General features: G+C 38.6%; 1 protein-coding gene across 1 annotated transcript; it reads left to right on the top strand.

The window, feature by feature from the left end:
* Positions 1-27,940: 27,940 nt before the first annotated feature.
* On the top strand, positions 27,941-55,947 carry DHRS7 (dehydrogenase/reductase 7). Its single transcript, XM_043980181.1, has 7 exons — positions 27,941-28,255; positions 37,596-37,748; positions 42,500-42,606; positions 43,741-43,980; positions 48,964-49,086; positions 50,479-50,694; positions 55,761-55,947. Exons 1-7 carry the CDS (start codon positions 28,123-28,125, stop codon positions 55,806-55,808), a joined length of 1,020 nt encoding a protein of 339 aa, XP_043836116.1. The 5' UTR covers positions 27,941-28,122; the 3' UTR covers positions 55,809-55,947.
* Positions 55,948-72,089: the final 16,142 nt, after the last annotated feature.

The following is a 72,089-nucleotide window of genomic DNA, read 5'->3' as shown; positions in this document are numbered from 1 at the left end:
ACAAAATGTAAAATAGATAATTTTGATTACATAAAATTTAAATGTTTTTTGCACAAACAAAACCAATGCAACTAAGATTATAAGGGAAGCAGGAAACTGGGAAAGAATTTTTGAAACAAGTATCTTTGATAAAGGCCTATTTCTCAAATATAAGGAGAACTGAATCAAGTTTATAAAAATGCAAGCCATTCCCCAATTGATAAATGGTAAGGGTCTGAATAGGCAGTTTTCAGACAAAGAAATCAAAATTATCTATAATCATATGAAAAAATGCTCCAAATTGATCAGAGAAATTCAAATCAAAACAACTGTGAGAAAGTAATTATTAATAATGAATTTCTAAGAGAAACCCAGATGTGTTAGTGTTAGCTACTCTCTCCCTCTCACCAGAATCCAGCCTGGAATGACTTCATCTTAACAAAAGGAATGCAGATTGATCCTTCTGATTAGCTAGGGGAAGAAGCACACCTAGATGGTTGGAATTTGATCTTTAGATTACCCCCCAAGTCATGTCAATCAGTGGAGCTGAATGATGCTAATCAAGTAGCTTAGATCAATGTGTGGTAACCTGCCTCTACCACAATAGTATCTCTCTCTTGTTTTTTGGCCCTTCTTCCTGGGACTCTTTTATTCTCCATGCTGGGTATGTTTAGGCCTGTAAGTCTGTGACTAATGGGGAAGTCAGGGAGACATGTGGTCAATACTTTATTAATATGTGATATTAATTAATAATAATGCTTACTGCCAAACTGGTGCAGTAGCCATTGATTTATAAGTAGCAATATTATAGAAACCCCAGCCTAGACCCCAATATTTTAAATAACACACAACTTTGAGGTATTACCTCATACCTATCAGAGTGGAAAATATGACAAAAAAGGAAGATATTGGATGTTGGAGGGCATGTGGGAAAACTGAGACACTAATCCACTATTGGTAGAGTTGTGAAAAGATCCAACAATTCTGGAGAGCAATTTGGAACTATGCCCAAAGGGTTATAGAATCGTGCATATCCTTTGATCTAGTAATACCACTGTTAGGTTTACATCCCAAAGACATCCCCAAAAAGAGAAAAAGACCTATTTGTACAAAAATGTTTAATACAGCTCTTTTTGTGGTGGCTGAGAATTGGAAATCAAAGGAATGCCCATCAATTGGGGAATGGCTAAACAAACTGTGGTATATGATGGTGATAAAATATTATTGTGCTATAAGAAATGACAAGCAGGATGATTTCAGAAAGGCCTCGAAAGACTTGTATGAACTGATGTATTGTGAAGTGAGCAGAACCAAGAGAACATTGTACACAGAGACAGCCATATTGTTTGATGAAGAACTGTGGATGACTTGACTATTCTCAAAAATACAATGATCCACACTATTCACCTCCAAAGAAAGAACTGCTATTGGCTGAACACAGACTGAAGCATGCTATTTTTCACTTTCTTTCATTTTTTCTTTTATTCAAGTTTCCTTATACAAAATAACTAATATGGTAATGTTTTACATAATTGCATATGTATAGCCTATATCTGATTGTTTACCACCTCAGGGAGAGAAAAGGGGAAGGAAGAAAGGAGGGATAAAATTTGAAACTCAAAACTTTAAATAAAAATGTTTATTACACCTCTATTACCAACTGTTCAGGTTGCCTTAGGCTGGAAAAATGTCTCACCTTGACATTTTATTGGCTCTGCTGCTCCAAAATTTGATTTGAGGTATTATTTCAAAGCTGTTTGGAGGGGAATGTTGAGGGAGTTCATTTGGGTTGCTGCCTCTTCTCTGCCATCTTGGCTCTACCTCATGACTACAATATTGTAAAGCAAAACAACTATGAAAGACATAAGAATCATAATGCAATCTTACCTCCTAAAACTTGGCAAAGAGATGATGGACTAGAGGTTCATACATTTTTGGACAGGGTCAGGTTTCATTGATTTGCTTGACTATACTTATTTGTTGCAAGGGAAAGCTTTTTTTAATTATTATTAATTTGCCAGGGTTGAGGGGAGAGGAATTAAAGGCAGTGATAATAATATCTTTCCCCCCAAAATAAGAAGAAAAAAGAGTTAATGAAATACTTTAAAAATACATAAAAGAAAGCAGAAATAATTTCAGGAGGTTACGCAGACAAGCAGGGTTGTGTTGAAATAACAATGTTATTATAAACTTAAAAAAAAACCAAGCTGCATGTAATAGTGATTTATGTCATCATATACAATTATCTTTTTCCATTCTTTGTACAAGAAATCTTCATGTTTGCTGATATTTATCAAATTCTAAATAGTAATAAAATTAAATAATTAATATTTTAAAAGAAAGAAATAAGGGCAGAGAGCTGATTGCCTAAAGGTGCTCTCTTTCCCCCAGTACCCTGAAATTACCTTATCAGCAATCAAATTTTTTTTTGCCTTGAAGGTTTGTCTTTAAGAGTTTCTCAATACAACACAAAATTTCTCAATACAATACTTCCCAAATTGTGATATATAAAATACTTTTGTCATGTTCACAGGTAGACACCCCATTTTTATGTTTATAAAATATAGTTACCAAATTATGTGTTTTAAAAAGGCTCAAGTTTTAGTTTTGCTATCTTTACTATCAGAACACTTCAATGGCTCCCTATTTTTATTGAGCCTAGCATTCAGTCTTTCACAATCTGGCACCATACCATCTTTTCAGGTTATTTCATATATTTTCATGTAGTCTATGCTCCAGCCAACTTGGCTATACACTATTTCTTGTACTGTACATGCCTCACTCATTCCTTCCTCTCTACCTCTGCTCATGTTGTTCCCTATGCCTAGAATGGCTGTCTCACCTCCCATTTTCACTGTTAAATTTCCCTTTCCCCCTCTTCATTCACATTGGCAATTTATCTGCAATTTATAGTTCTAGAGAGTTTCTTGAGGTCATAGAGAGATTAGTAAACTATAAGAAGGCACAGAAAATTGCTGGTGGGCAGATCTGAGAAGTGTTTGAGTCCTGATGCTACCCTTTCTTATTTAGGTACATGAGTGATGGGGGGCATATTTGTATATATTTGCTTATATGTTTTCTCCTCCATTACACCATGACCTCCTAGAGGGCAGAGACCATCTTTTGCCTTTCTTTATATCCTTATTACTTAGCACATTGCTTGGCACAAAATAGGTACTTAATAAACATTTATTGCATGGATGACATGTATGAAATATAATAATATACTTTTTGATTCACTAATTTATGTGTGCTGACATAGTGCTAAAGAATTTGGTCAAATTAAGGTAATAGGTTGAAGTTAATATTAACAAAAGACAGGAATTTAGTTAGCCAAAAGCTTCAGGAAAAAATGCCCTGAACCCTAAATAATAAAAATTAATGAAAGAAAATCAAAGATAAAAAATTATCATAAGATCTTGAGGAAATTGTTCAGACAGTGCAGAAGTAAAGGTGAAATGTTTATTCAAAAGCCCCACTAAGGCCTGTAGGTTTTAATATTTTAAGCATCAGCCTTCTGGGAGAGTGGAGGAATTATGGGGTTATTTCATATTTTAAGTCTTTTTCAATGCATGTTTATGAATCTTTTGTGTTTTAAAATTTTCATTTGAGTGGAGGAAATAGGTAGCTATCCTATACCTGATCTACAATGAATACCTTTCTATTCCCTTTTGAGGAGATACTAGACACGAATCATAATTAAGCTTTAAGTGGTTTTCACTGGGGCTCTAGGAGGGGACGCATAAAGAGCCAGAAACAATAAGAGCCTTACCCCATTTTTTAGAATCTAGGCTCTCTCAGTACTGAACTTGGCACCCACCAGAACAGAGAACTCAGATGTCCTCAGTAAAAGAGGGCACACCAGTCCCCTGGACCAGTAGCAATTTCACTGTTATGCAAAATTAAAAGAAATTTGGGGAAAAAGTTAGGAAAAGCTTCATGTACAAGTTGACACAAACTGAGTTTTGAAGGAAACCAAGAAATTCCAATAGGTGGAGGTGATGAAATAGTGCATCCAGTCAGGAGAGATAAACTATGTAAAGACATAAAGCCTGAGATGAAATATTGTTTATGAGGAACAGCTAGAAAGCCAGTTTTATTCTTCAGGTGAACAATTACTTTACCAACAGAGGAACATCTGAGCACAATTTTCTTTTGTCTATGAATAAATAAGCCATTTCCACTCAGTCACCCCACAAAGCAGCACACAGACAAGTTCCATCGTGTCTGAGAAGTCCAAGCCCAACAAGTAGAGTGGGCCTTAAGACCCACTTGAGTTTTGGGTCAATTCAGTTTTTGAAGAAATTAATTCAAGCTACTCAGTAAATGCTTCCTAATATCCCAGCCTATGACATTGTGTTTTCCTGACTTTTAAGCCATCTCCCTATCCACTATGCCAAGAACCTGTTTGGATAAATTTGCATGTAGAAGTACATAGCTTAGAAACAATTTTCTTATGTTTGCAGAGTCAACAGCTACTGCCCCTGCTAAGGAAGCTACATCTACCTACTTTCTGCAACTCAGATCCTCCCTTAACTACTAACACTTGAGCAAGAGTCCTTAACCTTTCTGTGTCTCATGCACTTCTGGGGTCATCTCATGAACCTTGCTCAGAATAATGTTTTTGTTTATAAAATAAAATACATAGATTATAAAGGAAACCAATTATGATGAAATATAGTCATGTATGTTTTGTTTTAAATTCATGGACTCCAGATTAAGAATCCTCGTGCTAGGGTCTTAACTTACATTTCAACGTTTGCTTTTCCTATGTACTTTCCCCAAAATTATCTTGTGAGCTACTCAGCTACTGTAGTCTCAACCAACTTCCCCCTCTCCCATGACTAGTCTTAAGGGCTCATAGAGGATCAGGAGCTCCTAGATTGAGGCTATTGTTAGTTCAGGAACAAGAAATGAGGATTGGTGGGCTAGCCTGGAAACTATGATTTATAACATTGTTTCAATGGGAAGATGTATTTTAAGTTCCAGACAACAAACTTATTCAAGATACCAATGGATCTACCAAATTACTAGGTGCATGAACATGTGTGAGTTTATTGTGCCTTAGTTTCTCATCTGGGTTGGGAGAAGGAAGAAGGAAATAAATATTTATATAGTCCCAACTGTGTGCCAGACACTGTGTAAATGCTTTTACAGATACCATCTTATTTCTCACAACAACCCCTGTGAGGTAGGTGCTATTATTACCCCCATTTTACAATTGAAGGTTCCTTGTCTGGAGTCACACAGCTAATAAGTATCTGAGGCCAGATTTGAACTCAGGTCTTCCTAATTCTTGACCCAGCACACTATCCACTGTGCCATCACTTGCCTGAGCAGAGTGCTTTGTAACCTGTCAAGCACTCTATAAACACTATTTTTATTATAACATAGCTCATTGATAAATTGAGGACTACCTACTTCTTGTTTACTACTATAAACAATTGGGTCATTGGTTTAATTAGGTTTATATTACTATAAACATTATAGGTTTGTCTTTTTTAGCCCAGGCACATACCCTTCAGACCCTGGGAATCCCAAGGAGTTCAATGTTATTTTAGCATAAAGCATCTTTGGAAGCCCATAGTATGCTTTAAGATTCTTATTTTGAGTCTGACTTAAGTTAAATCGGTTCCCATGGGTTTCCTGATATAATTCATGTCTGGCATGTAGTTTGACTCAGCTTCTACTTATATTGGTGTTTCTATTTTTACTAGTTAGGAGGTATTCCTAAAATATAACTTTATTATGAGTCTTTCAATGCCAGATTATGCTTTCTTATACTTATGAGTCAATAATTGAGGCATACGTCAGCCCATTCTGATCTTGTAATCATTTTGCATAAACTACTATGCAGAATGACTCCCAACAAAACAGAAACCTTTCTGCTTGGACAGAAACATAGGATTAAAAGAGGAGACTGATTCCGAATAACTAAATCCACAGATTAATTAAACTCATGTTTTATAGGAAGCCTTCCCCAACCCCTCTTTATTCTAATGCCTTCCTCCTGTTATTTCCTATTTATCCTGTGTATAATGTTTGCATGCTGTCTCCCCCATTAGATTGTGAGCTCCTTGTGGACAGGGGCTGTCTTTTAACTCTTTTTATATCCCCGGTGCTTAGCATAGTATCTGACACATAGTAGGCACTTTAAAATGTTTATTGGATTGGTTAAGTATTGTCCCAAGAAGATATAAAGTTCATTCAGTGTGTTGGGAGTAGCATAATTTTTTATAAAACCCATGGCTGATGATGTTATTAATAAAGCATTAACTTTATATTTTTAGGAGAATCCCAAAGTTGAGGTGGAGAGAATATAATTGCTTATTCTGATGAGAAGTTTCTCTGGGGAATTAATTCTTTTGACAAAAACAATTTTTTTAAAAAGACTGAAAACAGTAACTCAACCATATCTCACTAGAAATGTACCCCTAATTCTGGCTTCTAATCACCTTCTTAATGAAAATAGCTAAAATTCAATTTAATTTTTCATTTAATTAGTTATAAGGCAGAGAAGCCATCCAGTAGAGGGCAGTGTAGACTCATTTGTGGGCACCTTACCACCTACAAAGGTAATTTTAAAAGGATTCTCTTGAACAAGAATTGTCATACTTAAAACACACAGTAGGCATAATGCAATAAGAATAATTTATCATCATTTAAAAAAAGATTTTCTATTAATTTGAATGGAGATTGGTTCTTTTGCTTTTAAGGAAAGGATTTGCTAAACAAATTATCCACAAGATTACAAGGAGGATGTTAGTTATAATCTTTCAATCCACAAACATTTATTCAGAACTTACTATGTGCCTTGCCTTAACCATACAGATACAAAAGTGGAATAGCCTCTGCCCTCAAGGAGATTACATTATAAGAGGTTGACCAAAAAGTAAATCAAGGAAATGATGGAAAGTCGGGTGGACTTTGAAGAAGATGGCACTTGATATGAGTTTGGAATAACAACAACAACTATTATTATTATTATTAGCATTAACATTTTTCTATATAGCATTTACATACATTATCTCATTTGATCCTCAAAACAATCCTGTGATGTAGATGCTATTAAGTCCCATAACTCTTCACTCTTTCACCCACATAATCTGTGACCAAGCCCTGTTGATACTACCTTCAAAATGCAACATCTCTCTTATAATGCTTACCCCCTTTTCTCTTGTGATATTGCCACCATGCTGGTGTAGTTTGTCTTCCTAAAGTATAGGTTTGATTATATCACACACACACCCCTACTCTTCCCCACCCCCTTTCAGTAAACTTCAGTGGATTCCAGGATCATATATAATATACTCTGCCTTTGCCACCTCCTACCTTTCTCATCTTCTTAACATTTTATACCCTGCCACATGCTCTGTGATCCAATGACACTGGTCTACTTGCTGCTCCTTTCACAAGACAGTCTCCCAACTCAGCGCATTTTCAATGCGGGACCTCTATGCCTGGAATTTTCTTCCTTCTCATCCTTACCTCCCTACTTTCCTGGCTTCCTTCAGATTTCAGCTAAAATCCTACCTTCTGCAAAAAGCCTTTCCCAGTCTTACTTAATAGAAATGCCTTGCTTCTGAGACCTTGTCCATCTACATATACATCTGTTTATATCTTGTTTGTTGCTAGTTGTTTACATTTTATCTCCTCCATTAGATTGTAAACTTCAGCTCTTTGAGAAAAGGAACTGGGATTTAGGGTGAGTTTTTTGGGGGATAGGGGGAGGTACCTTTCTTTGTATTTCCAGCACTTAGCACAGTGCCTGGCATGTAGTAAGCACATAATAAATACATGCTACTTGATGACAAGTTTGTAGATGAAGAAACTGAGGCTAGGGGAGGTTAAGTGAATTGCCCAGGGCCATATAATTATCTGAGGCAGGATTTGATCTCAGGTCTTCCCGAGTTCAAGTACAGTGCTTGAAGGGAATTAAGGTCTCCAAGAGACATAAGTGAAGATGGAAAGTGTTCCAAGCATGAGTGACATCCTGTGAAAAGACACAAACTCAAAAAATAATTTTTTAAGAATGTTAAAAATAATTAAGTTTTTTTTTTAAAGAATACACCTCCTTCCAGGTCACATGAGCAACAAAATGGAAGGCTAGACATTTTCTCTGATCCTCATGACCTTTTAGACCTCTCCAAGATAAAAATGATGAACCAAAGATAAAAGCAACTTCAGCTGTCTCTGTGGTCCAGGACAATCAAAATCATGAGATGAAAAAAAAAAAAAACCCATGAATTAATACTCACTGACCCAGAGCTCACTCAATACTACTCCCCAACACACACACACATGCACACACACACACTGCTTCCGTAGTAGGGGCAGACCACAAGGACCCATTTCTATTTAATACCACTGGTATGAGGTATTAGTGTAAGGTTAATTTATGCCAGACTGCTTTCCAGTTTTCCCAGCAGTTTTTGTTAAATAAAGATTTTTTTCCTAGGTATTTTTTTTTTACTTTGTCAAACACTGGGCTTGGGTTCTATTGGTTTTTTCCCCCCTTATCTAGTCTATTCCATTGATCTATATTTTTTAATCAATATCAGACTGTTTTGATGACTGCTACTTTGTAATATAGTTTGAGATCTAGAAGTGCTATTTCCCCCTTTATCCCTACTTTATTTCACTATTTTTCTTCATATTCTAGATTTTTTGGTTTTCCAAATGAATTTTATTATTTTATGAAATTCTGTAAAGTATTCTCTTGGCAATTTGATTAGCATAGCATTAAAAGTATAACTTTGAAAGCATTGTCATTTTATTATATTAGAATGGACTAGCCATGAACACTGAATATTCCTCCAGCTATTTAAGTTATTTTTTGATTCTTTAATGAGCACATTTTAACTGAATCCATATTTGTCTTCTGTATGCTTTGCTAGGTGAATCCTTAGATATTTTATGCATTTTGTAGTTATTTGGAATGGGATTTCCCTTTCTATTTTTGATTATTACATTTGGTTATTATTACCTAGAAATGCTGTTGATTTATGAGGGTTTATTTTGTAGCTTGGAACTTTGCTGAAGCTATTAATTGTTTCAATTATTATCTTGGCTGATTCCCTAGGATTTTCCAAGTATACCATCATTTAATCAACAAATAGGAATAGTTATATTTCTTCCTTACCAATCTTTATAGCTTTACTTAGTTTCTCTTATCTTTTAACTATTCCTGGCATTTCAGAAATTATATTAAATAATAGTGGAGTATGGGGCAGCTAGGTGGAGCAGTGGATAAAGCACCGGCCCTGGATTCAGAGGACCTGAGTTTAAATCTGACCTCAGACATTTGACACTTACTAGCTGTGTGTGACCCTGGGCAAGTCACTTAACCCTCATTACCCCGAAAAACAAAAAACAAAAACAAAACAAAACAAAAAACAAACAAAAAAAATGTAATTGAAGTATTACTACCCACTACCATTATGGCCTTTCCCAGAATATAGCCAAAGAACCAGGACTGCCTGCCCCATTTTGATGCTGAAGGATCTCCTTGTGGTCTCAGTCAATTAATTCAATTAATATTCAATTAATAGTGAGGGGCTGCCCATCAATTGGGGAATGGCTGAACAAGTTGTGGTATATGAATGTAATGGAATTCTATTGTGCTGTAAGAAATGATGAGCAGAAGGATTTCAGAGAAACCTGGAAGGACTTGCATGAACTGATGATGAGTGAGATGAACAGAACCAGAAAAAGATTGTATCATCAACACTATGTGTTGATCAACTGTGATAGACTTGATTCTTCTCAGCAATACAATGGTCCAAGATAGTTCCAAAGGACTCATCAGGGAAAATGTTTTCCAAATCAAGAAAAAAAAGAACTGTGGAATATGGATGCAGATTGAACCACACTATTTCTTTTGTTTTTGGTGCTGGTGTTTTTCTTTTCTGAGGTTTTTCCTTTTTGCTCTGATTCTTCTCTTATAACATGACTAATGAAGAAATATGTTTAATGTTATTGTACATATATAACCTATATCAGATTACTTGCTATCTTGGGGAGGGGCGGAGGGAGGGGAGGGAGAAAAATTTGAAACTAGAAATCTTTTAAAAACAAATGTTGAAAACTATCTCTAGATGTAACTGGAAAATAATTAAATACTTTTATCATTTAAAAAATATTCAATTAATAGTTCAATAAATTAATTAATAATTCACTTTTTCCCCAGTAAATACTCTTTTATTTAAAATTTTGAGTTTCAAATTTTATTCCTTCTTCCTTCACCTCCCTGAGGTGGTAAGCAACCATATATGGGTTATACATGTGCAATTATATAAAACACTGACATATTAGTAATTTTGTATAAGAAAATGAATAAAAGGAAAAAATGAAAGAAAATAAAAAATACCATGCTTCAGCCTGTGTTCAGTCAATATCAGGTCTTTCTTTGGAGGTAGATATTATGTTTCATCATTAGTCCTTTGGGATTATCTAGGATCATTGTATTGCTAAGAATAGTTAACTCATTCACAGTTCTTCGTCAAACAATATTTGCTGTCACTATGCAAAACATTATCTTGGTTCTGTTCACTTCACTATACATCAGTTCATATAAGTCTTTCCAGGCCTTTCTGAAATCATCTTGCTTGTCATTTCTTATAGCACAATAATATTCTACCACCAATTGATAGGCATTCCTTTGATTTCCAATTCTACAAAAAGAGCTGCTATAAATATTTTTGTACAATTAGGCCTTTTTGAGTGGGACAGCTAGGTGGCACAGTGGATAAAGCACCAGTCCTAGATTCAGTAGGACCTGAGTTCAAATCTGGCCTCAGATACTTGAGACGAACTAACTGTGTGACCCTGGGCAAGTCACTTAACCCTCATTGCCCTGCCCAAAAAGACAAAAACAAACCCCAAAAAAACTCCAAATAGGCCTTTTTCTCTTTTTGGGGATGTCTTTGGGATATAAACCTAACAGTGGTATTGCTGGATCAAAGGGTATGCACAGTTCTAAAACCCTTTAGGCATAGTTCCAAATTGCTCTCCGGAATGGTTGGATCTTTTCACAACTCCACCAACAGTGGATTAGCATCCCAGCTTTCCCACATCCCTTCAAACATCCAATATTTTCCGTTTTTGTTATATTTGCCACTCTGAGAGGTGTGAGGTGATACCTCAGAGTTGTTTTAATTTGCATTTTTCTGATCAATAATGATCTAGAGCATTTTTCATATGATTATAAATAGCTTTGATTTCTTTATCTGAAAATTGCCTGTTCATATCCTTTGACCATTTATCAATAGGGAATGATTTGTTTTTATAAATTTGACTCAGTTCTCTATATATTTGAGAAATGAGGTCTTTATCAGAAATATTTGTTTCAAAAAATCTTTACCAGTTTTCTACTTCGCTTGTAATTTTTGTTACATTAGTTTTATTTTGCAAAAGCATTTTAATTTTACATATTCAAAATAATCTATGATCTGTAATAAAATGACAATCATAATTATATATAATTATATATAATTATTAATTTATTTATAGTGCTATACCAATCAAACTATCAAAAATATTTTATATATCTAGAAAAAATAACAATGAAATTCATCTGGAAAAACAAAAGTTAAGGATATCATGGGAATTAAAGAAAAAAGTGTTTTTAATTGCGTTCATAGAGTTCCTGGGTTTGTCTTGGCAAGTAGACTTCCAAGTATTTTTATATTGTCTACTGTTACTTTAAATGGAATTTCTCTTTCTATCTCTTGCTGCTAGACTTTGTTGGTCATGTATAGAAATGTTGATGATTTATGTGGATTTATCTTATATCCTGCTACTTTGCTAAAGTTGTTAATTGTTTCAAGTAATTTTTTAGTTGATTCTCTAAGATTCTCTAAGTATACCAGCATATCATCTGCAAAGAGTGATAGTTTTGTTTCCTTCTTGCCTATTCTAATTCCATTAATTCCTTTTTCTTCTCTGATTGCGATTGCTAAAGCTAACATTTCTAGTACAATATTGAATAACAGAGGTGATAATTAACATCCCTGTTTCACCCCTGATGTTATTGGGAAGGCCTCTAACTTATCTCCATTACATATAATGCTTGCTGATGGTTTTAGATAAATAGTACTTATCATTTTAAGCTCCTTTTATTCCTATGCTCTCTAGTGGGTTTTTGGTTTTGTTTTTGTTTTTTGCAGGGCAATGGGGGTTAAGTGACTTGCCCAGGGTCACACAGCTAGTAAGTGTCAAGTGTCTGAGGCCGGATTTGAACTTAGGTACTCCTGAATCCAGGGCTGGTGCTTTATCCACTGCGCCATCTAGCCACCGCTCTAGTGTTTTTAATAGGAATGGATGCTGTATTTTGTCAACGACCTTTTCTGCATCTATTGAGATAATCGTGATTTCTGTTGCTTTTGCTATTGATATGGTCAATTATGATGATAGTTTTACTAATATTGAACCAGCCCTTCATTCCTGGTATAAATCCCACCTGATCATAGTATATAATCCTTGTGATATATTTCTGTAATCTTTTTGCTAGTATTTTATTTAAAAATTTTGCAACAATATTCATTAGTGAAATTGGTCTATAATTTTCTTTCTCTGTTTTGGCTCTTCCTGGTTTGGATATCAGCACAATATTTCTTTCAAAAGAGGAATTTGGTAGGACTCCTTCACTTATTTTTTCAAATAATTTATATAATATTGGGATTAATTGTTCTTTAAATGTTTGGTAGAATTCACTTGTGAATCCATTTGGTCCTGGAGATTTTTTCTTAGGAAGTTCATTGATGGATTGTTCAATTTCTTTTTCATTGTCTATGGTATTTTTCAGAAAGATACAATTTCCTTCTTTATCTTTTTTAACTAGGTCTATTTTTGCTTTTGCTTTATCTGAAATAATAATTGCTACCCCTGCTTTCTTTGCTTCAGCTGAAGCATAATAAATTCTGTTCCAGCCCTTTACATGTATCCTGTGTGTATCTCTCTGCTTTAAATAGGTTTCTTATAAACAACATATTGTAGGATTTGGGTTTTTAATCCATTCTGCTATCTGTTTCCATTGAATAGGTGAGTTCGTCCCATTCCCATTTATAATTATGATGACTGTTTATTTCTCTCCATGCTATTTTTCACCTGTTTATCCCCCCCACTCTGACCTCCCACCCTCTCCCTTCTCACAAGGGTTTTACTTCTGATTACCACCTTTGCCAATATCCCCTCCCTTTTATCAGTCTCCCCTGTATTATCACTTTCCTTTTTAATATTTTTTTTTGCAGGGCAATGAGAGTTAAGTGACTTACCCAGGGTCACACAGGTAGTAAGTGTCAAGTGTCTGAGGTGTGAGATTAAAAATTGGATATTAGATCATAAATGTCCCCTACTTAACCTTTCCCTTAATTTATCTCCCAGACTAGTAAATGGAAGAAGCTTTTGGTTTTCTAGATAGACCTTTTATTGTTAGGATAAGTGAAAGACGCCAGTTTTTCAAGGACCACCCTTTTGGGGAGGAGATGAACAGTCTGCCTGCTGCGCATGTCAGACTGCCTGCCGGGTACAGTCCGCCTGCTGCGCATGTCAGACTGCCTGCCAGGTACAGTGCGCCTGCTGCGCATGTCAGACTGCCTGCCGGGTTTTTTTTGACTTCCGGGGTGGAGAGAACGGGAGTAGCCTTTTTTGCCGGCTTGGCGGGACTCCGGGCGGCGCGGCACAGACGGTCTGACTCACTCCAAAGGTGGCCTAAATCGGTTTGGTGAGTTTTTATAAGGAATATAGACAGCCTAGATTTAAGACGATTTGTACTGTATTTCTGTTTTCCTATCCTTCTAATCAACAACACCTTATATACAATAAAGGCTCTATCTAGAAAAAAAAAAAAAAAAAAAAAAAAAAAAGCGAGACTGAGCGCCAGTCTCTTCCTTCCTCCTCCCACTAGCCCGCGTCACTTCCTGACTCCTGGTCTTGCCCTCAAAGACCTTCCCTTCATGGGCAGAACTCCTCTACAGTAAGTATCCAGCAGGTGGCGTTATTCCAATCGTTACAGTCCCCCCTGTTGTTCCTCAAGAAACAAAATGTTTCCTTGATGGAACAGTAAAAACAATATGATAACTATTGCTAACTAATAATATGTGAACAACAATATAGAAAAGGAAGAGAGGAAAGTTTTGTCCAGAGGGGCGATTTTTTTTTGTCCTCATGAACCGACGCTTTGACATTAGCCTTGCAAAGGGAGGGCCTCTGCAGAGAATACATGTTACAGATGGTGTATATTATAACAGAAAGAGAAAAAAACCAACAAAAAGAACAAATCAAAACTGTTCATTTAAAGTCTCTGAAAGTCTTTTCTCAGATGTCCTCTAGGTGTAGTCGTGGAATGGAAGTCTTTTCAGGGGTTGATGTGTGGATGCTGGTAATCAGCCAGGAAAATTTCCTACAAAATTGAGCTTAACACAACTTTAAAATAGCTTTGTCAATAACCAAATCAAACAATGAAAGTTCTCAAAAACATGTCTAAGGGAATTCAGAATCTTAGTTGTTACACATGAAACATATAATAAAACAAAAATTGAACCATTCTTTAAAATTATAATATTACTATAGTCCCCCCCTTATGGAGGGTAATTGAGAAGACAATTGCTGCGATATTAATTATTAAAAATAATTTTTTATCTTTGTTTCATCACTTTTTGCATCATCTGCCTAATTATCCTCATGCCATTATGAGAAATTAAAAAATCTAATATAATTGGTAACAGGTGTCAAGGCCAAATTCAACACTGTATTTATCATGACACCTGAGATAATTATGGGGGTTACCATAAAAGAACAGAGAAATGATGGGATATGAGCATTCCCACACTTGAGCAATATGTACTGCCCATACAGTATGCCAGGCTTAAAATAGGTAGATGGAATATATGTCCATGCCACCGAACATATTGGAAGAAACTGAGTCAGACTTAATCAGATGCATGGGATTGAGATGTCCATGGCATCAGGCATATAGGAGGGAGCATAGAAGCCAGGTGTAGAAGTGAGATGGGTGGGATGAATACTTCCAGCCATCTGTACAATATTGTGGGGAAAAAGAGAATAAAATATTAAACCAAGAGAATCCAACCTCAACATTTGTCAAAAGCCGTTCCCTCGGCCATACCTTAACTTCGTGCATGTCTCCCCTCATGTAACAGTTCAATGTCTGCTCTTTGCATGTATTCCTCTTGTGATTGGATGGCATCTTGGCCAACTGGCATCTGATAACTCAGAATAAAGGCAATTAATGTCTTAAATGATAAGTTCCCATAATCCAAGTCTCATATGGATTTAAAAATTGAGGATAATAAATGATTGCAAAAAATGTGAATACATCTTGACTCAGAAGACAATATATAATTATGCAACAATTTCAAATAATACCCCTTTTTTTTACTTAGTATACTATTACTTTTGTGAAAAATCAGAACATATTTAAATAGAAGTTAAAGCACAACACAATCTCAATGAAAACTTTTTTTTTTGAAAAAAGAACTTTTACAAATGTTCCCCTCTCTCTTTTTTTTTTTTTGGAATATGCTTATCAAAAATAATACTTCTAGAATCAATTTACACTTGCCATGGCAAACAATTTGCCAGGGAAATGCTTTAAAGAGTTTGATCAAATAATCAGTTGAGAAAAAATAGCAAAAACAAATAACTCAGAATATGGGAGCACAATACTCCTAGAATTAACATTGTATTATGAAATCAAAACCATGTTTCAAAATTAGATAGATGAATGAATAGAAGAAAATACACGTGGAATAATAAAAGACAATGAAATTCAAACTAGGGAAATCTAAATGAATATGAACTTAATATTAATAAGAGTATTACAAAATATAAACTTGATCGCATGACTATAAAAAGCTTTTACAAATATTCTCCTTGTTTTAGAAACTAAGTATAAGACACAATCTCAAAAGCATGAAAATCTCTATGAAAATAAACCCATACCATTAATTTCAAAATGTATATATAATAGCATAGAAATCCTATGTAACCTCTGAACTGACATTAATACTCTGAGTGAATTCAGAACACTTTTGATTCCGATATCTAAAATCCCCAACACTCATATCAATACCTTGCTGCTTACTTCTACATTTCTCTAAAATATATACCCTTCCATGGCAAAAGAAGCAGAGTCTTGAACTATGTTGATGGTTGTCATTCTTATTCAGCTTAAGTTTTTCTTCTTTAACCCCTTTATATTGTCTGTCAGTCTTTTCACCATACAAATGCTTTATAAGATTACTAATTAAAGACAAAAGCAGGTTAGCAAAATTATGAACAAAACGAGCATATCTGGAATTTAAAGAGTTTTCTAAGATTGTCTCAAAAGCACAGCCAGGCCGGGGAAGGGCTGAGCCTGAAGCTGCAAATGCAGGTAGAAAAAGTTGAGCATGCGCATCAGATCTCTGGACTTCCCAGGCAGGGGAAGCTATGGGCTTGGCCATAGGAGGAGTAGAGGGTGGGGTCTGGGGAGGAGGGGAGGGACCAGCGCAATTTGAATCCGACTTGATTTTGAACTCAGGCCTGGATTCCTCTTCCCCCACTTTGCCTCCAGGTGCTAGGGGATTAAAAGCTTCTAGAGGGTGGGTCATTGCCTCCAGGCATGCAAAATTAGAGCAACAATTAGTGTTGGAACTGGGAAAAGCAGCAGGAATCTCTTCAGGTTTCTCTGAAAAAGCATGGTTGGGAGAGGGAGAGATATTTCCTCCTGTGAGTAAGTTACTGGCTCTTTTAACAAAAATAAAAAGAAAAATAGAAAATCCACAAAAACAAAGCATTAACATGATCTTATCTCCCATTTGTCTGGTTAAACAGACTAAAATCAAAAATAGGGTAATTAGGGAGTTTAAAAGGTCCATTTGAAAAAATTTAAAGGAAAACACAGCCAGTGCGCCAGTACTTAGCAATTTAAAGGGTAGGGGAAATTTCTTACCCAACCAGAAGATCAGAAGACTGAGGTTTAGCTTATCCCTTCGTGGTCGCCATCTGTTAACGGCTAAAATTCTAGCTAAACTGTCTAAAATATCTAATGAGTGGTCGCCAATAAATTATAAGCTTTAGCAAGAGTTAGACTTTTAAGCATTTATTAAGGAGAATAAGAATTTGGTAAAGAGAGAGAAAAAGGCCTAGATTTCTATCTATTAAAGGGAGAGCACATTTCTAGCTCCCTTCTCCACCAGAGTCCAGAGGAAAAAAAAAGCGAGACTGAGCGCCAGTCTCTTCCTTCCTCCTCCCACTAGCCCGCGTCACTTCCTGACTCCTGGTCTTGCCCTCAAAGACCTTCCCTTCATGGGCAGAACTCCTCTACAGTAAGTATCCAGCAGGTGGCGTTATTCCAATCGTTACATATGGTAGTCACAAGGTGATGTTGATTAGAAGGATAGGAAGGTAGAAACACAATACAAATCGTCTTAAATCTAAGCTTAGTCTATATTCCTTATAAAAACTCACCCAAACCTAAAAGGCCACCTTTGGAGAGCGAGAGCCCGTCCGTGCCGCACAGTCAGGAGCCCCGCCGAGCCGGCCAAAAGCCCCACTTCCGTTCTCTCCACCCCGCAAGTCCAGTCCATCGCAGGCCGTCTGACGTGCGCAGCAGGCGGACTGTTGGTCTCCTCCCCAAAAGGGTGGTCCTTCAAAAACTGGCGTCTTTCAGTTATCCTAACCGACTGTTAAAAACCTTTCATATTTTTTACCACAGAGGTCAGATTTGAACTCAGGTCCTCCTGAATCCAGGGCTGGTGCTTTATCCACTGCACCACCTAGCTGCTCCCAGCACTGTCCCTTTTTAAACTTCCTTATAGGGTAAGATAGATTTCTATATCCAACTGAATGTGTCTGTTATTCCTTCTTTGTGCCAACTTTGATGAGAGTAAGTTTTAATCTTTGCCCATGCCTCCTATCTTACTCTCTGTTATGATAGTTATTTTATGCATCTTTGTGTGTGTGTGTGTGTGTGTGTGTGTGTGTTGGGGGGGTGGGGAAATTTGCCCCACTCAATTTCTCCCCTCCTTCTTCCATGCAATTTCTTTTTACCCCTTTATTTTTGTTTTCTGGGGTGTCTTTCCATCAATGTCACCTTATGACCACACCCTCTGTCTACATATACTCCTTCTAATTTTTTTTTTCAGGGCAATAGGGGTTAAGTGACTTGCCCAGGGTCACACAGCTAGTAAGTGTTAAGTGTCTGAGGCTGGATTTGAACTCAGGTACTTCTGAATCCAGGGCCAGTGCTTTATCCACTGCGCCACCTAGCTGCCCCTAATTATTCTTATAGTAAAGTTGTTAAGACTTACAAATATTATCATCCCTCCAATATTACCTTATGACTACATCCTCTTTACATATATCCCTGAAAGAATATATTCAGTTTTGCTGGGTAGTGTGTCATTTGAAAATATTTGGGGGTGCCTATATCTGTTCTAGGTTTTAGGAAACTTAGCTGGGGTTTCTAATATATTGCTACTTATAAATTAGAGGCTGCTGTACCACTTTTGGGCATTAAGCATTTATTAAAGCATATTAAATGCTAGTAAAGAGAGAGAGTACATTGCTCAGAATTAGAATTCAGAAGCCCAACATACTTAAATAGAAGAGAGAGAGAGTGGGGGCCATGTGGCCACCTCCTCTGGCATCCCAAGCCCAGCATAAAATCCCAGGACAGTGAGAGGTGCATCGAGAAGAGAAGAGAGAGAAGAGAGTGACCCCCCTTTCCCCAAGGGTTTTCATCCTCTCACAGGTAGAGGTGGGTCACTGCACATTGATCCAAGCTAATTGGCCAATAACATTCAAGTCCATTGATTGTCATGACTTGAGGGTGGTCCATATTAAAATGAACAGTGCTCTGCTGCTCAGGGTCTGTGAAAGACATACCCTCTGAGGGCAAAGCTTTTAGGTAGGTGTGGTTCTAATCTCTATTGTCTCTATCAGAGTCTGAGCCCAACTTTGCTGACTCTGGGCTGGCCTTAAAAGAGGTCAGGCCAACCTCCCTTGAGTGGGGGCCCTCTGGGTCTCCCAGAACCCCATTATTTTCTCATAGTAGGTGATTTTTGGTTGGAAACTTAACTTCTTTGCTTTGGAAGTTGCCAAATCCTGTGTAATTCTGACTGTATCTCCATGATATTTGAATTATTTCTTTTTGGCTGCTTGCAATACTTTTTCTTTGATCTGTGAGCTTTGAAATTTGGCTATGATGTTCTGGGGAATTTTCATTTTAGGATCTCTTTCAGGGGATGATTGGTGGATTCTTTCAATTTCTATTTTGCCCTCTGGTTCTAATATTTCAGGACAGTTTTCTTTGATAATTTCTTGAAAGATATTGTCCAGGATTTTTTTTGGTCATGGCTATCAGGTAGTATAATTTTTTAATTTTGTTTTATTTTATCTTGGTGTCTAATGGAGTCATTAGTTTTGATTTGTTCAATTTTAATTGTTAAAGAATTATTTTCTCCAGTGATCTTTTGTACTACCTTTTCCATTTAGTTAAATCTGTTTTTTTAGGGAGTTATTTTCTTAGTAAATTTTTGTATTTCTTTTTCATGGTTCTCTTGCTTCATTTTTATTTATTTCCCCAATTTTTCTTCTACTTCTTTAATTTGCTTTTTTAAAGTAGTTTTTAAGCTCTTCCAGGAATTCTTTTTGGGCCTGAGACCAATTTGCATTTTTCTTTGAAGCTTTCCCTGTAGCCATTTTGTTACTATTTTCCTTCCCTATGTTTATACCTTGATTTTCCCCATCAACATAGTAACTGTCAATAGTCAAACTTTTTTTTTGTTGGTTTTTTGTTCATTTTTGTGCCTTGATATTTTTATTCTAGTTGGACTCTCTTCCTAAGCTGTCCCAAGGTTTGTGCTGAGGCTTTGGGTCTGATTAGTGGTTTTCACCAGGCTTGAGGGCTTAGCTGCTTGCTTTTGCTAGGTTACTAAATTTAACAAAATCTTTCTGGTGGCTGGCCCTGAAAGAGTGAACTTGTTGGTCAGCCCCAGGGGTGGTGCCTTGCTGCTGGGTTACTCTGTTAGCAGGCCCTGGAGGAGTAATTTTGTTTCCAATCTGCCCAAGTGTGTGTGTTGGGTTGGGGGTCCTGCTGATGAGTTACTATGGTAACCAATCACTCTGATAGCATGCCCTGTAAAGGTAATTTTATTGTGATCTGCTGAATCCCTGGGGCTGGTTTGCCCTGGAAAGTCTCTTCTGGGAGGTTGCAGGTATGGGAACTTGTTATTGACCAGTCTTAGGCAGGGCTTCACTACTGGTCAGCAGTGGGGGCAAAGCCTCCCTGGTGATCTGTGCTAGTTTTGGGGTACCTGGTGAGGGTCCCTGCTATCATGCCCAGACTGCTCACATGCCCAGGAAGCTGTTGGTTTGCAGGTCGGTGGAGCCTCACTAGTGGATTGCCCCAGACTTAGAACCCTGCTTCAGGCCCCCTGCTGTGAGCCCAGAAGCTGCTGCTACTGCAGCTGCTCCTAGACTTTACTTCTCTCCCACCCAGGTAAGACAGACCTTTCCTGTCAGGCTGGTAGGCAGTTTTCCTACTTCTGGGATGATTCAGAGGCAGTTTCATGTCACTTTGCGGGGGAAATCTGGGAGAGCTTCAGTGGGTTGCTTTCTCACTTGGCCATCCTGGCACAGGAGATATTTGGTTTTGAAAGTCTTTCTCCTGGTCTCTTGCAGAACTTGTTTCTGAAGTGGATCTAAAAATTTAACCACTATGTATCTTGGAGTTTGCAGTCTTGGATTTTTTTTTTCAGAAACCTGTTAATTTCTATTGATATTTAATTTTCTTTGTTCAGAAGTTCTAGACAGTTCTATTGTTTCCTATATTATGGTGTTAAGGGTGTTTGTTTGTTTTTGTTTTTTGTCCTATCATAGTCTCTTTGTAGAATTGTTAGTTGTTTCCATATATCCTGTATACAAAATCAGTATGCTTTGCTTGCATGTTGTCGTTCAGCCATTTCAGTAATGTCCAACTCTTGATGACCCCATTTGAAGTTTTCCTGGATAAGAAACTGGAGTAGTTTGTCATTTCCTTCTCTAGATCACTTTACAGATGAGGAAACTGAGGCAAATAGGGTTAAGCGACTTGTCCGGGGTCACACAGTTCGTAAGTTTCTGAGGCCAGATGTGACTCAGAAAGATAAGTCTTCCTGAATTTAGACTTGGCACTCTATCCATTGTGACATCTAGCTGCCCTTGCTTGCATAGTGAGAATACTTACTTTTAATGTTTTTTTTGTTTGTTTATTCTGTTCTGTATATTTGCATTTTCAATCTATTGTTCTCTCTTGTGTTTCTTTGGTGAGACTTATTGCAGATTCTATTTTATTTTTGTTATTTTTTATATTCCATTTCTAATTTTGCTTTGTCAGCCCTAAATTCTGTTCTCATAGTTCTCAGTTATCTTCTAAATCACTCAGAAACAACATGTTACTTTTCTGTTATCCTTAAATTCCACAGGGTCTTTTGTCTCATCAAATTTTGGACCATTTTCCTTTGTTTTACAATTTTTTAAATACATTCTTGAACTTATTCACTAGATCTGAAGGCCATGTTTTTTGTTTGGTTGATTTTTTCCTGCTGATAACATTTTCCCTGTTAATTTACCTGCTTTTGTTCAAGGTCTTCAAGTTTTTTCTTCCTGACATCTTTGGTGGTTTCCATCTTTTTTACCCCTTATTTTCCCCTATTGCTCACTTTCTAACTCCTTCCCTTCTGATGGTGTTTTCTTGGGAGGCCAAATATCAAAGCATCTCAGCCTCCTCCCACTCTAGGCAATTCAAGGTACATAAGCCTAGGTTTTTGACCCAAGTGGCTTTTAGGTGGAAAGAACTGTCCCTAACTGTATGCTGAGTACTTTCTCTCAGGTTTAATGGAGTACTACACAGCACTCCCTCTTCATAGTTCTCTCCACCCACACACACTGTACCCTGTCCTGGTGTCTTATCCTATTTTCTCTGAACCTCAGTTCTCTGGCCCAGCACTAGTTTAGAGTTACCATGCTAATGCCGCAGGTTGATTTTTGTAGTTTAGGACTTTCAGGTTCTTAGAGAGAGGGGGTTGGGATTTGATGCTGAGCTCTATTTCAATCCTAAAAATGTGTCCTGCTCCTTTCCCTCTATTCCTGGCTATACGGCAGAGATCTTTTATAGCCCAAAATGCTGTCTGCTGGCTGTGTAGCCCCAGTGAGCTGAAGCACTGCAGAGGCATGTCTGGCTATCTGCCTTGGCTAGAGTAACTTCTGCAGTCTAGCACTGGGCTCTCTATGGGACTAGAAAGAGAGACAAGAGCCCTGAATATAGGGTTTGGTTTTGTTGTGAGCCACTTGGTGGATCTAACTAGTCTCTCTTCTGGTAGTATGCTGAGTGAATTCAGGGTAAAAGGTAGGTCATAGTTTTGGGGTTGTTTTTTAAAATTTCTTTTGGATTCTAGGTGTCATAAATTATGGAGATCACTTATGTCTCTTTATCTTTGGTGCGTGATTTCCTTTTTGAAGAGGTTTAAAATGTTAAAAGGATCAGGGAATATGTTTTGTCCTCCATCTTGTTTATCATATGACCTGGGAGTTGAGCAAGGTCCTGTGACATTTAAAATCTAATGTGTGGTCACCTTACTCCTGTCCCAAGTGTAGGGAAAATTAGCTAGGGTTTACTTATAAATTAGAAGCTTTAGCACCAGTTTTGGGCATTAAGCATTTATTAAAGCATACCAGGTATTAGTAAAAAGAGAACATCTGGGTCAGAAAGATAGGAAAGCCTAGCTAGGATCTACAGGAGAGAGAAGAGAAAAAGAGCTGCCTTCACCCACTAGTCTCAGGCCCAAAAAGAGGAAGTTCCTGTGCCTGTCAGAGTGGAAGCTACCTGCGGGTCTGGAAAAGAGGTGGTGCCTACACACCACTCTAAACTATTGGCTGGTAGCATTCAAGTCCATTGATTCACTGGACTTGAGGGTGGTCCCGTGTTGAAGTCAAAGTTCACAGTATCTGAGAATACACCCTCTTCAGGTTTCAATCAAGTCAACTTCAAGTATGTTAATCAGCAAAGTCAGTCAATTCTCAGTCAATCCAATCAGCCACAGAATATGGAATACCATAATCTCTGAGGAATCATAATTGATTCATAATCATAATCATAATCATAAATTATAATCATAATTCCAATGGCAAGAGAAACGCGTGGTGGGCATGAGTCCATTACCAATAAGGAATAAAAACTGTGATCAGAGATGTTTATGACCAGAAATGAATTTGGGCCAGTTATATAGCAAGAACAATAAACCATGCTCTGCAATCATCCAAGAAATGTGACAAGAATTGGAAGATCCCCAACACACCAGGTGGAACCTCTGTGTTGACTTTATAAAAGGACTTGTATGAGGGTCTCATGGGGTGGGCAGAAAAGAAGGAAGGGAGAAAACAAGCATTTATTAAGCACTTACTATGTGTCAGGCATTAAGACAAATGTAAGGGATACAAATACAAGCAAAAAGAAAAATAGTTCCCTCCCTCAAGAAACTTGCTTTCTAGCAAGGCAAGACAATGCACAAAAGGGAGCTGAAAGGGTAAATGAGAGATGAAGTCTGGAAACCAGGTCCAATGCTAGGAGAAGAATGAAGGCTGGCATAAAGTCCTCCACAAAATGGAGGCTCCAGGAGGAATTCATCAATGGAGCATGAGACAAGCCTTATAGAGGGATATTGTGGGTTGCAGAAGTCTTAAGGATGATTGCATATTTCAGGGCCAGGGGACCCCAGGCACTGAGTTCCAGGATGAGACAACATCAGGGTGTGATATTTAAAATCTAAATGTGTGGTCACCTTAAATTAGAAGCTTTAGCACCAGTCTTTGGACATTAAGCATTTATTAAAGAATACCAGGTATTTATGTGGAGTTCAGAAAGTTAAGAAAAGGCCTATCTAGCCTAGAGTTCCAGCCTGGTCAGGTTATTCTTCAAGTCCTCCACCATGAGCCTGCTTCAACCACAAACTCCTCTCAAACTGAGCGTGGAAGCTTTTTTTTTTGGGGGGGGGGCAATGGGAGTTAAGTGACTTGCCCAGGGTCACACAGCTAGTAAGTGTCAAGTGTCTGAGGCCAAATTTGAACTCAGAGACTCCTGAATCCAGGGCCAGTGCTTTATCCACTGCGCCACCTAGCTGTCCCAGAAGCTTTTTATAGGTCTGGAACAGAGGTGGTCCTTACACACTGCTTCAAGATGATTGGTAGGCATCATCAAATCCATTGGTTCACTGAAGGCGGTCTCAAGTTGAGTTCAAAGTTCTTAGCTTCTGAGAATAATACCTTCTTACAGGCTAGCCAGGTGTGGTTACAATCTAATTAACTTGAAGTAGGCTAATCAGCAAAGTCAATCGCTCTCACTTAATTCAATCAGTTTAGATTAATCTCCAGGTGAGCCTTTGAGTATCTGCCAAATCCCATTATTTTCTCACAAGGGGTAGTCTGAAAATCTGGAAGCAGGCATGGATGGGTGCAAAGAATTGCATCTTAGGGGGGGAGTACTCACATCAACGAGAATAAAGATCCACTGGAGCATTAGTTAGTGTCACAGACTTCTATCTATGTCCCATTCTAATCCTCCCTTCTGAAACGGAGCATTTCAGTATGGGCTCTCAAAGGCAGGTCCTCACAAGTTGTAAAGTTGTAGAGTGCAAGTTCACTAATTATTATGTATCTGACATTGGAAGAACAGCCCATGTGAGATGGAGTTCTATGCAAAGTCCCACCTGAAATCACTTACCCAAAGAAATCATTGAATCACAGATTTAGAACTAGAAGAGACCTAAAAGCTCATTCACTCTAACTCTCCCATTTGACAAACTTGGAAACTGGTAATTTGAGGTATTAGGGAACATAAAGGTTAACAGAAATACCCAACATCCTTGGAAAGTAAGCAGCTAAGTCATGTTTCAATTCTGATGTCAAATGCAATATTCTTTCTATTATATAACTGGTAAGAACTTATTTATTAGGAAATCAGAGCACAGAACTCAAGTTCCAGTAGTTCGAGGTAAAAATTGGTACTAGATTCATGGGACATGTCACCATACAACTTTCCTGTCTCTCCCTAAAAAAACGACCATGTTATTTCTTTCCATTTCATTATAGTAAATGACAGAGGTCAAAGAAGTTGAGTGCCCTGTATGATGTAAGAAATTGTTCTTACATCATACAGGGCACTCAACTTCTTTGACCTCTGTCATTTACATGGTCGTTTTTTTAGGGAGAGACAGGAAAGTTGTATGGTGACATGTCCCATGGATCTAGTACCAATTTTTACCTTGAACTACTGGAACTTGAGTTCTGTGCTCTGATTTCCTCACTCTCTCTCCCCCCATACTGAATCTGTTGCCAAGTCCTGTTATTTTTACTTTCACAACATGTACCCTGCCTTCTCCCCTTGGACACTGCTACCATCCTGGTGTGCATCTTCATCACCTAATTCTTAAGGCTAAAATTCTAACTATACTGTCTAAAATATCTAATGAGTGGTCACCAATAAATTATAAGCTTTAGCAAGAGTTAGACTTTTAAGCATTTATTAAGGAGAATAAGAATTTGGTAAAGAGAGAGAGAAAGGCCTACATTCATCTGTCTATTAAAGGGAGAGCGCATTTTTAGCTCCGCTCTCCGCCAGAGTCCCCAGGAAAAGAGAGAGCAAGTCAGAGTGCCAGGCTCCCCCTTTTTCCTCCCACACCCGTCACTTCCTGATGCCAAAGAAAAGCTGCATGTTCTTGCCCTCAGAGACCTTCACCTCATGGCGCAGCTTTTCTACAGTAAGTCTCCAGCAGGTGGTGGCATTCCAATCATTACATAATACTTGTACTATTGCAATAGTATAGGTTGGTTTCCTTGCTTAAAGTCTCTCCCCATTGGAGTCCATTCATTCTCTACTCTTCTCTCAGAGTGATCTTCCTAAATCAAAGGTTTGACCATTTAAGAGGGCAAAGGGTCCTCTATCCCACTAAGGAATCCCTCAGCTCTTGATTCACTTGGATTAGGTTTAGCCTGGTCTCTAATGAGAGGGGTCAGGCTCATTCTTATTATCTATGGCTGTTTAAAAACAAAACAAATACACAGACCCCTCTTTTATAAAGGGATATTTATTGCACGCATAAAGCATGCACGGAAGTCCAAACCTTTTCCCCAAACAACTGGGGGGATATATTCCCTTTTACCTTGATCATTTGGGGAGAGTAGACTAGGATTTAATACATTTTCTACATAGTGTTAACTCTGCCAAATTCATTTCAAAATGCGGATACTGTTCCTCATTTTCTAGCTTCTGGCAAATTCCAGCATGGACTCCAGCTGCTCAAAGCTCCTAAGATCATATCATATCCAAACTCCTTCACCTAAAAGCAAGAAAAATACACACAACTAGGACAAAGCAAAAACAAAGTAATTTATTGTGCCACAATTCAAAGCAGTAAGTCCCAGTGGGTGGATTAAGGTTAGAGGCCTCACACCCCAAAGGGGACTTAGTCCTAGACTTCTCAAAAAATACTAGGCACAATACCATATCTCTGACTTTTTAATGCATGCAGTCCTTCCGCCCCCTGGACTTGGACAAAATCACTTAAAGACAAAAGTCTGGGGTCTCAGTGTCACACCAGAAGAAATTTGAAAAAGACTCAAAGAACAAGTAGATTAGGTGTACTGTAGCTATTTATTTTCTCCACACAAAAGATATTTTTTAAACCACAAAAGATTCTTAAGCACAAAATGACAAAGGCTTAAAACATGAAACATTGCTAGTAATTACTACTCTACTTTTAGGGAGGACAAGGACTTACAATATTTAAACATGGAGCATTTAATGGAGACTTTTGAATAGGTATTTCATCTTTAACTCTCCAAACACCTCTCTCAGATCTGTCCAGCAAGCCAGGGCATGCTCTGGTATATCCTTCTCTTAATGGTCATGTTCTCCAAGAAGGTTAAAATTGCAGAAAACATATGCTTCTGGTCAGCCCCAAATAAGAAAATCAAGAATCCTCCGGTATTCCCCAAAGTCTATCTCAATATCCAAGCAACAGCAGAAGCTAGGGGTTCTCTAGGCTGTCAGCACATGCACTCAGGGAGCAGCCACGAATTGATAAAATCAACTGATACTGGGAGGAGAAGGAGCAGCTCCTTAGAACTCTGTCTCTTCTTCCTCTCACCAAGTAGGAAATAACATCCAGCAACAAGGAAGTGTTGTTCATGTTGTTATATCCGACTCTTGGTGACCTTATTTGGGGTTTCCTTGGCAGAGATACTGGAGTGGTTTGCCATTTTCTTCTCCAGCTCATTTTACAGATGAGACTGAAGCAAACACCAGATTTGAAATTTCCTGACTCCAGGCGGGGCAGTCATCCACTGCGCCACCTAGCTGCCTGTAAATCGCACCGCACCGCACCGCACCGCACCGCACCGCACCGCACCCCACCCCTGGACGTTGCCCCACCTGCAGCGTAAATCTTGCAAAATGAATTTCCTTGATCTTGTGTACAAGTTGTTGTTTTTTTTTGCGGGACAATGGGGGTTAAGTGACTTACCCAGGGTCACACAGCTAGTAAATGTCAAGTGTCTGAGGCCGGATTTGAACTCAGGTACTTTTGAATGCAGGGCCGGTGCTTTATCCACTGTGCCACCTGGCCACTCCCATGTGCACACTTTCTAACATTTCAAGTGGGCTGCCCCACGAGGTGCAGAAATTTGGAATCAGAGAAACTAGTTTCCAATTATTATCATTTTTTTCTGCGTCTGACTTTGGACAGATCACTTTATCCATCTAGGATTCAGGGGCCCCTTTGGTAAAACGAGGCGGATTAGAACTAAATGACTTCTAGAGTCCCTCAGTGTAATCAAAAGTCCTTTCTCTCCAACCTCGGCTGGCAGAAGTGCGTAGGGGGCGGGGCTAGTTTGCAAGCAGGGTCAGGAGGCGGGGCTTGAGAAAATCCTTATATTTCGAGTCCTGCCCTGGCTAGGAATGGTCCCCGGCCAGCCGCGGTTTCAAGCGTTTGCTTGCGCGGAGCCCCGGTGAGAAGGCAAGAACCCCGCCCAGAGGAAGGCAAAGCTGCCCAGGAGAAGAGGGTTTCATTTTCTTTGGGAGCTGCTGAGCAGGGCGCAGCGAGCATGACCTGGGACCTCGTTTTGTCCCTGCTGCTGGCCTGCGTGGTCATCTACTTAGGGGTGCAGTTTGTCCGTTTCGTGCGGGCAGACGGCGACCTGACTCTGCTGTGGGCAGAGTGGCAGGGGCGCCGGCCAGGTGAGGAGCTCGTTCGGACGCCAGGGAGTGTCGGGTGGCGGCTGCTGGCTTCCCTCGGGGTTGGGGAGCGAGCCCGGCTCCGCCTGTGGCGCGGAATAAAAGTATCCCTCTTGGGAGTCGGAGCGGAACGCAGAGTAGAGCCGCTGGCCTCGCCGATCTGGCTAGAAGCCCAGCCCCTTCTCTGAAGAGACAATTTAACTTTCTGGGTAGCTCGGATTGGTGGCTGGGGCGTTCTTGTAGGCCTCGGTCTCTCTTGGCTTGGGACACACCTCCTACAAAATACAGAACGGGGAGAGTTTCCAGACTGGGGAGACTGGTCCCCAAGAATCCCCATTGTTTGGATTTTATACTTTAGCTTGGTGAATCTAGGGTGGCCCCTTCCCACTCCCCACTGCTCCCCATTCCCTTTTTGTTTCCCTAAGGGACTAGCATAACTAGCATCAGAAAGCTCAGCGAATTCTGGGAGCTGCCCGCTTACTTCACACCACAGTTGTGAAAGATGAGGCTTGTTAGTCGTTTATGTTTAGTTAGAATCTGCATGGCGCTGCTTCCTACCTTAAGTTATGCAAGAATCCTCCTTACAAAGTGCACAGAGTCTATTCTCTGCTCGTTTCTGTAGTATTTCCATCACCCGTTAAGGTTCTGTAAAGCTTTCTACTTACATATGTGGTCTTCACCATAGGTTTAAGTGCCCCAAATCTCACAGGTAATAGGTGAGATTTGAACCAAGGATCTCTCACTCCAGAATCTATGCTTCCTTCCCATACCACAAGTAAGTGGAGAAAACTGGTATGATCTTTTCAAGTGTCTTTGAATTTTAATAACGGAGGTAGAATGTCATGGCTCAGCAGATGGTTGAGCATTTTTGAAAGTCTTTCTAAGACCTTTAAGTTACTACACTGGTAACTTTACCCACTTTATCCTGTCTTGCACAACCTTAGGAGCATTAGGTAAACAGAATGGATGTCAAAATATGAACTTGTTCCTTTGATGTGGCTATGTATCAATCTGATGAGGATTTTCACCTGTTCTGTGTACTTTGCTCTATCTTAGGTGTTGGGAGGGGTAAATGGATTGGGCTCTTAGGAGAGAATAAGTCCTTATTTTTGTCTGGTTGAACTGACATTTTATTCTCTTAGTTTGTATTTGTATAGTGCTTGAATGGTATTGTCCACCTGAAAATTAATGAAACAATATAATAGAATTAAGGTCTTTTACACAGGCAGAGTAGCAGATTGCTAGGAATACCCAAAGATAGGAACTGGGGACAGGGTTTAAATACAAGATAACAGAACAGGGAGAACTATGAGACTGCCCTTCTCACAGTTTCACAAGTTGCTTTACATAACAGGCAAAAGTACGATAAAGAAAGCTTGGGAATTTCTGGAAGGGAAAGTTTGGGAGATGTACAAATAATCAGAAGCTAGGACTGACGAAGTCTGGTTAGCATCAGGCAATTTATTGGCCTGGGAATGGACAATAAGCGAGGAACAGTCAGTTCTTAGTAAACTGTTTGTCATTCCCTACTCTTGGTCAAGACAAATTCCAGAATTCCCTTGCTGACCAAAAGCAGTGCCAAGAGTCCAATGTTTTCCTGAAACAAGGAGTTATCCTACAGAAGTTGGCTTTATTTACAGAGGGGATTGATTTTATACACATTTACCAGCTTTGAAAAGGAATTTGCTTGGGGCAGCTAGGTGGCGCAGTGGATAAAGCATTGGCCCTGGTTTCAGGAGGACCTGAATTCAAATCCCACCTCAGACACTTGACACTTACTAGCTGTGTGACCTTGGGCAAGTCACTTAACCCCAACTGCCTCACTAAAAAAAAAAAAAAGGAATTTGCTCATGGATAGTAAGAACAACAACTAGGCTAAATTCAGTATCTGGTACAGGGATATAGTTTGCTGGGGTAAGGAACACAGGATACTCAGGGCACATCCTGTGTCTTGGGAAAGTGGTCTACCCGGCTGTCATCTACTTCTTTTTTGGGGGGGGGGTTACTGGGCGATGCATTTGGATCTTCTCTTCAGGGGAGAGAGGTATCCAGTTGTCAATTTAGCTTGTTTTGTGGCAGTGGGGTTGGACAGCAGGACTTGGTAGGCCCCCTTTCTACCTAGGCTGCAGGGAATCCTTACCGGGTTCTTTTTCCAATAGACCCAGTCTCTGGGTTCCAACTTCCAGGCAGACTTATTCAGGATAAGTTCCTAGAAAATGACTGAGAAACAAGGTAGTTAAGGTCTCAAAAGTTTTGAGTCAGTCCCAGCAGAAGGAAGGATAGAAGGGAAATCTTGGTGGCTTTCACTGGGGGGAGGAGTGACAATTTCAAAGGGTGAAAGAGAATATGCCCTAAGGTTCATGGGAAGGGTTATTGCCCTGGACGACTGAAATCATTCATAAATTTGTCAAGCTGTGCTGGGGTCAATGTTAATTTGAGGTGGGCCCAGCAGATGTAAAAGAAGACAGACCAATAGGGATTGGGGCTTCCAAGCAGCCAGCTTGTTATGATGACACGGGTGTCTGGTTCTTAGATATTCCTCAGTAAAGAATTATACTCTTGCACACAGTCCAATCAGAATTAAAGTAGCTTTTTAACTGGCACTAGGGAACGTGAATGAAAGGAAAGTCAAAGGCTTAGCCTCTTATGGGGGTAAATAAATGGGGGAAAGTTGAAAAGGAAGAATTATAGCTATTGCGGAACAGGAGAATGCTTGTCACATTCTGAGTACTGAGGGACTTTTGATATGACAGTCCTGACTTCTGGGATTATCTCTGTCTCCTGGCTCCAACCAGTAGTAGACGCACCTGTTTAACATTTGGCTTCCTGTTATAATCCTAATAGCCCCTTGATTCCTTAATATGTTTGTCCTATTATGTGGCAGGTTAATAATTTTTCACTGGAAGAGCTTCCCCAGCCCTGCTGCATCTTTGATTTTGTTTCTTAGAAGAAAAAAAAATCCTTTCTGATTGATTTTAGGTTCATGTCAGGGAGAATCTCCACGGGAGTGTCCCAGAATCTCTGGACTTGCACCCCATTCTTCATGGGAGTGCCAGAGGAAGTCAGGAACCTTTGATATTTTCCATAACATCCTGAAATCATGGACCACCCCAAAAGCATACCTGCTATTGATGCCACTTCTTTTCCTTTTGCCAATTCACAAGCTCAAATTAGGGCTTCAAGTTTGGCTGCTCTACATCTGGAAATAGTTACATTAGGTTTGAATAGTAGAGATCTCTAATCCTGCAAGATGGAGACTATTGGCTGATATCAGATGTCCTAAAGACTTAAAACCTGAGAATAAGATATTTTATGGCCTTGGAGCTAAGGAGGTAAGAAAAAAGACTGGAGATCTGGGAACAAAGGAGTAAATCATTTACATACTGGAGGAGGCTGGGGCCTAAAGGAAATTTAAGGTCAGCAAGATATGCTTTCAAAATTTTTGAGAAGTAGGAGGGGCTTTCTCAGACAGAATAATCCCAAATGTACTGCAGGCCCTCCCTGGTAAAAGTAAAAAGAAACTAGCAATCTACATCAAGGGGCACACTGAAAAAGGTACTACCCAAATCAATGCTGAAAACAGTTGAATCATGAGGAATGAGATTCAGGAGAGCATAGGGATTAGGGACCAGAGGTGTTCTAGGAATCATACAGGCATTTACTGCTCAGAAGTCTTGGAAAAGACTTCACCTTAATAATAGCTCTGTATATGTGGAGAAAGTCACAACCTAGAAGGTAGAGAGGTGCATCTTTTTACATTTTCATTAGAAATTAATTGTAACAGTAATCATACCTTTCAAGGAGGAAAGAAAAAAAAGATAAGATACTTCATTAAGGTTGGCTCTGATAAATCACAATTGGAATAAAAATTCCATTTGCCTAAAAATACCATAAGAATACCAGTTAGGACAATATTTTAAAAAGTAGATGAATGCTATGGAAGTTTGTAAGCCTGACAATGAATCCAAAGGAAAAGGTTAAAATAGCATAAACATGTTTTAACAAAAACACCAGATAGTAATAAAACAAATTTTAGATGAATATTCTTTCATAGAAAGAAACTTAAGCATCCATCAATGAAAAGATATGAAATCCACAAAGCTATCATAATATTTGAGTGCTAGGGGTATGAAAACTTGAAATACTTCTGATGCTTACAAAAGAGACAACAGTAACACTTTAATAGTATGTAATTGGTCTGACTTTAAGAAACTGCTTAGAGTAATTGAGAAAAACTGTCAATCAGACACACCACCATGGCTAAGTGGAACAAGTTTCCCTTGCCTATTAGGGAAACCTCCAGTGTTCAGATTTTTTATTTTTGTTTTTGCTACTTAAACCAAGAAACCAAATGATTTTTCCCAAGGTCAGTCATACATTCTAATGAATGCCAGGGAGTATCCTAGAGGATACTTGAACCCAGGTGTTCCTGACTTTGAGATCACTTCTTTGGGAATTCACAATAAAAATATTATAAATATCTATTACATTTTTGTTTGGTTGGGGTTTTTTTTCGAGACAATGAGGGTTAAGTGACTTGCCCAGGGTCACACTGCTAGTGAGTGTCTGAGGTCAAATTTGAACTCAGGTCCTCCTGAATCCAGGGCCAGTGCTTTATCCACTGTGCCACCTAGCTTCTCCCTATTACATTTCTAGTACTTGACATCAGTCTTTTAACAATCGAATTTATAACAATAACCCAAGAATACTCTATTATAATTATCCAATATTCACATTATGGATTGGTAAACTGAAATAACTTGTTTTAAGATCATGCAATTAACAAATTTCCAGATCCATGACATTTTAAATACTTTGTCTTAATGCAAACATCACAATAAATCCTGAGTTTAAAAACATCTTATTAGAAAACATATTTCACTTAAAATAAGACTAGAATAAATTCAATTACAACTGGATCTATTCTCAAATGGTAAAATTCTCAATTTATCTAAGGCTCATCTACTATTAACATTTCAATATGAGACCATTATAAATAAAATCATTTTTACATGGTGATAAACACTGGTGACTAAGAAACCAGATAGTTCCCCAGATTTAAATTGAACCTGATTAATTTGGGGGTTCATAAAACCTGGATTTAAAATATCTAGTATTGGAGATCAATTAAAGTTTTAACAACAACAACAACAAAACAGGTAAAAATAATCAAGCTATAGTCACCTAACTGCCTCTCTACGTAAACTACTTTTCTGACAATTCTGCTTTGAGCGGCAGAGTGGATTGCTAACTCAGTGTAAGATAAGGGACTTAGCTTGAACAGCAAAGTAAAAAAGAGCTTGCTTTTTACTCAGGGACATATACCCCTTTTAAACACAAATAGCACTCTACAAGGACAGACAAAAACAGTAAACAGTAGGGATGAATATTTTTTTTGGGGGGGTGAGGCAATTGGGGTTAAGTGACTTGCCCAGAGCCACACAGCTATTAAGTGTCAAGTGTCTGAGGCTGGATTTGAACTCGGGTCCTCCTGAATCCAGGGCCAATGCTCTATCCACTGCGCCACCTAGCTGCCCCAGTGGTGAATATTCTTAAAATAATTTAGCATATACAAATTGAGTCCTCTTCTATATCTTCAAAGACCCTTTAATTTGAGCCAGATTGGTATTTCTCTTTTTTTCTCCTTTTTAAATTTAGAGACCTGTTCCTGAGGGACAAAAATCCTATTTTCCTTTTCTTTCTCTCTCTCTCTCCCTCTGTGACTCTATTTTCTGGAAGGGAGGAGGGTTCAGATTCCGATTCCTGCTTAGCTGATTGAAAATGCCAGTGGAAAAAAATGAGTCCCAATCAGGGTCTTTAATTTTTTGGGCTGGCAAAATCAAGAGTAAACTCAAAAAGGAAACCACACTGTGGCCTTCAGTGTTGTGAGTCAGACTTGGTTAAATTCTTCCAATTTTTTAAGTACTTGAAATCATGTAATACATGATGCCCCCCAGGAAAGAGATGTGGGGGTCCTAGGTATTCCTCTGTAAAGAATTACACTCTATAGGGGCAGCTAGGTGGCGCAGTGGATAGAGCACCGGCCCTGGAGTCAGGAGTACCTGGGTTCAAATCCAGCCTCAGACACTTGACACTTACTAGCTGTGTGACCCTGGGCAAGTCACTTAACCCCAGTTGTCTCACAAAAAAACAAACAAAAAAAAGAATTACACTCTCATACACAGTCCAATTAGAATTAAAATGGTCTTTTATTTGGACCCCTGGAGAAGAGATGGCTTAGAAACATCTTCCTCCCAGAACAGCTGGGAAGGCAGAAGCTTTTATAGAGGATAGATGGGCTGACAACTTGAAAATGGAAAGTTCCTTTTGGGGGTGGGGTGGGGAAACTTGGATGCTTGTCATTCCTTGTGCTATTATTTTTTGGGGGGGTGGGCCAGTGAGGGTTAAGTGACTTGCCCAGGGTCACACAGCTAGTAAGTGTTAAGTGTCTGAGGCCAGATTTGAGCTCAGGTCCTCCTGAATCCAGGGCCAGTGCTTTATTCACTGCGCCACCTAGCTGCCCCCTGATGCTTGTCATTCCTGAGAGTCCAGGGGAATTTTTTTTTTTAGGAATGATGGGCCTGACCTTTGGGGTTATTTCTGTCTCCCAGTTCCAGTAGGGTAGTAGCCATGCCTTAACTGACTTTCCTGCCACAGAATTTTATCTCCCCTTACTTCTTAGGTGTGTCTGTCCTGATATCTAGTTGGCCAGTTAAAACTTTAATAGTTCCTTGACTCCTTGATACATCTGTCCTGTTATCTGGTCATCCTAAGCCCCATGTCAATGATTTGAAAACAGAGCCTGGCAGCCATCCTTTTGGGACCTGTCAGAGTGGCCACATATGGTCCATAAAAACAAACTACAGACATCTCTTTTTGGGGAGACCTGTCAGAACAGAAAGTTACCAAGTCATCCATGGACATAACCAGACCCCTGATCAAATTGCTGTAGGAGCTCAAGCAAAAAGGACAGGAGTTCTGAATTTGGGACACCCTTACCCAGGTTGAGCCTCTGAACTTGAGTCCAGATTAGAACACAAATCCTGGACAAGTCCCTAATATGTCAACCTAAAAAATTAATGAAACAATGAATATAACAGAATTAAGGTCTTTGATCTGTGCAGAGGAGTTATAACTCGGAGTATCACACAGCAGATTGCTAGGAATACCCAAAGATGGGGACTGGAGACAGGGTTTAAATATGGGATAACAGAACAGAGAGAACTATGAGACTACCCTTGGCAAGAGTAAGTTTCTCAGAGTTTCATAAGATAAGTTGTTTTATATAACAAGCAAAAATACTTAAAGAAAGCTTGGGAATTTCTGAAGGGGAGAGTTTGGGAATAAGAAGCTAGAACTGACTGTGTGGTCAGCCCCAGGCAATTCAGTGGCCTGAGAATGGAGAATAGGTAAGGAACAGTCCTAGTCAGTTCTTAGCAAATTGTGTTTGTCAGTACAATATGTTTTACATCATTTAATTCTCACAAGAACTTTGTGAACTCCTTAGGGTGGAACAAATATCAATAGAGGCATTGTTCTCAGACTGAGGGAGGTGATAAGGCCTACTGCTACTTTGCCCTGTTCAGACCAAATCTGGAGTATTGGGGATCAACCTCTAGCTTTCTTAGCACTGCCAGTGCAAGGCCTTGCCACAGGTGGCATCTTGAGGTGAGAAATGGTTAACTGAACATCCCTGGAGGAGCAGGAGTGCAACAACAGCCCTGGAGACTTACCATGAGGGATCTGGGACTGTTTTCTGTTGACACAGTGAAAGGGGATTCTCTGCCACCAGGTCTGCTAAGGGCATGGGTTTAGAAGCTTCCTATTTCCACCTCTACAGCCCTGAAATATGTTGTTCCTCTCTTCTGACTCATAGCAATAGATGCTTCACCTCTTTATTACTACAGAGTTCCCTTTCCTGGACCGGATCCCACTCAAGATAATGCCCTCTCTTCAGTGCTTCCCTCACCAACACCAGAACTTTCACCTGCAGGAATCCAACCAGGGTCAGAGTCTAGGACCTCAGACCTCTTGCACTTAGGACTTTGGCTACTACTTAGGCCTCATGGAACCTAATGATTTGCTCCAGGTTTGGGGATATACAAATCATCCCCCTCCACTTTGCCTTGAAGCAAACAGTACTGGCTGTGACTTTGTGGTTATAACCAGTATAGCTATATATGCTTCTACATCAATTGCCTCCTTGTTCTATCTATTTATTACTCATTCTTTACTATAACCCAATCCTGAGTGACCTCCACCACCACCTTCTCCACTGCTACATTTGTGTGCTGCTGAACGCTGTGGAGTGAGACATAGATACCTACTTAGCTACAAGCTTGTTGTCTAATCAGCTGCATATCTGTCTTTTTATTTTCCCTAATTATCAACTATACTCCCTGCATCAGTTATTCCAAACTTTAACCCCCCAAAATTAATTTAATTTAAAAAAAAAACCTTCTTGTTTCTCTTTGTTTCTTTGTTTCTTTTTTTTTTTTTTTTGCAGGCAGTGGAGGTTAAGTGACTTGCCCAGGGTCACACAGCTAGTAAGTGTCAAGTGTCTGAGGCCAGATTTGAACTCAGGTACTCCTGAATCGAGGGCCAGTGCTTTAACCACTGTGCCATCTAGCTGCCCCCTCTTTGTTTCTTTTTATACCAACCTTCTTCCTGGTCTTGCTCAGCAAAGGATCCCGTTTTCTACTTTATCAGGAAAATAGAAGTCATCCTTTTCATCCTAATCCTACACTTTAAAACCTCCAACCCAACCCTCCCCCCTCCTACCTTGTCTCCCCTTTTGCTCTGTTCTCTGACAAACGTGATCCTTGCTGAGGCTAAAGCTTCTACTTGTGCCCTTGATCCCATCCCTGCCCATCTCTACAGGGAGCTAGATGCTATTATTCCTCCATTACATATCTTCAGTCTCTCTCTATTGACTTCTTCCCCTTTGCATATTGATGTGCCTAGGTCTCCTTCATTTTAAACAAAACGTTCATTTGACTTTACCATAGCCTTAAGTTATCATCCCATAGCTGTCTTATTTCTACAGCTAAACTAGAAAAGGCTGTCCGTAGTCACTGCCTCTACTTCTCTCATCTCTTCTCAGTCACTTCTCAACGTCTTATATTCTGGCTTCCAACCTTATCACTCCATTGAAAACAACTCTCTCAGAGGTTATTAATAATATTCTGAGATTTTTCTGAAAATTTTATTTTCATGTTTTTTTTGCAGGTAGTATCCATGTATTTTGTGTTAAAGTTATTGTTGGGAGGGAGGAAAAGGGTTTTTGTTATTTATATGTTAGTATAATCAATATGCTCTTTTTTCCCCATTTTCCTTTGAACAGAATGGGAGTTATCTAATATGGTGGTTTGGGTGACAGGAGCCTCAAGTGGAATTGGTGAGGAGCTTGCCTACCAGTTGTCTAAATTGGGAACATCCCTTGTGCTATCATCAAGAAAAGCAAATGAACTAGAAAGGGTGAAAAAGAAATGTCTTGGTAAGTAAAATCGTGAATGTACTTTTATTTATTTTATTTTATTTATATACATAAATCTTCTTTAGCTAAAGTCTAAGCTCAGATATAGTAATGGGAATTTGGTAAAATTTTTTAGGGATTTCCCTGTTCTTGATTTGAGACATTTGGACCCAAATCTCTACCTTTCTGCCACTCCACTCATGTTCTCTCTGTTCTAGCTAGATCAGCTCTACTTGCCATTCTATGATGTCATTTTGTTGGCATCATTCCCCCTACCTGGGTTATATTTTGTACACTTGCATAAAGTCTTTCTTCATCCTCCTGGCATGGGCTTGGAATAAATCAGAAGAAATTTCTCCTGTGAGAAGCAAAACCAAAGATGACCAGATAACAGGTGTAACGATTGGAATGACGCCACTGCTAGAGACTTACTGTAGAAGAGTTCCACCCATGAAGTGAAGGTCTTTGAGGGCAAGACCAGGAGTCTTTTCTTTGGCGTCAGGAAGTGACGTGGGCTAGTGGGAGGAGGAAGGAAGAGACTGGCGTTCAGGCTCACTCTTTTTCCTTTGGACTCTGGTGGAGCTAGAAATGTGTTCTCCCTTTAATAGATAAATGAATGTAGGCCTTTTCTTTTCTCTTTACCAAATTCTCATTCTCCTTAATAAATGCTTAAAAGTCTAACTCTTGCTAAAGCTTATAATTTATTGGCGACCACTCATTAGATATTTTAGACAGTTTAGCTAGAATTTTAGCCCTTAACACAGGGAAGACATATTGAGGAATTAAGGGACTATTAAAGTTTAGATTGACCAACTAGATAGCAGGACAGACATACCTAAGAAGTAAGGAGAGAGGGGCAGCTAGGTGGTACAATGGATAAAGCACAGGCCCTGGATTCAGGAGGACCTAAGTTCAAATGTGGCCTCAGACACTTGACACCTATTAGCTGTGTGACCCTGGGCAAGTCACTTAGCCCTCATTGCAAAAACAAACAAAAAAACCCACTACACCCAACATTTGGACCAGAAAGTTGGGGGATGGTCCAATCACATCTGAACCCCCATTTCTGATATCTCCTTAGATGCAAGGAGGATATTCTGGTAGCAGCCTAGCCAGCCCTACTCCTCCTAGGGATGGGGCAGGGAGAGAATATTCCAAGGGATTCCTCTTTGGGTATATTCTGAACAGTTGGGTTAAAATTCAACCTTACAGACTTCAAAAAATAAAAATAATTGGACTTGTTCTGCAGGTGCTAGGGAAAGCCTTCATGGCCTTAAGCCAGAACTCTGAATTGAGGGGGCAATGCAGGATGTGCCTAGCTTACAGAGGCTACTGTTAACCAAAAAGGAGCCTTTCCCATATCAGGATTTCTTCTGTTGTCAGGAAGCCATGGAAGAAGTAACCTTTAAGGTTGATAGTACTATCTCACAGTTGTTGGTTTGTGTGCAGACCAACTTATGTACATCGGATGTGCATTTATGTGTCTATCAAGCGTTGTACTTTTGTGTCCTGACAGAAAGTTTTTGCTTGTAGTTGATAAAAATTAGTTCTAAGATTTCTCTGCCTTCCCAAACTTGGCCAGGCTGGGAAGGTGGGGGAAGGGCAGTGTCTGCCTGCAGGATGTCTTTATATTGTGAACTATTCAGAATCTGAATTTGGCACTGGAATGTAAAATCTCTGCTAGGCATTCATAGCCTTAGATGAACTTTGTAGAAGCCAGGGTTTTGTTTGTTTGTTTGTTTTGGTTTTTTTTTTTGTTTGTTTGTTTTTTTAGTAATTAATGTTGGTGAAGGCTCTCTTAATCTGTAAATTAACCCTTCCAATCCTACAAGGTTAATCACCGCAAGACCATGAGAAGGGTAAGTATATGGATTTTTAATTTCCAAAATTTACAGGGGGCAAGAATCAAAATGGAGGACGCCACTTGTCCTAAGCCCCTCTCTTTCCATGTGGCAGTTTCTGCTATCGGGATGAGCCCCTCTCTTTCCACCTTGTGGTTTCTGCTATGGGGGAAGGGAGCAATCTGATAGTAACTAGTGCCTAAGGATTTAGTATGATTGAAATCTGTGTATACTGCCACTTTTGGAATCTTTTGTAGTAGAATAGTTTAAAATCCAATAGTTAAGAGCTAGGAGTTGCAAAGAAAAAGAGTTTTGGGTTTTTTTTAAGTCACTAACCATTAAACTATATTGTCCCAAGAACAGCTTTTAGCTTTGATTTAATTATTTAACTCCATAAAATGGACCATGTACTGTTGTTAGCCTTAAGCCAGAATTCCTTAAGTCTCTTTACCTGTGGGCCACAAAAGCCTTGACCAAAGCCAAAAAACACACCCAAACCCCGCCCCCCCCCCAAAAAAAACAACTGCTGCAACAAAAGAAAAAGGGGGAAAAAAGCTGCCACATTTCAACTCTGACTCCTTATCTGATAAGTTTCAAAAGTAAGGCCGGAGGTCCTAGCTCTATTTAGAAAAGTGGAGGGAACAAGGTTCAACGTAGCTGGGAAGCAGTCACCATGTTATCAAATGTACTATATGAATTTATGGATAATATTCTTTTTCTTTTAAAGTGCTAAAAGTATTAGGCCTTAGAAATTGAAATGTTCCATTTACTGTCTCATAAGGCATAATGATAGAACCTACTCCCCACAGTTTTGGAGACCCTGTGATTGTAAGGTCCTTGCATAGGGCAAATATTATAGGAATTATAGTCTGTGTAAAATATAGAGCAAAAGCCCATGCAACTGAATTAAGAACACCTGACTGATAATTAATTGGCTTTGTTTCAAGTTCTCAAAATTCCTAATATTGTTTTAGGGGATTATGTTTCTAAATTTTCTTATAATGTATAAATTGGTGAACAGTTCTATCAGCTATGGTAGAAAAGCTGTTTCTCTTATAATCTGGAGGTCAATTTTTTGTTTGTTTTTGTGCCAGGCAATTGGAGTTAAGTGACTTGCCCAGGGTCACACAGTTAGTAAGCAGCAAGTGTTGGAGGTCACATTTGAACTCAGGTCCTCCTGACTCCAGAGCCAGTACTCTGTCCATTGTGCCACCTAGCTGCCCCTGGATGTCAAATTAAAAAAAAAATTCTGTTAAAAAGGGGAATCTGAGTTTACCTATGTTTGCTATTTAATCTGTAATTAGAACATCTGTGGAACTGCATGCAAACTAGTTGAGTCACTTTAAAGATGTTCCCATTGTTTAAAGGAATTCTGAGGGCAGTATCCTATGTTTATGCTTACACAGTTACTAGCTGAAACTATATACTGTTATGTGAAACATTTTCTAGTCTGTTCTTGTACAATTTGGAATTATTTACACTTATCCCAACTCTTTTCTTGTTTGTTAGCAAGCATCTTAAAGTAAAATCATTTGTGTAATGTTAACTTTGGGATAAAAAGCATCTACTTAACCTAAGTACAAGCATAGTAAATGTAGGATATGTGACCCTTGAGAAGTAAATTCACTTGCAGTAGTGATTATTGGAACTTGCTATTTAAAGACATTATAAGACTGTTAACTGTTATTATTCTGAGTCTGACTCTAGGTATAATCATCGAGGAATACTACTGAGTCTATGAGACATGGTGCCAGTAACCCTATGGGGTTTTTACATGTGTGCACTACAGGTAGAATTCAGTTCATTTGCTTGATGTGCTCATCTATAGTTGCCTAGTTAATACTGAGGAAGGGTCTTTCTTATTCTTATCTTGTTTTATTCACCACCCTTCTTGGCCACTGTGAAAACCTGAAAACTGGCTTCCTTTCCAATTCTATCAGGCCTTAATATTGAAATAAGCAAAATAGGAAATGGTGATTTTATTAGAAGTTGAAATCACCAAGCATTTAACCTTATATTTAGATTCCTGTTATGCCTCTCAGTCTCTTTTCAGACCATCAGGCTATCTCTTCTGAGAGAAATGTGCATTAAGAATGAAATGTGCATTAAGAGCACATTGTAGGGGGTGGCTAGGTGGCGCAGTGGATAAAGCACCGGCCCTGGATTCAGGAGTACCTGAGTTCAAATCCAGCCTCAGACACTTGACACTTACCAGCTGTGTGACCCTGGGCAAGTCACTTAACCCCCATTGCCCCGCAAAAACAAAACAAAACAAAACCAAAAAAAAACAAGAGAACATTGTAGGGAGGAATGACCCTGACCTTAAGAGACAGCAGGCTGAAAAACACCCATACTTGCATTATGCCCCCTCCCTATTTGCCTTCACTATGTATTACTCTTTTACCTCTCTGGATTGTTTGGCTGTTAACTTTTTCCTTTTAAAAAAATGTTGCTGCATTTTATTTGCATGTAATTCCTAACAAACACCTCCACAGAGTACGTTCTCTGAACAATTAATTGTGACGTTTTGCTAATGCTAAACACAATTATTTTTAGAGCCAGACAGGTAATATATAGAGTCCTTTGGTACTTCTTGAGGGGTTGTCCTATATATGATTTCATCCATCTTCAGACTTTAATAGAATCTGGACTTTGACATGATCCATTCTGTTCCAGCTGTTGGACTTCTGCCCCTAGAAATGGTATAGCCCACTTTTTGCTAATCCAACCAAAATATCTTCCCATGAAAGTGGTTGTTTTAGTGTCCCAAGTTGGACCTATCTGACCCCTATTTTAGAAAATGATAGAAAACTCTACCCAAGTGATATGCATTTTCTTAGGGGTAGGATGGGAGCTTTGTTTAATGCAAATGGGAATGTGACCCAGCAGTGAGCTGGCAGTCATTGTAGGTGTTTCAACCTCTCCATTTAGAAATTAGCAACTTGAAAGAAAAGGACATCCTTGTTCTACCCCTTGACCTGACTGACAGAAGTTCTCATGAAGTGGCAACAAAAACAGTTCTCCAACATTTTGGTCAAGTAAGTTGTGTTTTGACTTAACATTGTTGTTTTAAGTAACTGCAACTGCTATCCACCTCTAGAGAAAAAACTGATATTGTCTGAATATAGACTGAAGCATGGTATTTTTCGCTTTCATTCATTCTTTTTTAAAAAATGTGAGTCTTCTGGTACAAAACAACTAATATGGAAAAATGCCTTATATGTGTCTAATACATATCAGATTGCTTAGTGTTGCAGGGCATAGGGAGGGAAGGGAGGGTGGAAGAGAGAGAATTTGGAGCTTAAAATTTTGTTTTAAAATTTTAAAAAATTGTTTTAATATGTAATTGGGGAAAAGTAAATTATGTATTTGTGTGTGTGTGTGTGTGTGTGTGTGTGTGTGTGTGGAGTGTCAGTAAGTTAGATGTCTGCTTTGGCATATTTCAAAATTCTTTGTTTCTGAAATATGAATGAAAATGTTAACTTTGTACTGCAGAAACTGTGAGTACCACATCATCAGACATAGGAGTAATGGTATATAAAGAAAGAGCAACAGGCAATAATGCATGATAAGGGGCAGAGAGATAGATGGGACACCTTCTAGGAATGGTTTGTAAGCCAGCAAAAATATTTTTTTAACTGTAAGTAGGAATGGGCCTAAGGTATAGAGGTGAGAGCTGAGTCATTCTTGCTCTGGTGTGCTTTTTTTATAGAAGGTATGTTGTAATGAATACAGTATAAATAAATTAAAGGCCCACTGCTCTTAAACTGACAAAGGGTAATCAACAAATGAACTAATTTTCACACAATTGTGTCCAGAGTTGCAGAGGTAGTAAGGGTCAGAAACTGGATTTGAACTCAGGTCTTTTTCATTCCAGATCCAGCTTTGCTGCCTAGTTACTTTTGTAGATGGAGCTTATAGATTGGGGACTGGAATAATGATTTTGCCTCTCTGTTTCTGAGTTATTGAGTGGTTATTATTATTATATGGTTCTGGCTGGAATTGTGATGCATTACCTAAAATTTCAGTATAGTAATCTCTAGTGAAAAATCATTCCAATTAATAATATATTCACTTTGCCTTTATATGTGTGTGTGTGTGTATACATATATATGTACATATATTCAATTTATTTATTCATTATTTTTATTTGTTTGTTTCTTTTACCCTAGATTGACATTCTGATAAACAATGCTGGAAGGAGTCAGCGTTCTTTGTTTAAGGAAACAAACCTGGATGTTTATAAAGAGATAATGGAAATTAACTTTATGGGCACTATCTCCTTAACAAAATGTGTTTTACCTCACATGATTGAAAGGAAGCAAGGGAAGATTGTTACAGTGTCCAGTATATCGGGCCTTATAGGAGTCCCACTTTCCACAGGATACAGCGCTAGCAAACATGCACTTCAGGTAAGTTGGTTTTTACCCATCTTAGGTAAGATTCCATATTCAGAACTGTCCCCAGTGTACTGTGCCCCACCTTTCCTTTCCCTGCTGGCCAGTGGCTCCAAGAAACATTCAGATGGGTGGTTTGGAAAAGATAGTTCTATATCTGTAGTTTGTGTTATTGTAAAAAGTTTAACTGCAAGTGTGACATTTTATAATTAAATGTCGGTATGTGTATATGTATATATGTATATCTATCTCTCTATACATATAAAATAATATTTTTTTAAAAGAAAGTAACAAGTTATTTGCCTATACTGTCACTGGTTTGAGGGTCAGGCAAGTAGTTTTGAGGTGATAATAAGGTTAAATGTCCTTTGAATTCAACAACAATTAAATACCTAAAATGAGCATGGTCCTGGTTAGATACTGGAGATCCAAAGATGAAAAACACCAATCTTTATCCTCAAAGGGCTTCTAGTCAAACATCAGAGATATAATAAATATACAAATAAGTATGCTACAAGATAAAATGTGAAAGGGGAAAAGAGAGCCCTTTATCATGGAAAGGACCCTGGATCTGGATTCACACAATGAAGACAAATCCATGGGCACATCATGTCACTTATCCGGACCTGAATATCTTATCTGGAAAATGAAGGAATTCAAATAGATTATCTTCATTGTTCCTTCCAGCTCTAGATGCTTTGAGCATAAGGAGAGATCCAAACAAAATTCTCTTACAAAACTGAATAAGGAAGGTCCATCAGTTTATCAGGTTAATCAATACAAATTGTAATCATTTTACAATATGCCAAACAATATGATCCCTACCCTCAAGGACTTTACATTTTATATAGGCAAATAGCACATAGGAAGGAAAGAGATAAGCACTTAGGAAGCATCTTCTATGTGCTCAGCACTATGCTAGGTACTTTACAAATATTATTCCATATATCCTCACCACAACTTTGAGAGGTGGATACTATTATTATCCCATTTTACAGATGAGAAAACTGAAGCAGAGAGTAGTTAAGTGACATGCCCAGGGTCACACAGCTAGGAAGTGTCTTGAGGCTAGATCTTAACTTGAGTCTGCTCTAGTAATGCCCTAACCTCTGGGCATTCAAGTAGATGATCTCTAATGCCCCCTTTCAACTTTGATCCTAAGGAGAGATCCAGACAACATTCTCCAACCAAAATTGAATAGGGAAGATCACTCAGTCAATCAATAAGACTATATTAATTATCTTCTGTCTGCCAAAACCAAATGGTTGCCGCCCTCAGAGATCTTCTAGTCTACCATGACACATGCATTTCAATATATGTACAAAATAAATACAAGGCAATTTCGGGGTGGTGAAGAAGCACTAGTCACTTGAAAGATCAGGAAAGTCTTCATTGTAGCATATTATACTTGAGTTGGGTTTTGAAAAAATAAAAAAGGAATTCTAAGAGGTCAAGGTAAGGCATCAGTGCTTTTTTTTTTTTTTTAGTATTGAAAACAGTCTTGTAATTTTATTCTTCAGACCAAAATGAAAAAGAAAAATTGCAAGCATTTTTTTCCCCTAAGGTGAGATACTTTCTCATACTAGAGATAATACCATGGGGAAAATGGCTTCAGGTGTTTTAATGATATGATTTTCTCTCACTCATGCATTTCTTTATGAGTCAGGTCTCTGCAAAGGTGGGAGATAAAATGCACTCCAAGAGGAAATGATTTCTTGAGAACACTACCCAGACAATGTGTAGCACTGTCTGAGGCTATAGCCCATCCCATCTTTGTACTGCCCAAGGGCAAACAAACAAGAACTGGGGAGCATTTATAGTTACATAACAATTTGGTCACAAAAGGTAATGTAGTCAGGATGACTTTGTAATTTCCATAGTTGTGAAGATCTCACCACAGGTAGGATGGATGACAACTGTATCATCAATCAACTGCTTGGTGAGGCCACATTTCATTGCAGCTGCAAAGTCCTGGGTAACTTCCTGGGATCCCAGAACATAAAGTTGGGAGAGACCATCTTGTTTAACCCCTTTTACTGATGAACAAGGAGAAAGCACTTCAAATATATTCTTGCCCTGGGTTCATACTGGGTTCAGGAGTACCATCAGAACAGGGTGCCATCTTGCCAAGGATTGCAAATAGGCATGTTACTCATTTGTAGAGACAATGACTATGAAAGTGAACACCCAATTTTCCCCTTCCCACTCCCTCCTCTGAAGAGGAGAAACAGTAAACAACCACCCTGGAGGTCATTTAAATGGTAGGGCTTCTTAAAAAAGTTGTTAACAGTTTGAAAAAGTTGTAGCTACTCCTTTTACTACAGAGGTTCAACTTTTGTGACAATTGACAGGGGATCACTGCAAGATGGGGGAAATTATGTGGCAAGGAAAAAGGTCTTGCATTTTCTTCCTCAAAATTGATTGAAGGGGGGAAAAAATTGATTGAAGGGGTAAGGAAATTAACTTAGGGTCATTGATCTTGAGCAGGCCAGGACCTTAAAGGTCATCTGGCATGATCATGTCATTTTATGGGCAAGAAAAATTGAGACCCAGAGAGTGATTTGCTAAAGGTCCCCAGATGACAGGTGAGTATTCCTGTATTCATACTTCAAATCCAGCTTTCATTGTACTACACTGTACTGTCTTTAAGGAGATGTTAGAGAGAATACCATCAGAGTACACATATCAGTACTACTCCTGTAAAGAAGTTTTGCTATTTATTTATGGTGTTCTCCTTCAAATGCCCCAACCAAGCCCTTTGCCCTGTTGACCACCTTGCAGTCTCAGCGGGCTAACTGAAGGACTTGGTCACAAGTTGTTGAGCTATAAATATATTACAGAGAATGAGACAGATATATCTTTTGTCCTATCCACTGGTGCTGCAGGGGTTATCTGTCGTCTCTGTGATGTTCTGAATGTTCATGATGAAGCATTTCATAATAGATGATAGGGTTGGGGGTAGGGCTGGGAAGGGCAGCACAGAAAAGAGAAGATTCTCTGCTCAGTCCACACAGTTTTGCAACCAAATAGCATTACCTTTAGGTCTAGTTGGCTTTCCATGGAATTTATAAAATGAACTAAGCAGACGATTATTTTTTTTAAAATGGGTGATCAACTTAACAAAAAACCTGGATAAAACATTTGATAGAGCTAAATATTCACTAGTAATTAAGAAGGGAAGTAGAGGAGAGTCACCTCTACCACATTGTTGGTTTCTGTTGAGCAATATTTCCTTTTCTTATTTCTTTACACACAGTAGATACAACAGTACCATACTTTAAGAAAACAGGAGACCAACATTTTTATTACTGTTCTATGTGGCCATTAAAATTCACTGCAAGGGGGCAGCTAGGTGGCTCAATGGATAGAGCACTGGCCCTGGAGTCAGGAGTACCTGAGTTCAAATCCGGCCTCAGACACTTAACACTTACTAGCTGTGTGACCCTGGACAAGTCACTTAACCCCAATTGCCTCACTAAAAAAAAAAAAGATTAAAAAAAAATTCACTGCAAGTCTTCCTTGTATCATGGTGGGTTCATGAGATATTTTCTGACTGAATGAGTGAATAACACATGCGCACACATGAGTCTCAGAGGAACATTGACAAGCTATAGTGTGTCCAAAGAAGGGTGACCAACATCACAAGGGGATTTAAGGTCATATAAGAATAATCTGAAAGAATTAGAGATGTTTATCTTGGAGAAGAGACAAACTAGAGGAAGACATGATCGTTGTCTTTTCTGCTCTTTCAGTGACCTTACTGTTGCACAAGTTTAATGATCATTTCTGTGAAGGAGAGTCCAAGCTATCTGACACTAGTTTCATAGCATGAATTATCTATTGGACATTTTGAACTGGAACATATCAAACTCCCATAAAATTTGGGTACTGATTCGCATCAAGCCCTCTTCCAATATTCCCTACTTCTGTTGAGGGTACCACCATCCTTCCATTCTCCCAGGCTTGCAAACTTGGCATTATCCTTAACAATTCATTACCACTAAGCCAACATATTCAAACCATTCTCCACTGCCACCAAAATTAGTTTCCTAAAGCATGGGTCTGACCATGTCACTCTCCTCAGTAAATCCCAGTGGCTCCTTATTACCTCTATAATCAAATAAAAATGCTTCTGATGAAGATTTAAAGCACCATTTTCTACATAAGGCCTTTCCTGAGTCCCTTCCCCCCAACCATTAATTTCCCCCCCTACTCTGCACCCTGCCTTATCTTGCATCTGTTTTGCATATACCTGTATATGTAGGTATTGTTTCCTCCAGCTATTATTGATTGTTTATGCCTTTAGATTGGCCAGTGTGTCATTTTTGTGTTTGTATTCCCATTGTCTAGCACAGTAGGTACTATTCATTATTATGTGTGATTATTAAGTGCTTAATAAGTACTTATTGATTGATTCAGTTATTTGAAAGATTTATTTGAAAGAGAATTAGATGGGGCAGCTAGGTGGCACAGTGGATAGAGCACTGGCCCTGGATTCAGGAGGACCTGAGTTCAAATCCGGCCTCAGGACACTTAACAATTACTAGCTGTGTGACCCTGAGCAAGTCACTTAACCCCAATTGCCTCACCAAAATAAAAAGAAAGAAAGAGCATTAGACTTACTCTGCTTATCTCCAGGAAGCAGTACTAGGACCAATGGACAGAATTTATAGGGAAGCAGGACTTCTTAAATGTTAGAGCTGTCTGAAATGGAATGGGCAATCTCTTGAGAGTCATGGGCTACTTATCCCTGGAAGTGCCCATTCTGAGGCTGACGCCCTCCCTCTTAGGAATGTTGTTAAAGGAATTCCTGCATTTGTTCACAGGAAAAAGCCCTGTGCTACTTTTAAAAGATGAGACTTTATTACATATCATTGTCTAAAGAACAGATTATGGTAAACAAATTATGATGGAATCAGGATTCATAAATGAATAAAGAAAGCTAGTTCTTAAATCCATGTTTAATAACAAACATCTTTTTTTGGGGGGGTATATTAGGGGTTTTTTAATAGCCTCCGAACCGAACTTGCAGTATATCCAGAGATATCAGTTTTGAATATTTGTCCTGGACCTGTACAGTCACACATTTTAGAAAATGCCTTTACCGAAGAAGTCTCAAAGGTAAGAATTTTTGCATTTGGAAAAATACAGATTATAGGTATCATTGTTACCTTAACATATGTAGACTAGAAGTTTTAATAGATTAGATGTACTTTATTGAATATTCCATGACTTCAACCCAGTATTGTAAATAATAATTGGAATTAGAGGTGCCACTTCCCACATGTAGCCTTTTAGTTGCTTTTGGCTCATCTCTTTATCTCATACCAAGTGCTACACAATCAAGAGGTATAATCTATCTCCTCATAAATGAATAGAAATGAAAACTAATCAATCAATTAGGTCTGGTTTCAATTTGTAAACTACACCAAAGAAAACTCTTTTTCTCTGAACTTTTTTCTTGCTTTCTCAACCCCCCCCCCCCCCATCTAAGGCAGCCTATATTCAGGCCAATGTACAATTTATGGTGAGATGAAGTACAAGTTTCTTAATTTATGAAAATTTAACTTATGGGTATCTAAGAAAAGTGTTTGAGGTAAACATCTTTTAAGTTGCAAGAAATTTTTTCAACTTGTTTGGGTTAAGCTAGTGTTTCCCCAGAAATCAATTTTAATCATTCCTAAATATTAGCTAATTTTAATGTTCTGTTGAAGGTGTGGCGAGTAAATCTAATGTGTGGTTGCCTTGTTTCTACCCCCAGTGTTGGGGGAGAACTAGCTAAGGTTTACTTATAAGCTAGAAAACGTCAGCAACAGTTTTTCACATTAAGCATTTATTACAATATATTAGAGGTTAGTAGAAAACACGTGAAGTTCAGAAAATTGAGAAAGAAAACCTTTCTCTAACCTAGGGTTCACAATGGACTCCTTCTTCTCCTTCCCTCAGCCACCAACCCGAGGTTCTGGAATGAAAGAGGGCAGAACCAGGGAGCCTCTACGGCTGACCTCCCTTCCTACCTCCTGTCTCCCACCCCGGGAAGGGGTCATCCTTCAAGCTGATTAGTTGAGGGTGGTCTCATGTTGATGTTGTAGTTCACAGCCTCTGAGAACAACACCCAACTCAGGGCCAGCCAGGTGTGGTCTCCATTTAATCAACCTTAAGTAGGTTCTCAGTCAGTTTTTCTGTCAGTCTCACCCAATTCAATCAATTCCAAATCAATCTTCAGGTGGGGCCCCTGGGCATCTGCCAAATCCCATTATTTTCTCACAAAGGTGAGCATGTAAAATCTACATTTAAATGTATTTCTGTTGGAGAAGCATTATTTTTTTGGAGATCTTTCTATTGAATTCTTACCATTTCTGGTTTGCCCTGTGACAGGTCTTTCTTCCCAGGCCAGACAAATTGATTAAATATGATTGAGAAAATTAATAGCCTGTGTTTGATATATAGAACCTAATAAATCTCCAATCTTGGAGGACTTTACAGCATCAGAATTTTTTTTCAATTTTTCAGAAATTGGAGAACCTAAGAGATCAGTCATTTAAGATGGCAACCAGTCGCTGTGTTAAGTTGATGCTGGTCTGCATGGCCAATGATCTAAAAGAAGTCTGGATTAGTAACCAACCATATTTGTCAGCTTGCTATATCTGGCAGTATGCCCCAACCTGGGCCTGGTGGATATCAAACAAGATAGGACCAAGAAGAATTGAAAATTTTCAGAATGGACTGGTATGGTCTTATGTATTTTTTTTCTGTAGCTTTGTAAAAGAATACAAAGAATTTGTTAGTTATCAAGTTTTATTATTTTCATATCTGTCTGTCTATCTGTCCATCTGCCTGTCTGTCTCCTGAGTTCAAGTGCTGAGTCTGACACATGCTTACTTGTTGACCTGAACAAGTAATTTAACCTCTCAGTGCCTTGGGCCATTCTCTAAGACTAGATAAACTGGTAGAACAAATTTCCTTTTTGGGAATTCCTATTGGTAATAGTTTATGCTCATAAATGCATACACATGTATATGTGTGTGCACTCTATATACTTAGATATCTATGCATACATATATGGTTTTTAAAAAATCAACACGGGGCAGCTAGGTGGTACAGTGGATAGAGCACCGGCCCTGGATTCAGGAGGACCTGAGTTCAAATTTGGCCCTCAGACACTTAACACTTACTAGCTGTATGACCTTGGGCAAGTCACTTAACCCTCATTGCCTCACCAAAAAAAAAAAAAAATCAACACATTGGTTTCATGGTCATTTCCTGCCTACTATTAATTAGTTCCTTTAATGAACAAGTGAAAACATTTGTTAAGTGCCAAGTACTCTGTGCCAAGTGCTAAGGCCATTCTAGCAGGGGGAGGACCACAGACATAGGGGAGTGATAATTAGGAAAGGGCTTTCTTAACTGGAAAATCACAGGGAAAGTATAGAGCTAGTGGTCATTCAATTGACACACTCTTTCCAGAAGCAATGGCAGTGTTGATTTGCTCTCTGTGCCCAGAAGTGGAGGTGAAAATGCAGGGGACAGTTGGTGGTAGGGTGCAGCCAGAAGGTACCCAGAGTAAAGCACAGCCATGGGTCTGGACCAGTGCAATATAGTGACCTCTCACCAATCAGGATAGCAGAGTCTTAGGGCAAGAATTCCAGTAGGAACAGCAGTATTATCAGGGCAGCACAGCAGAAAGATGGGTAGGCAGTATGATATTATGAGAGTCATTCCTTTGGTTGCAAACATGCTTTATAATAATCAATTAGCTGACTGATTGGGTCTAGTTAGAATACATTCTGATATTTCTGTAAATCATTATTGTTTAGGTAACCCGATGCAGGGTGTTCCCGGATAACATGCTATAGGTAGTAAAGTATTATCTTTACATCCTTTTCTTTTGACTCATTTCAAATTACTGGTCCTGTACACTATGCCCTTTTTTACAAAGTGGAGCAAATTCCTTAAACTAATCCCCTTTCTGTGTACTGTAGTCCTAGTTGTGCAACAGTGATGCACTTATTGTCCAAATTGACCTCTCTAGTTTTATAATGTGTAAAGTGAGAGGGACGATCTCTAAGCTCTCTTCCATCTATAAGGTTCAACATTTGATTTTATGATATGAAAATTGGGAAGAGGAGGAGGAGAAATTACTCAATTTAATCACTACTCTTCTCTACTACCTACTCTCCTGTCCCCTCCTCTAGTAAATTTGCAAACCAATCAGTCTGGGTTAAATTCTTAACTGTGGCACTTAGAAATTGTGTGTACTTACTAAGCATGTAGGCCCCCCTCATTACACATAAGCTAGAAGAATTGTAGTACCCTTAACATTATGTAAAAGTTCAAAAAAGCACTGGCTTTGGGAGGAGAGGGGAGGGATAATGAGTTTTGTTTTAGAAACTTGGAGTTTGAGTTGCCTACCTCTAAGAATTAAGTGAAGATGAATTTGGGAGAGCAGTCAAAAACAGAAGCAGGGATGTCATTAAAACATCCTAAAGACCCCACTAGACAAAAAGAACTAAGTGAAGTGGTTTTTAAAAGTTTGGCATGAAGGAATAATATGGTACTGATAGAGAATTACATTTTCTGTTAGTTGAATCTTTCTCTTTATGCCTCAGGCAGGGCATCTTTTTGCTTTAATGACCATTTTATCCTTCAAAAAGCAGAGAAACTTGCAAAGAGAGCTCCTACTCTTCATCTGATTCTCACCAACAAGGAGGAACTGGAAGTACCCATTCCATATTAGCATTTGTGATAAAGAAAGGAGAGCTGGGCACAGTCTGATAATATGCACCCTAGATTTGAGGAGGAAAGATTTCAAGGATTCTGAGGAATGTAGTGTCCTGTGACCTAAAATTCCACAGTCACTAGAATGCTGGACCTAGAGTCAGGAAGAACTGAGTTTAAATCCAGTCTCAGATATTTACTGGCTTTGTGACCCTGAGCAAGTCATTTAATCCTGTTTGCCTCAGTTTCCTCATCTGTAAAATGAGCTGGAGAAGGAAATGCAAACCACTCCAGTGTTTCTGCCAAGAAAACCCCAAATGGAGTCATGAAGAGTCAGACGGACTAAAAATGACTGAACAACAACATTAGCTATTGTCACAGAGGAAGTAGGGACAGGAGCAGGTAGGAGCCTTTATTCTGAAGATATAAAGAGAAACAATTCTGAGGAGGAGGAGGAAACTGGGAAGTTGTCTAAAGCAGCTTTTGTACAGAAAAACAAACGCATCAGCCAACTGATCTTTTTAAAAGATAGATACAAAAAATGGAAGAAAGGTCAGATGATGTAAGATGAACAAAAAACATGACACTTTCTTTAAAAGTAGTCTTGGAAGTAGAAAAAAAATTCTGAAGGAGCTGATGCTGATGAGAAAAGGGCCTAGGACACAATAAGAGCGGGGCAGAGGGGAGTTAGGAGAGTGGGAATAAAGATTGTTTTTAACTATATTGGAGGAAGGAGGGTGACCAAAGAAGGGCTAACACTACTCCTTGGAGGATGGGAAAGTGGGAGCAAATGAAAGAAGCCATTGTTGTTCAACTGTCCTTTGCTTCTGGTTCGTCTGCCAGTGATCTTGGGTCTGGAAAAAGACAGCAAAATGTTCCTAAGGAGATGAAACCCAAGAGAAATGGGGGGATGGGCAAAGAGCACCTGGCCTGCTCTCAGTGAGTCTAAGATACCAAGTCCAGAGGAACTACTTCCTAGAGTACTGAAAGAGCAGACAGATATGATTGCTGAGCCTTGAATATATATATATATATATATATTTATATTGTGGGGGGGGCGGGGCATTGGGGGGTTAAGTGACTTGCCCAAGGTCACACAGCTAGTAAGTGTCTGAGGCTGGATTTGAACTCAAGTACTCCTGAATCCAGGGCCGGTGCTTTATCCACTGTGCTACCTAGCTGCCCTTGAATATATTTATTAAGCAATAATTTATTTTATATTTATTATTAAGCATCTCTATATTATACTACATTAATAATAATATAGAAGTAGATTATATAAAATATATGATTATAAATACAATACATAAATATACATAAATTATAATCTAAAAATGATCTCTATCAGCAATATATTAAGTCACTAATAATGGGTATAAATAATTAATGATCTGTTTATTGATGCATATGCATAAATGCACATTATATATTCACCACACATACTCTTTTACAATATGTGTGAATGTATTCACACAATTCACATACATGGCTATATATTTGTCATTCTATGTGTGTGGATACATTTGTATACATGTATGTGGTCCATGTGTATACACATATATCTATATTCACATACATGTATATGTGACAAGTCCAAAAAATGAACACACAAACACACATGTGATAAACACAAAATAGAATGGTAGCTTATAGAAGGGAAACAGTAGTAACTTGGGAGGTTGGGGGGGGGTGTAGAAAGGCCGGAAGGTAGTGCTTGGGTTGCATCTCGAATAAAGTACAAGATTCCAAGAGGCAGATGTGAGGAGGGAATGCATTCCAGGGGATAAGTCCACACAAAGTCACTGAACAGTAAGATTGTATGGTCAGACTGTAAGTTGTGAGAAGGGGAGTAATCTGTGATAAGGCTAGAAAGTGAGGTTAGGACCAGGGTGTAAAGGCCAAACAGATGCATTTGGCTCCAGAAGCAATAGTTATTCAGTCATGTCTGACTCTTTGTGACCCCCATTTAGGGTTTTCATACCAAAAAGAAACCAGAGTGGTTTGCCATTTCCTTCTCAAGCTCATTTTACACATGAGGAAACTGAGACAAATGAGGTTAAGTAACTTGCCTAGGGTCACATGACTACTAAATGTTTGAGGCGGATTTGAACTCCTGAAGTTGTCTTCCTGACTCCAGGCCCAGTACTGTGTGCCACCTAGCTGCCCTCAAGCAATAGATAATCACTGCACTTTATTAACTTAGGAGAGTGACATGATCAGACCTGCACTTAGGGAAGATCACTTTGGTAGCTGTGTGGAAGATAATCAGGAAAGACTTGAAGCAGGAGATAAATTAGGAGCTGTTGCTAAGTCCAGTCAAGAGGTAGGTGGGTTGTGAACTAAGGTTGTGGCTGTGTGAGTAATATGAAGGGGAAGAATGTGAGAAAATGTTATAGACCTAGAAATGGGAAGATTTAGATAGTGAATGGATATGTGGACTTGGTGCCAATAAATTGAAGATATGCCATATTTGCAAGTCTGGGAGACTGGATGGACTATGGTATTGGTATCCACAATAGAAAGAAAAAAAGATTGTAAAAGGGGTGAGTTTGGGGATTACAGGGATATTGAGTAAACAAAGGAGATTTTGAAATAGTGGGCATTCCCATAGAGAGGAGAATAGAGTCATGAAAACCCAGAGAGGAGAGCATCCTCAGCAGTATAAAAAGCTTCAGAGGTCAAGAAGAATGGAGGACATAGAGAAGACAATCAGATTGGCCATTAGAAATCATTGGTTAGGGGGCGGCTAGGTGGCGCAGTGGATAAAGCACCAGCCCTGGATTCAGGAGACCTCAGACACTTGATGCTTACTAGCTGTGTGACCCTGGGCAAGTCACTTAACCCCATTGCCCTGCCAAAAAAAACCAAAACAAAACAAAACACACACACACACACAAAGAAATCATTGGTTATTTTATTTCTCTTCCAAACAGTGACAGCAATAAAGAGGAAGAGTTTGGCCCTAAGCATAACACAAAAATTGTAGGATTGACCCCAAAATGTCTCCATCGTTGACAGAAGTGAGAAAAATGTGGAATGATTACTTTTGATTAATGCAACTATCTCTGTTATTACAGGATGCCGATGTCTCTTATTTCAGATCACCGAAGAAAAAATCAAACTGAAAGTATACCAGCATTTTTCTTTCCACTGTAATTGAAGAGATAGAAAACTGAAATGCTTTAAGAGTAGTTTATATTTCTTTAACTTGATTCATAAACAAATGTTTATCATAAAATACTGCAATAAAGATCTTAAACATTATGTTTCATGTTATTGAGTTAAAAAAAAAAAACAACCCAGACACTTTTATGCTGGAAACAAAGTGTATGACCATCAATTGGGAAATAGCTAAACAAAATTGTGATACATGAATGTCATGGAATATATTATACTGCAAGAACATACTGATAGACAGAGAGGCAAGAAATAACATAAATAATAATTACAACAATGAAAACAGAAAAAACAAATCCAAAGTAGTCAAACCAGAGTGTTGCAAAAGTATAAACAAAGAGCTTAGCCCCAAAGGAGATAGGAGAAGACATCTTCCTCTGCTCCTTTGCAGAGATAGGGAAGAAGTGGATCCGTGTGTGTGACATTTCATATGATGTAGATTTTGTTGGTGTGTTCATTGGTTTTTAATTTATTTTCTCTTTTAAAAAATTCTTTTTAGAAAGGGTGGCTTTCTGGGATGGGGTAGGGAAAAGAAGATAGAGAGGAAGTGATGGAAAAAACAAAAGAAATTAATAAAAATCTATTATTAAAAAACAGAGCTACAAATATTCCAGTATGTGCACTTAAAATTGAGGTTGGAAGAAAGTGAATTGATTGCCTATGTTGATTCATTCAGCATACACATGGTCTGGCCAAAATTTTGTCCACTGTTGTGAGAGATATAAAAATATATAAAATATGCACCCTAACCTCAAGGGGCTTATGTTTAGTAAACTAGACAGATACACACCTAACTATAATATGGGTAGAACATGGCATATGCTTTTAAACTGAATTAGGGGTATGGATAGAATGCCAGGCCTGGAGTCAAGAAGACATTTTTCATAGTTCATATCTAGCCTCAAACACTTACTAGCCATCGCTTAACCCTGCTTGCATCCATTTCATCATGTAAGATGTGCTGGAGAAGACACAGTTGAAAGCCCAGGGACCCAGGGCCATGGCCTCCAGTTTCCTTATTGTAAAATACGGGGGTTGGACTAGATTTATTAGAGAATTAACATTTATTTAGTACTTTACTATGTGCCAGGCATTGTGCTAAGCACTTTACAAATATCTCATTTTTATCCTTGCAACAACCCTGGTAGGTAGGTGCCAGTATTATCCCCATTTTATAGATGAGGAAACTGAGATGGATAGAGAGGTTAAGTGACTTGCCTAGGGTCACACAACTAGTAAGTGTCAGGCTGGATTTGATCCCAGATGTTCTTGATTCCAGGTCAGTGCTATTGTAGTCAACACACAACTCTACCTAGCTGCATAGGCTAGAATATTCAGAACAATACAAGAAAAACCCAATTATTGGATGGTCTGGTGCATATGGTAACTATAATAGGAATTCAGGAAAAGAGTCAAGAGATGACAAGTGGGGTAGTTGACTTCATGAAGAAGTATGATTTGCACTTTGAAGGATAAGTAAAACTTACACAGAAGAAGAAAAGGCATTTTAGGCTTGGGGTAACAAGAATAATGTGGTGTTTTTTTCCTCCTTTAAAATAATATATTATGAACCTGACAAACAGGAAACATTTCTTTATTGCAAAGGAGAACAGAAAAAAACCGGCTATATATGAAACTGAATATTAGGCACATCCTGGTTTTTTTTTAATTATTATATTTAAAAACTATACTTAAGAAGGTAGCATCTTGCCTTGCTTGCTTGCATCCCCTACAAACCCTTCTACCTCTTGGTATGTTTTAAAAAATGCATCATTAAGGCTATTTTCTTTCTTTTTTGGAGGAAAGAGGAGCTTCATTATCATTATCATTCAATCCCTACCCCAAATCTCCTTTCCCTTTCTTCCCTCAAAAGAAATGAAAGCCCTTCCTCATGATAAAGAGTGTATAAACAAGGAATCAAATTCTCAGACTGGTTGTATTTGAAATATGTCATTCTTTATGTACAGTGAGTCAATTCTTTGCTAAGAAGTGGGAAGCATGCATCACAATCTGTATTCATAAACCACAGTTCTTTTTTTCTGGATGTTGAGAATATTTTCTATTCTTTGAAGTTCTATTCCTTGAAGTTGTTTTGGGTATTGCACTGCTGAGAAGAGCCAAGTCTATCACAGTTGTCATCACAAAAAGTTGCTGTTACTTTGTACAATGTTCTCCTGGTTCTGCTCCTCTCAGTTAGCATCAGTTCATGAAGTCCTTCCAGGTTTCTCTGAAATTCTCCTGCTCATCTTTTCTTACAGCACAGAAAATTTGACCTCCAAATAAAAAACTCAAGAGAAGTATAAAGAGGTAAACAAGGTGGAGGGAGGAAGGAAGGGGGGGGGCGTTCAATGAGGTTAAACTGTTTACATCCCTATGAGGGAGGATACTTTTAACTCTTGGGATTCTATCTCTATTAAGGTTTTGTTAAATTAACTTTTGTAATGGGGGAAATGGGGTACGGGTTGGTTAGGGGTAGGGGTTCTTAGGAATTCCTCTTTAAAGAATTACACCCTCTTGCACACCAAAGTAGTTAAAATAAGATGGTAGTTTATTTAGGGCAAAGGAAGGGAAGGGTGGGGGAAGGGAAAACGATGAAAGAAATCCTTGCACTTCTCATGGGGAGATAGGCACAAAACACGTGGCTCAGCAGTACCAATCTCCTCGAGCAGGAGACCCGCAGGTACTTTTATAGGGGGCTGAAGGGGGGTGGACCATCTACCTGTGGAAAGTTCCTTTAGTGAGGGAGGACCATCCCCACTGGTAGGGACTGGAGGAATTGGGTGAGGGATGGCTAAGGATCTCTCTTCAGAACACAAAGGCCACAGCCACACCCAAATTTATCTCCCCTGGGGTAAAGGGAGACCAGAGTGAGGGGTGGAGATCCCAAAGCTAGCTCAGTCTGATTTGGTTCCGCTTATCTCTAGGCATATCTGTCCTCTGGTTTAGTTTCTCTAGAGTAGATTCCTTGAGTGCCCCAGAGAACTTCTGGGGTGTTCTGCACCCCATGACACTTTGATGTGATGATACAAAGAAACTTAAGGGGCAGAATAAAATGAGACTAGGGGGAGGAGAGGAAGGGGAGGTGGAATGGAGTTAATTACATCATATGAAGAGGCACAAAAAGAACCCATTACAATAGAGGGAAAGAAGGGAGGGTAAGCATTATTTCAACTTTACTCTCATCAGATTTGACTCTGGAGGGAATAACATATACTTTCATTTGTTGAAGAAACTTAGCTTACTCTTTAAGGAAGCAAAAAGGGAAGGGGGAAAGGATGGTATTGATAGAAAGGAGGGCAGAAGCAGGGGAAAACAAGGAAAGAAAAGGAAAGAAGGCTGATTAAAAGGAGGGCAGATTGAGGGAGGCAGAGGTCAGAAGCAAAAACACTGGTCAGGAGGAATAGGGTAAAAGAAGGGAAAAAAGTACAAAGTGGAAAAGAGGATGGAGGGAAATAACCGTAATCTAAGATGTGAATGGGAATGGGATGAACTCTCCCATAAAACAGAAGTGAATAGCAAAGTGGATTAAAAATAAGAATCCTAAAATATGTTGTTTACAAGAAACACATTTGAAGCAGAGAGATACACACAGAGTAAAAGTAAAAGGTTGGAGCAGAATATATTATGCTTCAGCTGAAGTAAAAAAAGCTGGGGTAGCAATCATTATCTCAGACAAATCAAAAGCAAAAATAGATCTAATTAAAAGAGATAAGGAAGTGTGAGAAAAATCACTCCAGTAACTTCTGGCACTCAGCATTGATGACTTGTCAAAGGCTCATTTATTGTTATTCTCAGGAGAATGGGCTATCCCTCCTGGAGTGAACAACAAAATGGAGATTTGAAGGCCTTTTATATCTTCCCATCCCTCAAGGCAAAATGGACACTCCCTCTTTCCCTGGGGAAGTCTCACTATTCTCCCAGACAGAAATCTCTCAAGCTGAATATACAATCTGAACCCACTTTCCCAGGCTAATCTTCACCTGTGGATATTAGCATTTGAGTATTCACTTTTGTTTCACTTGAGAGGAGACAAAGACCCTCATTTCTTCACAGGAAGGAAACTACATCTTGCTGAAAGGTACAATAATGAAATAATATCAATACTAAACATGTATGCACCAAGTGTACAGCATCCAAATTCTTAAAGGAGAAGTTAAATGAGTTACAAGAGGAAATAGTAAAACCATACTAGTGGGGGCTCTGAACCTTCCCTCTCAGAATTAGATAAATCTAAACACAAAATAAATAAAAAAAGAAGTTAACGAGGTGAATAGAATGTTAGAAAAGTTAGATATGATAGATGTCTGGAGAAAATTGAATGAGAATAGAAAGGAATATACCTTTTCTCATTGGTACATGGCACATATTAAAAAATTGACCATGTATTAGGGCACAAAAACCTCACAGTTAAATGTAGAAAGGCAGAAATAGTAAATGCATACTTCTCAGATCATGGTGCAATAGAAATTATATGTAATAAAGAGCCATGGAAAGTTAGACTGAAAATTAATTGGAAACTAAATAATCTCATCCTAAAGAATGAGTGGGTCAAACAACAAATCATAGAAATGTCATGGGGTGCAGAGCACCCTAGAAGTTCTCTGGGGCACATCAAGGAAGAGGACAGATAGATAAGACAGAGAGATAAGCTGAACCAAATTGGACTGAGCTAGCTTCGGAATACTACCCTTCATTCTGGTCTCCCTTACGCTGGGAGATAAATTTGGGTGTGGCTGCGGCCTTTGCATTCTGAAGAAGGATCTGTAGCCACCCGTCACCCAATTCTCTAGTCACTACCAGTGGGGGATGGTCCTCCCTCACTAAAGGAATTTTTCACAGGCAGATGGTCCACCCCCATCAGTCCTCTATAAAAGTACTTTCTAGTCTCCTGTTCGAGGAGATTTGGTACCTCTGAGCCATGTGCTTTATGCCAAATCTCCCCATGAAAAGTCCAAGGATTTCTTTCATGGTTCCCACCCCCCACCCTTCCCTTCCCTTGCTCCTAAATAAACCACCACTTATTCTAACTACTTTTTGGTGTGCAAGAGGGTGTAATTCTTTAAAGAGGAATTCCTAAGAACCCCAACCCATACCCCATTTTCCCACCATTACAGAAACAATCAATAACTTCATCCAAGATAATGACAATAATGAGACAACATGCCAAAACCTATGGGATGCATCCAAAGCAGTGCTTAGGGGAAAATTTATATCTCTAAATGCTTATATGAATAAAAAAGAGAAAGAGATCAATGAATTGGGCATGCAACTAAAAAAGCTAGAAAAAGAACAAATTTTAAATCCCCAATTAAATACTAAATTAGAAATCCTGAAAATCAAAGAAGAAATTAATAAAATTTAAAGCAAGAAAACTATAGAACTAATCAATAAAACCAAGAGCTGGTTCTATGAAAAAAAAAACAATAAAATACATAAGCCTTTGGTTAATTTGATTTAAAAAAAGAAAGAAGAAAACCAAATTACCAGTATCAAAAATGAAAGGGGTGATTTCGCCACCAATGAAGTGGAGATTAAAGCAATAATTAGGAGCCATTTTGCCCAACTGTATGCCAATAATTGGACAATCTAAATGAAATGGATAAATATTTACAAAAATAAAAAATTGTCCAGGTTAACTGAAGAGGAATAAAATCCTTAAATAAGTCCATTTTAGAAAAAGAAATTGAACAAGCTATCAATGAACTTTGTAAGAAAAAATCTCCAGGGTCAGATGGGTTTACAAGTGAATTCTACCAAACATTTAAAGAACAATTAATTCCAATATGATACAAATTATTTGGAAAAATAGGTGAAGGAGTTCTACCAATTCCTTTTATGACACAAATATGGTGTTGATACCTAAACCAGGCAGAGCCAAAACAGAGAAAGAAAATTACAGACAAACTTCTCTAATGAATATTGATGCAAAAATCTTAAATAAAATACTAGCAAGGAGATTGCAGCAAGTGATCACCAGGATAATACACTATGACCAGGTGGGATTTTATACCAGGAATGCAAGGCAGGTTCAACATCAGGAAAACTATCAACATAATTAACCACATTAATGAACAAAACTAACCCAAATCATATGATTGTCTCAGTAAATTCAGAGAAAAACGTTTGACAAAATACAACACATTCCTATTAAAAACACCAGAGGACATAGGAATAGGTGTAGCTTTCCTTAAAATAATAAGCAGTATCTACCTAAAGCCATTAGGAAACATTATATGTAATGGGGATAAGTTAAAGGAATTCCCAATAAGATCAGGGGTGCAAAAGAGATATCCATTGTCACCTCTGTTATTTAATATTGTACTAGAAATGTTAGCTTTAGAAATAAGAGAATAAAAAAGAATTAAAGGAATTAGAATAGGCAAGGAAGAAACAAAACTTTCACTCTTTGCAGATGATATGATGGTATACTAAGAGAATCCTAAAGAATCACCTAAAAAAACTACTTGAAACAATTAACAAGTTTAGCAAAGTTGCAGGATATAAAATAAACCCAGCATAAATCATCAGCATTTCTATATTTGACCAACAAAGTTCAACAGCAAGAGATAGAAAGAGAAATTCCATTTAAAGTACTGTGGATAATATAAAAAACTTGGGAGTCTTCCTGCCAAGACAAACCCAGGAACAATATGAACACAATTACAAAACACTTTTGACACAAATAAAATCAGATCTATAAAATTAGAAAAATATCAATTTCACATGGATAGGCTGAGCTAATATAATAAAAATGACAATTCTACTTAAAGTAATTTACTTATTCGGTGCCATACTGATCAGACTACCTAAAAATTAATTGACAGAGTTAGAAAAAAGAATAAAATTCATCTGAAGAACAAAAAGTCAAGAATATCAAGGGAACTAATTTAAAAAAAATGCACAGGAAGGTGGGCTAGCTGTACCAAATTACAAACTATACTATAAAGCAGCAGTCATCAAAACTGTTTGGTACCGGCAAAGAAATAGTGGTGGATCAGTGGAATACGTTAGGCACAGGAGACACAGTAGTAAATGACTATAGTAATTCTACTGTTTGATAACCCAAAGACTCAAGCTTCTTGGATTAGGAACTCAGTATTTGACAAAAAGCTGCTGGGAAAACTGGAAGACAGTATGGCAAAAACTATGCATAGACCAACATCTTATACCATATACCAAAATAAGGTCAAAATGGGTACAAGATTTAGACAAAAAAGGTGATACCATAGATAAATTAGGAGAGGAAGGAGCAGTTTACCTCTCAGATCTATGTAGAGAAAACAATTTATGTCCAAACAAGAGATAGAGAATATCATGCAATGCAAGATGGATGACTTTGATTACATTAAGTTAAAAAGGTTTTGTAGAGGACACAATTAACTCCAAAAAACCCCCTCCAAACACAGCCAGAAAACAACTCTTGGAGCAGCAAAACCCACAAAAAAATGGCTGAGATTATTTTTCCAACCAAAGACAGCATGGAAGTTCAGCAGAAGGGGGAGCTAGGCTGGAAGTAGAGTCCAGTCCTGTGATTGCTCTAACACAGAACTAGCCCCAGGCAGACTGTGCCAGAGTATTGCACAGCTTCTACATTAAGGGATTGGAGGGCATGAATATGATATTCCATAGGGCAAAGGATTGGGGTTATAACCAAAAATCACCTACCCAGCAAAACTGAGCATAATCTTTCGGGGAGAAAAATGGGACTTCAATGAAAAAAAAAGGATTTTCAGGTATTTGTGATGAAAATACCTGAACTGAAAAGAAAATTTGACTTTCAAATGCAAGACCCTAGAGGAAGCATAAAAAGATAAACAGCAAAAAGAAATCATGAGAGATGTTAAAAGGTTAAACTGTTTTCATTCCTACCTGGGAAGATGATATGTCTAAATCAGAAGAGCCTTCCGAGTATTAGGGCAGGTGAAGGGAATAAATTTAGACAGAGGGCATAGGTGGGAATTGATTATGAAGGGATGATATCTGTAAAGCATTATTTTTTTGTTTCTCTTTTTTTTTGGGGGGGAAGGAGGTGGGGAAGACAGTGTGAGTGAGATTTTCCCCACTCCTTAGTTATAAGAGATTTAATATAGTTAAAAGTGATTTAATTATGATAATAATCAGCATATTAACTGAAAATTATAATTTATTCTATTTAGATATCTTATTTTAATTGTATTAGTAGACTAAGTCTCTCTCTAACTACTTAATAATGTCAGATGATACTTTCCATGTCAAGCATTAAGTAATATCATAAGATACAAGAGTCAGCAATACTATATTTTAGAAACCACAAGTGTTATTCTTGACTCAAGGGGGTCATGCAACTCACTAGTGATCTACTTGATTAGAAGTGGTCATACAGCAGAATTATGACTCTGTTGCCACAAGAAGGATGATATGAGTAATGGAAAATGCTGACATTTGTCATGTAGGCAGTTTCAATATTTCCTGAGAAGATGCTTTAAGATACTTCTTAATTACTATTGTACAGAAGCATTCAAGCTCTGGAAGGGGGTATAAAAACCCATTGATTTTGTACTCAGGGTCTTTCAGGTCCAACCTCTGACTGACCGGCTTTATTGTAAGATGAGGCCTTCTCTCAATAAACTTATTTTCTATGGTTTGGAGACTTTGTTGTTTCTGTTCCCCCATTGGACTTAGCAATTTTCCCAACAACGGTCAGAGTTGATGAGTGTCTTGCATCTGAGGCCAGATTTGGGCTTGGGTCCTCCTGGGTCCAGGGCTAGTGCTCTCTCCACTGTGTCACCTAGCTGCCCAATGATGACATCTTTGGGGTAAAATTGAGGGGGAGAGGAATACACTGGGGGAGTTGAGTGGCAGAATGGATTGAAATCTCACATGAAAGAAGCAGGAAAGGGTGTCTGGAGTTGGGGGGAGAGATGGGGGAGGTGTGGGAAGTGAAGGAAACTTACACACATCAAAATTAGCTCAAAGACTTTAATCTCATCAGAGTTGGCTCAAGGAGGGAGTAACATACACATCCAATTGGGTGGAGTAATCTATCTAACCCCATAGGAAAGTAGGAGGGGAAGGGGATAAGGAGGGAAGGGTGAAAGAAGGGAGGGCAGAGCAGGGGAGGTGGCAGTCAGAAGCAAAACACTTTTGAGGAGGAATAGGGTAAAAGAAGATAGGTAATAGAGTAAATATCATGGGAAGAGAATAGGATGGAGGGAAACAGTTTAAGATGATTGATTATCATGGCAAAATAAATGGTACTTTGCTGGGCTATTGTGAAGAAAATTCTTTATCAAGTTTAAGGTACTATATAAAAGTTATGATGAACAGGATGCTATCAGAAAAACCTGGAAAGACCTCCATGAACTGAAGCAGGGTGAAATGTATGGTATACAAAATAACAACAATAGTGTAAGATGAAACAATGATGCCAAAATTTGTATTTTACATGTAATTTGGAAAATAAAATTCTAAATATAAAAATTTAAAAAAAAAATTTCTAGGTGAGATGAGGTTCTACACTGAAATAGAAAAGCCCCTAATTATAAGATTATATATTCAGGGCTAAGAGTCCAGTGTATAGATCATGTCACCCAATGCTATCATTTTACATAGAGGGTTCATTAGGAATCTTAGTGCCTAGGTCAAATTCAGTTATAGGTGGGGTGAGAAAGCAGCATTGGAGGAGGAACAGCCTGTTGCCTCTCCTCTCCCCCTTCTCAGTAAACATAGGAACACCTTGTAGTCTTTAAATCTTTTTGTCAGCTGTGTTATGGTAAATATGAGCGCCATTGTGGAGGATGGTTAGGTTATAGAACAACATGGTGACTCATTGTCTGTGGTTGACAAATTTGTTACCAAAAAGTCTTTGTAATGTTCTTATGTTGTGGTCTTTTGTTCTTCATTTTATTCAATGGGCAGCAGTATACATGGCGAAAAGAGTGCATGATGTTCAGGTTGTTTAACTGATAAGACCTTGGGCAAGCGACTGAATCCTAGGCCATTGCCAGTCATTCTGACATATGTCTTGTCAGTGGACTCAGATGACCTTGGAGGAGAGTGAGACTGATGACTTTGCACAGCTCTGCCTCACTTAAATCCAATGCACTTGGAAATTAAGACATCACCCTCCTGAGGAAGGAACAACAACAACAACAACAGCCCCCTTTTTTGTAAGCCTGAAATCTGACTCCCTCACCCCTCAGGGCTTGCTTTGTTCTCCTTTCCCCCAGCTTAGTTGGAGACCAAACTACTGGAGGATTTCAAGGTATGGGAATGGTGGTCTCTAGATCACTTTGAGGAAGTATATCCACTAGGGAGGAACTGTACCCCTCTCCAGAAATTAGCCCTGTAGCTAGTCCCCAGCTGCTGCTCCCTCGTTACAGTTCTAATTTTACAGAGGAGGGAACTTAGTCCATCAAGATTACCCAGTTTCACAGAGGTAGTAAACCAGCAGAGCCAGAATTTGCACCAAAGTCATCTCACTCAAAATCCAGTGGCCTTTCAAGTGGCAGACTTTTACACAAGCTGATTTTATTCATCGAAATGAGGTATCACCTTTGCTTCCTTGCCTAGTCTAATGAGCTAAAGAAATAGAGCTTTGGCTGGCAACCCTTTTCCTTTGTGAATACAGGATAGATAGAATATGGAAATCAGAATATAGAAAAGATTGGATGTGAACACTTTAGTTCTTTCTCCTCTTTGTCCTTGTGGGAAATTGCTTCCATGTTGTAGCCAAATAGGCTCCATGACTAATGCAAAGAGTGTTAGAGAGCTAGGGTTCACAGGACCTGGATTCAAATCCTGCCTCTGGGAACTTACTATGTGTGACCTTGGGCAAGTGACAACTTCACTGTGCCTCAGTTTCCTTATGTATTAAACTGGGACTTGTACTAGATGATCTCTTAGCTCCTTTTCAAATCTAAGTCCAAAATCCCATGACTTTAATTAAATGCAGTGGAATATAATGCAAAAAGTACTTGGCTGAAAGCTAGAAAAACTGGGTCCATGTCCTAGCTCTGGTTCCTTGCTAGTAATATAAAGGGGCCATCTTCCTTTCTCTCTCTAAAATCTGTTATTTTTTTTTTTCTTTTATAAGGTGGTGATAATAATGCATGGATTCTTCCCTCCTCAGGGCCATGAAGATCCAATAAGGTAATGTACATAAGATACTTTATAGTCAGAAAGTGTTAAAGAAATGTGGAGTGTTGCTATTTCTTTTTTAATCAAGAGGTAGTCAATAAACATTTATTATATTCCAACACAATAAACACTAAGTACTTACTATGTGTCAAGTGTTGTGCTAAGGGCTGGGGATACAAAAAGAGGCAAAAGATTGGTTCCTGCTCTCAAGGAGCTCACAATCTAATGGGGGAGGGCTCACATGTGCAGGTGTAGATACTACTCAACTTGTCTCATTCCAATGCCTCAGTGTGGTATGGAGATGGCCTCCAACAGCCTTGTCTTCCTTGACTCCTTACCCCATATATCCAATCAGTTGCCCAACTCTTGCTTCCATTTCTCTATCTCTAGAATCCATCCCTTTCTCTGCTCACAAAACCACTGCTCTAGTGCAAGCCCTCATCACATCTTGCTTGGATTGTTACAATAGCCTCCCAATTGGTTTCCCTTGTCTTCAAGATGCTTCCCATTCCAAGACATCCTCCACAGAGCACCAAAGAGATTCTAAACCGTAGATCTGTGTTACTACTCCCCTACTCAAATAAACTCTAGTCGCCTTCTGTAAACTCTAGGATTCAATAGAAGCTATCAATCAAAGCCTTTCACAGCTCACCCTGCTCCCCTCGCCAGCTTTATTCCACATTGCTCCCCTTCATTGACTTTACCTTCTTGTCACACTAGCCTTACTTAAATCAGGCAAGTCACTCCATCCCCTGATTATGTGACTTTGCACCAGGTGTCCCCTCATGGTTAGGAAGCATTTCTGCCTGATCTCTAAACTTCTTGGAATCCAGTTTCTCTTCATGCTTCAGCCCAAGCACTACATTCTACATGGATCATTTCTTTTTGAGATGCTAGCACTTTCCCCAAAGTACCTGGTATATATTTGTACTTACAAATGTCCAAATGCTGATGCCAAGTGAAGTGAGCAGAACCAGGAGAACGTTGTACATAGAAACAGCAACATTGTGAGATGATCAACTGTGATAGATTTAGATCTCCTCAGCAATACAATGATCCAGGACAATTCCAAAGGATTCATGATGGAACATGCTCTCCATATCCAGAAAAAAGATCTGTGGAATCTGAATGCAGATTGAACCATACTGTTTCTACTTTTTTGTTGTTGGTTTTTTTTTCTTTTTTTACGGTTTTCCCCTTTTGTTCTGATTCTTCTTTCACAACATGACTAATGCAGAAGTATGTTTAATGTGATTTTACATATATAACCTATATCAGATTGCTTTCTGTCTTGAGGAGGGGGAGGGAAGGAGAAAAATTTGGAACTCAAAATCTTAGAAAAACAAATGTTGAAAAATATATATGTAACTGGAAAATAATAAAATACTTTTAAGATTAAAAATAAAACAAATAAATGTCCGGGTGGTCTCTCAAAAGAGAATGTAAGCAGTGAATTTTGTCTTTGGATTCCTTTTGTCATTTAGTTGTTCGTCATGTTTGACTCTTCATGACCCTGTGGAAAATATTATCCATGGGGTTTTCTTGAAAAAGATACCAGAGTGGTTTTGCCATCGCCTTTTCCAGTGGATTAAGGCAAACAAAGGCTAAATGACTTGCCCAGGGTCACACATCTAAAGTGTCAGGTCAGATTTGAATGTAGGTCTTCCTGATTCCAGGCTCAGTGTTCTATCCTCTGAGCCACCTAGCTAGTATAGAGTAGGCATTTAATTACTGCTTTTAATTGATTCTAAAAAGCTATGATGGAGCTCTCAAGTTCTGATGGGTCTACAAGATTACACATCTGTCAGAGCATGTCTATTTACCATCTGAGGCATTTGTTATTAGGTTGACTACAGAATAACAATTTTGGACATGGCACTTTTTGAAGCTTGCCTACCCTAAGATGTTGAGGATAGTGTTCTCAATCAGTGGAAGGGATGCCTCATGACATAGATTGCGGATGCTTGAAGTAAAGAAACAAATACAGCACTTACTCTCTACACTACTAATTCCTCTCTTTTCTAAGGAATATATCTTTGATCTTTGAATCTTAAATTCAGAACATTTGAGCATTTTACCAGCTAACTGGTCTCTGACTCCTAGTTGTTGTTGTTTTTAAATAACTTGTCTGCTAATTGAATTCTGGTAATTTCTTTTAATTCAGAAGAGTTGTATTAAGTCAATTAGATCTTTGCTTTGTAAATTTCATACCCACAGTGCTTCAAAGATTACTTCTATATGAATGACTCCTTAATGTATAGATTGAATCCTGACCTCTTCCCAGAGTTCAAAGTTTAATATTTATAACTACCTGCTGTATATCACAGTAGCATCTTAAACTTAACACGTTCAAAAATTGAACTCTATCTTCCTTCCTCCCCAAACCTGTCCCTCCTCCTTCTAGTCTTTCAGACTTGAATCTTCATTCTTGTATGACTCTTGCCTCTCCACACAATCTGTTTAATAGTCTTACAAGCTGTATTTTCTCAAAGGGGTATAGGATGTGTTCAGAGAAGACTAGCACCTTTGATGCAGGGGCTGGCCAAGTCCTTTGCAGGGCTGCTGAATCCTCCTTAGGGCTGCTTTCTACCTTTGGTGTCCACCTGATTCACTCAATTCTCACCTGTGGCTCCAAGAAGCTGTAGCATGTACAGCAGCTGCACCCTGGTAAAACCATCTTGGCAGATGGGTTAAATCAGGTTAAAGGTAACCAAAGGGTCTCAAAGCCATTGGTGAGTTAGGGGGTTGTCTACCCTCAGGATGTGAAAACTTCCTCTGGAGGAACAGGCAGAGGAGAACGATGTGTTCCAATGAAAATGAAGGCAGGGGAAGAAGGCGCTGTGGAGTGCTTAGAGCTTGGTTAGACATTGAAGTCACCAAAGTCATCTACTGCATCCCAAGCCATCACCTGTCGACTTGACTTTTATCTTGCCACTGGACTCCAATGACTCTGGAAGAGTGAGGCTGATGACTTTGCACAGCTCTGCCTCACTTAAATCCAATTATTTGCAAATAAATAGGTGGTGTCTTTTTGTACCACATGTAGGTTGTGTCTGACCTGTTCTGAGCTAATACTGGTCTGATCAGTTGCAGTCAGACACACTGTACCATGATCCTCACATAGTGATGTCATTTTTTATCTTTTTTGAGAATAAGAGAGAAACACCATTCTCTTGCATCAGTCCCTTCTTTTATATGCCTTCTGTGACCATCTTATTTCAGATACCTGCCACCTCTTTCCTTAAGATGACATGGTAGAGTTGAAAGAATGCTGGTTTTGGAGCCAATGAATCTATCTAGGTTAAAATCCTGATTTTGCTATTTGTGTGACTATAGATTGCTTTAATTTCTTCATCTGAAAATTACCTATTCATATCCTTTGACCATTTCTCAAGTGAGGAATGACTTGTATTCTTATAATTTGATTCACATCTCTATATATTTTAGAAATGAGGCCTTTATCAGAAACACTGGCTGTAAAAATTGTTTCCGGGCCTTCTGCTTTCCTTCTAATCTTGGTTGCATTGGTTTTGTTTGTGCAAACCCTTTTTAATGCAATCAAAATGATCCATTTTGCATTTCATAATGTTCTCTATCTCTTATTTGATCATAAATTCTTCCCCTCTCCATAGATCTGACAGGTAAACTATTCCTTCCTTTCCTAATTTGCCTATGGTATTACCTTCTATATCTAAACCACATACCCATTTTGACCTTATTTTGGTATATGGTATAAGATGTTGTTCTATATTTAGTTTCTACCATACTGTTTTCCAGTTTTTCCAGCAGTTTTTGTCAAATAGTGAATTTTTATCTCAAAAGCTGGAGACTTTGGATTCATCAAACAGTAGGTTACTGTAGCCATTTACTACTGCCTTGTGTCAGCTTCTCTCCTTTGCAATATGGCCTTTATACCACTGTACATAACCATGCCACTCTTCTACTTAAAAAAAAAGTCTTCACAAGCTGAAAGTGGTCTCATCTTCCACAAATTTGTCTGAATCTCTTTTAAAAACAGAATACATAATTAAAGACAAATTGTGAGTAAACATCATAGTTGTAACAGGATAAAACTATACAGGGATATAAAATCTGAGGAAAATATTGAACTCTTCCATTTATGTAATTTGACAAGACTATTTGTAACATTTCAAAATTAGTCAGATGATCATAAAATAAGGGTACAGAATTTTAGAGCTGTGAAGGACTTAAAAAATGACTCTATTTCAACCTCTCCATTTTATACAGTAGACAAATGAGGCCCAAAGAAATTAAGTGACTTGAACAAGCTGGTTCACAATAGTTAAAAGCAAAATCTCGGTCTCATGATTGACCCAGGACAACTATACCATATTCCATTTCTCTCCAGCACCACATCTTTTAAAGAGAATGTTACCAGACAGGAATACAAAATAGAAGATATTGTGGTTTTAACTGATGCAGATTCATTCATCTTGCAGCACAGAATTGCCAGCTGAGAAACCTGAAATTTCATTAGGAATCTGAGAACAAAGTTTTGTGAAAAATTTAGCCCATCTCCATATTTCTTTTTTTAAATTAAGATATAACAGATTTTTCATTTAATAGTTAAATTTTTTTTTTTTTGGTCATTGGGGTTAAGTGACTTGCCCAGGGTCACACAACTAGTAAGTGTCAAGGGTCTGAGACCTGATTTGAACTCAGGTCCTCCTGAATCCAGGGCCGGTGCTTTATCCACTGTGCCACCTAGCTGTTAAATTTTTTTAAAAAACACTTTTATTTAAAGTTTTGAGTTCCAAATTCTATCCCTCCCTCCATGAGGTAGTAAGCCATCAGATACAGGTTATACATGTGCAATTCTGTAAAATGTTTCCACATTGTTAATTTTGTATAAAAATACTTGAATAAAAGAAAAAAATGAAAGAGTGAAAAATAGCATGCTTCAATCTGTTTTCAATCAATGTCAGTTCTTTCTCTGGAGGCAGATAGTATGCTTCATCATTAGTCTTTTGGGATTATCTTGGGTCATTGTATTGCTAAGAATAGTTAAATCATTCACAATTCTTCATAGAACAATATGGTTGTTACTGTGTAGGACATTCTCTTGGTTCTGTTCACTTCACTTTGCATCA

This window comes from Dromiciops gliroides, chromosome 2, assembly GCF_019393635.1.
Source record: "Dromiciops gliroides isolate mDroGli1 chromosome 2, mDroGli1.pri, whole genome shotgun sequence".
Taxonomy (NCBI): domain Eukaryota; kingdom Metazoa; phylum Chordata; class Mammalia; order Microbiotheria; family Microbiotheriidae; genus Dromiciops; species Dromiciops gliroides.
Note: the sequence above shows the minus strand (reverse complement) of the source record. Positions and strands in the feature narration are given on the sequence as shown.

Coding starts and splice junctions, on each gene's coding strand:
- DHRS7 (XM_043980181.1), top strand. CDS start 28,123: ATGACCTGGGACCTCGTTTTGTCCCTGCTGCTGGCCTGCGTGGTCATC. Junction 28,256..37,595: donor GTGGCAGGGGCGCCGGCCAG/GTGAGGAGCTCG, acceptor TCCTTTGAACAG/AATGGGAGTTATCTAATATG. Junction 50,695..55,760: donor AAAATTTTCAGAATGGACTG/GTATGGTCTTAT, acceptor CTGTTATTACAG/GATGCCGATGTCTCTTATTT.